This window comes from Neophocaena asiaeorientalis, unplaced genomic scaffold (genome assembly GCF_003031525.2).
Source record: "Neophocaena asiaeorientalis asiaeorientalis breed wild unplaced genomic scaffold, Neophocaena_asiaeorientalis_V1.1 scaffold225, whole genome shotgun sequence".
NCBI lineage: Eukaryota > Metazoa > Chordata > Mammalia > Artiodactyla > Phocoenidae > Neophocaena > Neophocaena asiaeorientalis.
Genome location: NW_020172364.1, coordinates 2725354 through 2781656, shown reverse-complemented (window position 1 = coordinate 2781656; position 56303 = coordinate 2725354). Strand labels below are relative to the sequence as shown.

General features: G+C 38.9%; 1 protein-coding gene across 5 annotated transcripts; it reads right to left on the bottom strand.

Annotated features, from left to right (window-relative positions):
- Positions 1–13187: 13187 nt before the first annotated feature.
- KLHL24 (kelch like family member 24) lies at positions 13188–52420 on the bottom strand. 5 transcript variants are annotated; one of them, XM_024767557.1, is made up of 9 exons: positions 52336–52420; positions 47252–47382; positions 45781–45822; positions 41087–42067; positions 29639–29823; positions 28370–28488; positions 24625–24813; positions 23323–23511; positions 13188–18271 (listed from the first exon to the last, which is right to left on the bottom strand). In XM_024767557.1, the coding sequence occupies exons 4-9, from the start codon at positions 42004–42006 to the stop codon at positions 18071–18073; spliced, it is 1803 nt and encodes a 600-aa protein (XP_024623325.1). In that variant the 5' UTR covers positions 42007–42067; positions 45781–45822; positions 47252–47382; positions 52336–52420; the 3' UTR covers positions 13188–18070. The 5 variants fall into 5 exon arrangements, with proteins under 5 accessions (XP_024623325.1, XP_024623315.1, XP_024623334.1 ...); XM_024767547.1 differs by having other exon boundaries at positions 52301–52410; XM_024767566.1 differs by having other exon boundaries at positions 47256–47382; positions 52301–52410.
- Between the last annotated feature and the right edge of the window lie 3883 nt (positions 52421–56303).

Below are 56303 nucleotides of genomic sequence, written 5' to 3'. Positions count from 1 at the left end.
TTTTTTTTTGCGGTACGCGGGCCTCTCACTGTTGTGGCCTCTCCCGTTGCGGAGCACAGGCTCCGGACGCGCAGGCTCAACAGCCATGGCTCACGGGCCCAGCTGCTCCGCGGCATGTGGGATCTTCCCAGACCGGGGCACGAACCCACGTCCCCTGCATCGGCAGGCGGACTCTCAACCACTGTGCCACCAGGGAAGCCCTAAACTCATACTTTATATGGCCATTATGTTTCTCCTTCTGTGCTTACAAAAATGCCTTATTCATATGTTCAGAGTAAACTCATCCAGGTTTGGTGTCCCCAGCTGAGCATCAGATAATGTCAGAACAGTCATAAATGTGCCTAGAGAAGAATTGTTCACATTATAAAAGGAACAAAAGGAGGGGAAACTGTCAGTTTTCTGAGCTGCTTTGTATTCTATTCACGATAGAAAACACTAACTGGAGAATTTCAGTAGTCAGAGTTTGTGTATAGAATGAGTTTGGATCTTCATAGCCCAAAATGCAGGCAGTCTGTTGTAAAGATAAAAAAAAAAAATCATAATATTGGGAATGATAGCTGGGAAAGCTGCTTTTTGTTTTGTTTTGCTTTGTTTTTTGACTCAATTTTATACTGCTTGTATAGTGTTGACATTTATATTTTGTGTAAAAGATTTATTTATGCAACAGCATAGGGCTGAGAAGCTGTGCCTCGCCTTGGCCCCCTTCGTCACCGTGTCTCTCTCCTTGGAACTCTCCTTTTAGATGTGGCATACATGACAGCTTGGCAGATGTCACATCCACTCCCAACCCTTTTTCCCTTGCCTTCTTCTATAGAAGCCAGAAAGTTAAACACTCAATTTCCTACCCTCCCTTGAAGCCAGGAGTGACCATGTGACTCAGTTGTAGCCAAGAAGATGAAACCGAAAGTTCAGTGAATAAAAAGAGAGACTCCCAAAGAAAGGGGAGAGTTGTAGCTAGTCCTGCCGCAGCTTCTCTGTCCTCTTCTTCCTGCCTTGAGTTTGGATGTGATGTCTGAAAGTACGGCAGCCATCTTTCAACCATGGAGTTTCAAGCCAACACCTTAAAAACGGGACAGAAAGAAAGCTGGAGCCTGGGTCTTTTATGATGGTACCAGGCCTGGACTGCCAACTTGCTATGTAAGAAAAACATCATTTGTTTAAACAACTTGTGGCCAGACTTTGTTATTTTCAGCCAACCACATTCCTTTATGACACACGAGATTTCTTCAATGTGCTTCTTTCCTATTCTCAACTTCTCAGATGGCTCTTTCTCAGTCTCTACCCCCAGCTCCTCTTTCTCTGCCTATGCCTGAATACTGAGATTTCTGTGTCTTCTCTCCTTGTTCTATTCTCATTTCTTGAATAATGTTCTCCATGGGCACAGCTTCAACTGCCCCTTACATACCAACAAGTTCCAAATCTAGATCATGAATTTGGGCCTCCAACCTGAACCTGGACCATTATTTTCAAGTGCATTTAAGACATTTCCCTTCGTATGGCCCTGAAGCAAATTCAGCCTATCCATAATTAAACTCATTTTTTCCCCAGCCAAGGCTTACTTTTCTCCCTTCTCTTACTATTTTGATTAGTTTCACCACCCGCTCAGTTATCTGAGATAGAAACTTTGGAATCGTCCACTCCTTGTTTACCTTCACAGGTCACATCCAGTTAGTCTCCAGGTGTTACTGAATCCATCTCTTAAATTCTTCTTAGGTCAGCTCTCTCTCCTTTATTCCCTCACCATTGCCCTGGTCCAGGTGCCCACCCTCTCCACCTGGACTTCTACCCTCTCCTCCTAATTGGTTGTGCTGCCTTCCTACTCTCCCTGTCTAGTGTGTTTCAACCACTGGGGTCAACTTTCTAGAACACATCTGATCACTTCACTCTACTATTTAAAACACCTCAGTGCCTTGGCCCCATTACCTAGGGCCAGTGGTTCTCAAATTTTACTGTGTACCCGCATAACCTGAAGGACTCGTTTAAGCATAGATTGCTGGGCCACTCCTCCAGAGTTTCTGATTCAGTAGGTCTGGGGTGGGTCCTAAAATGTATATTCCTAACAAGTTTGAGGATGGTACTGATCAGGGACCACATTTTGAGAACCACTTGTCTAGGCTAAAATTAAAACTCTTTAACATCAGGTTTAAATAATTTACCACCTACCTTCCTAGTTTCTGGCCGCTGCTTACCACGTTCCATAAGTTTTTTGGGGGTTTTTTTTTGGCCGCACAGCATGCAGGATCTTAGTTCCCCAACCGGGGATCGAACCCTATCCCCCTGCAGTGGAAACATGGAGTCTTAACAACTGGACCACCAGGGAAGTCCCCGTAAGTTATTTCTGAGGTCACCTGCCACTCTTATGTCAAGGTCTCAATCATTCTCTTCCCCATGTCTGGAATGCACATCCACCTTCTCATTCCTGGCAAACTCCCCACCAGTTCTTCAAGGAAAGTCCAGTTCCCGCTTCCCTTCTGAAGAATTAATTTACTGCTTCCTCCTCTACACTCTTCTGGAACTTCATACACAGGGTACTTTAGAGTCTTGCTACTTAACCGGTGGTCCTCAACCAACACTAGGGCCATCACCTGGGAGCTTGTTAGAAAAGCAGAGCTTCAGGCTCCACCCCAGACCGACTGAATCAGAATCAGCAACTTAACAGGATCCCCAGATGATTCCCATGCCAGCTGAAGTGTGAGAAGCACTGCTGTGCAGGGCCTTGCGATAGACATCGTGATAGATGCTCTGATGACAGTATTTCCTTTAGTTCCTCCAGCATTCCCATGGCTCGTTATTATTGTCCACGATTTAAAAAGAGGAAACAGAGGCTGGTAGTAGCCGAGCTGGGATTCAAACCCAGGGCCGTCAGGCTTCAAAAATCTGTGCTTGCTCTCCATACTATACCCATCATCTGCCTATTACTGGTCTTCACACACAGTATTGTAATTATCTATCCATAAGTCAGCTCCCTGTCCACGTAAGGAGATGCTGAGCGGGGCAAAGTCCTATTGTCTCTAGAAATCAAGGAAGAAAACTGCACTGGAAACAAGGAAGAACCTTTGTTCTTTCTCACTGTCAACTACAGTTCTAATAGCAACTTTGGGTAGGATGAGGTTCCTGAAAGATTTTATACAAATTTTAAAAATATAGCAGCTTTATTGAGATATAATTCATAAATCATATAATTAACTCAAAGTATACAATTCAATGGTTTGTAGTAAATATATTCACAGAATTGTGCAATCACTACCCCAAAACAAACCACATGCCAATTAGCAGTCGCTCTCCATTTCCCCCAGACCCTCCATCTCTAGGCAACCACCAACCAACCTCTGTCTCTATAGATTTGCCTATTCTGGGTGTTTCATATGAATGGAATTGTACACTAGGTGGCCTTTTGTGACTGGCTTCTTCCACTTAGCATAATGCTTTTAAAATTCAGTCATGCTGTAGCATGTATCAGTTCTCTTTTCCTTTTTATTAATGAATGAAATTCCACTTTTTATTTATCCATTCATCAGTTGATAGACCTCTGAGTCGCTTCCACCTTTTGGCTGTTACAAGTAAATAATGCTGTTATAAGCACTGTTGAAGTTTTGGTGTAGATATATGTTTTTATTTCTCTTGGGTACTCACCTAGGAGGTGGGTTATGTGGTAACTCTATGTTTGACTTTCTGAGGAGCAGCAAGACTGTTTTCCAAGATGGCTGTACCATTTTACATACTCAGCAGCAGTGTATGAGGATTCCATTTTTCCTACATCCTTGTTGTCAACATTTGTTATTATCTGTCTTTTTAAAAAATTCAATTTATTTAAACTAAAAAAAAAAAAACCACCCCAAAGCCTGTGTTTTTTATTATAGTCATTTTAGTGGGTATGAAGTGGTAGCTCATTGTGGTTTTGATTTGCATTTCCCTAATGACTAATGATATTGAGCATCTTTGCTTATTGGCCATTTGTATATCTTCTTTGAGGAAATGTCTACTCTGATCTTTTGCCCATTTTGAAATTGGGTTTTTTTATTTTATTTTATTGAGTGGTAAGAGTTCTCTATATGTTGTGGGTTGAATGTGTCTCCTCCAAAAGATATGTTGGAGTCCTTGCCCTCAATACCTCAGAATATGACTTTATTTGGAGATAGAGTCTTTACAGATGTAACCAAGTTAAAATGAGGTTTTATGGTGGGGTTAATCTAATATGGTGGGTGTCCTTATAAAAAGGGGAAAATTTGGACACAGAGAGACATGCATACAAGTAGAACATCATGTGAAGATGAAGGCAGAGAACAGGGTGATGTAGCAGAAGCTAAGGAACGCCAGAGATTGACAGAAAATACCAAGAAACTAGATGAGTGGCATGGAACATTTTCTTCCTCGCAGTCCCCAGAAGAAATCGAGATACCTTGATCTCAGACTTCTATCTTCCAAAACTGTGAAGCAATAAGTTTCTGTTGTTTAAGCCACCCAGCCTGTGATACTTTGCTATGGCAGTCTCAGGAAACTAGTACAGTATATATTCTAGATACAAGTCCCTTAACAGATTATATGATTTGCAAATATTTTCTCCCGTTCTGTGGATTGTCTTTTCAGTTTCTCAATAGTATCCTTTGAAGCACAGAAGTTTTAAACTTTTATGAAGTTCAATTTAATTTTGACTCCTCTGCAGGGTTAGTTTTTAAGGCCAGCCTTTGAGATTTATTCTGATCCCAGGAGGGGTCTTCTTAGCGTGTTTCTTTCCCTAGTTCTCACTGGTAAACTAGCTGACCTGTGTTTGTTGACCTCTTGGAGCTACCAGCCTTCTCTTAACTGTCTACCACCATTGTGGTGGACAGTTTGAACATCTCCACACTCTGTTAGAAATAAAGTCAGTCAGCTTTACAAGCAGGGTGCTATGCTGGGGTCGTAGGCTCTGGTCTTCTTGACCTGCCTTTTTTGGTGTGGAACGTCTGCCATCCAAGTAGGGGCTGGCTGGAGGAAATGTGCGTCTACCTCTCAGCAATACTCACCTGGAAATTAGCCTAGGCAACATGGAGTCGTGGGGGGATGCGAAATGCTGGTGGCCTGCCCTTCCCATGGAGACCTCTTTGCCTGGGAGCAGGGAAGTCCCATCTTCTTGACCACGTCCACTTGGAGTGTAGCTTCTGTCACATTGAGTTGGGAGGGAAAGTGAGGTAGAGCGTGCATAGTGGTTTAAGTGCTACAGACTCTGTTCTTACTAAGTTTCAGCAGATTTTTTTGAATAACTGTTTCTTTACTTATTATACGCCCTTAGGATAATTTCTAGAGACTTTAAATGTTGTTATTTTTAAAATAATTTTCCCCAATTACAGTTGTTTTGCTGAGGTGGGGGTCTGTGAAACTCTTCACACCACTATTCCAGAAGTAATTTATATACTTTTGATAAAAAATGGGATCATAGCAGTTGTGGAGGTAGGGGTAGGGGTGGGGTTAGGGATAGCAGTAGCAGAGTAAGTCAGGAATAAAAGATTGGGTAACAACCCATCAGGACTTCCAGTTAGCGAACAAGAGAGAAGCAGTAGGTGTGAACAAAACCAGGAATCACTAAAGAAATTTGGAGGCTTTATAACTTCCCCATTCCTCTATTTTTCAACATATCCCTTCTGCCTCCCATACTGATTATCAGTCAAATAAATATTTATTACCTACTCTGTGCCTGGCACTTTGCCTGGTCCTAGGGATAGAGTTAGGTTAACAAGACAGACTTGGTCCTTGCCCTCAAGGAGTGAAAAATAAATCCGTTTGGGGAATCAGGAAAGGCATCATAGATGAGGTAGCATTTGATCTGGACTCAGAAGCAAGGAGAGGGTTATTGCTGAACCTAGATTTAGACAGAAACCCAAAAGCTAATGATAAAATCAGGGAAAGTCACTGTTATGTAAGATGCCAGGAGATCATTAAAAATATGATTTAACACATTTTGATGAAATTTTTCAGGTCTAGGCAAATTCAAAACAGGCCATTTGTCATTGGCACCCTACGTTCTAGCCACTTTCTCTCTCCTTTCACTTTCAAGTGACCTTGGGCTTTCCAAAACTACCTACTAAGGCATCTTACCCCAGCTGGTTCTCTCCTCTGGGCTGGATTCTTGGCTAGATTCTTGGACCTCACCAAATAAGGGATGGTTTCTAATTTTGAAGAGTCCATAATCTGGGAGAGGGAGGTAAAGAGTCAAGTAAACAGTAAAGTACTCTCACAGAGGTATATCAAGGAGGTAATGGGGGCACACAAGAGCCCATCTAACTCAGACTGGGCTTATTACCAAACCAAACTTGGGTCCACTTGCCCGCACACAGTAAAGCCACTCTACTGACACCTGGTTGTGGTGAAGGATAGTACAGCGTTCATTGCAGGGCCAAGCAAGGAGTCCAGGGCAGCTAGTGCTTGAAAGACCAGAATTCCCCAAATGGTTTCAGGAAAAGGTTTTTAAAGATAGGGTGAGGTGTGTGATCAGCTCGTGGACGTTCTTCTGATTGGTTGGTGGTGATGATCAGAAGTCAACATCATCAACCCGGTTCCAACCGGCCTGGGGTCTACGTGTTGTGGGCAGCATACAGTTAACTTCTTCCACCTGGTGGGGGTTTCAGTATCTGCAAAACAGCTCAGAGGACGTGGCTCAGAATATCATCCATAGCCCTTGAGAAGGAACCAAAGGTCCTTGACTTTGTTTAACGGATAAACTATTATTTTTTCTCGCTTGACTGTTTTCCTTTCTGCATTTTCTCACTTCTCTGATTAAATTTATTCTTTGACTAAAGTTTATCTATAGACAAAAGGCAGGCCAAGGATATGAGGGAGGGGATCCTTTTCTGGGAAGGCCCCATAGGGCTCTGCTTGGTTACGGGATGGGAAGAGGGTGATCACGGAAGCTCCCCTGAGGAAATGAATCCTAGCTCTTTCAGAGAATGTAGGGGAGATAGCTGGAGGCCAGGCATTCCAGGAGAAGGAAACCAAGGCAAAGAGATGGGTAAGCCCAGGAAGCATTCCTCCTCTCTCCCCCACCCCACCCAAGATTTGGGGAATTCCAAATTGTATTGATTTTGACAAGAAACAAAGCTTCCCTCTCCCTAAGGAATTCAGATCTTTCTCTCTCCCTCTCTCTCCACTAGCCCTTACCAGCCAGTCAGGTACATGAACTGGTGTCAGCTGAGTGTTTCCACTGCAGATTTCCATCAAGGAGTCAGTGAGGTAAAGATAAATTTATTAGCATGGTGGCTGGGTAGGGATGTTCTATCCAGATTATTTTTGCTTAAAGATAATTGTGTGTGTCCTGCTTCATAGCTCTCTAGAGCTGCCCCAGTTTATGCCTATTTTCTAGGTAGGATACTTAGCTGCCTCATCAACTCTGCGAGCCTCTGCTACCTTCCAATAAATTTCCTATTCAGATAGTGTTGTTTCAGTCACATGCCAACAAGGAATTTTGATCTTAGGCAAACCACTTAGAAGGCTCTTCCATAGAGATAATGAAGGCCTGAACTAAGACATTGGTAGGGAGGAGGGAAAGTAAGATGGATGGATAGATAGACAGATAGATCGATTTAGATATAAAGAGGAAGAGTTCCTGGCACAAGGTGAGTACTCAAAATTTGAATGCATGATTGAATAATAGGAAAAATTACTCTTAGGTTTCAGTCAATTTTGTTGCTATTAACCAGAAAGGAAAATACAAGATGAATCTTTTTGGAGAAAGCTGCTTTTGAGTTTCAGGTTCTAGTCATCCCATATTAAGGACTCATACAGAAATTTCTAGAAGACATTTGGATATAAGTATCTTGTCTGAACATTTAGATTTAGGATCCATCAAATATAGTCATAACTGGGACCATAGTGGTGGATAAAATTACCCAGGATAATTATCTGCAGGGTAAGAAGAAAGCCTGATGATTGAGGATTTAGGGCAGAGGCAGAGGAAGAGCCCAGGAAAGAGAAGGAAAAGTATGGCTATAGACAAGATAGGAAAATGTCATCAGGGGCATCAAATTTGTTAAATAAGATAGGGACTTAGAATTTAACAACAAAGATGTAATTGGAGCTCTTGGCAAATGTGATTTCTGTAGTGGTGTGGGTATGTGAGCCAGATTGCGGTGTATGAAGAAGTGAGGCAAAGGAGAGACTTTTAAAAAACAGGGTAGAGCCAGAAAGGAACTTGGGGCTGCAGAAAGGATTTTAAAGATGGGAGAGGCTAGAGTATGTTTAAATGCTATGGGAGGCTTCCCTGGTGGCGCAGTGGTTGAGAGTCCGCCTGCCGATGCAGGGGACACGGGTTCGTGCCCTGGTCTGGGAAGACCCCACATGCCGCGGAGCGGCTGGGCCCGTGAGCCATGGCTGCTGAGCCTGCGCGTTCGGAGCCTATGCTCCGCAATGGGAGAGAGGGCACAACAGTGAGAGGCCCGCATACCGCAAAAAAAAAAAAAAAAAAAGCTATGGGAAAGTGCTCATAGAGAGGCTGAAAATCAGAGAAGGATGTAGGGGGAAGTCCCTAAGATGCTGGTTGAGTGGGATTCAGAGTTCAGGTGGAGGAGGGACACCTAAATCCTGAAGAAGAGGGACGATAGGAAAGAAGTATAGGAGGAGAGATTCTACTTCATGTCCTTTAAGTCTCTGAAGGAGAAAGCAAGATCAACTGCTGAGAAGAGAGTGGAGTACGCCAGGAGAGTGGCGAGTGAGTTGAAACCTTGCCAAGAGTATCTTGCCCAATTGAAGTTGGAGATCACACAATTTTAGAGCTATAAATTAGCTGATTTTCTCTACCTGTGTTCAATAGCTTGGGAGTAGGAGCAGAGAAGGGCCAACCACTGGGATGATACACATGGAGGCAGTAGGAGAGTAAGTGGAACGGGAAATCAAAAGGGTGAGCAAATTTTGAGTGCTGGTGAGTGTTGGAATGACATTGTGATGATGGAATGCAGGCTGGAAAGGGATAATGGGTAACCCAGGGGCCTGCATGAAGAGGTGTTAGAAGACTGGAGATCTAGATAAACTCACAAGGAAAATCACAGAATGAGAGAGATGGAAGGAAAGGAAAGCTGTGGCAAAAGACAGAAAGACTTTGGAGTTTAAGGTTTCATAGGAAAAATAATTCTGGGTGATGAAATGATCCGAGGAATGGCCTTCTGTGTTACTTGGGAGTGAGTGGGAGTGAAGGTCTGTTGACTAGAGGTCAAAACAATGTGAGGCTAGAGCAAAGGGATGGGTCCTATATGCTTAAATGACCCAGGATAATGGCAGAAATCAAAATTAAAGACTATGAGTCAGAGGTCAGTATTTGCTAACAAACAATTTTATGAATGGTAGGTATATGGAAACCACAAGTTGAGAAGTGGAAAATGCAACAAACTAGGACATTAGTGTAATGTTATTTCCATGTCTCAGTAAGCAGCCCTTCCCTGATTGCTATGTATTTCCTCACTCGACAGAAAGCTCTGGAGGGCATGGCCTGTCTTATTAATCCCATAGCACCTTACCCAGTTCTTGGCAGCAGTTGGAAAGAAGAGACCATACAATCTCTTTACTCTAGGAAGTGCTGATTCTTTATTCCCATTTACACAGCTCTCAGTCCCTGGAATCCTATAAGTTCCTCTATCATACTATATGTAGAATTTATCTATTCATATGTCTGCTTCTCCCATCATTCTATAAACTTTGAGAACAGGAACTGTCCCATTCATTACTATAATCCCAGAGGAAACATTCTGTCTGATCCACATTAAGGACGCCAGTGTTTGTCAAATAAATAAATGAGTACATAAACGAATGAACCTCTCAGCTGTTAAGAACTACCATTCCTGATTAAGCACCACTGCCAAGTAGTGGGCTTTGGTCTCTTCTTTCCCGTTGATGCCAAGCACTGGGTAAGATGCTGTGGAATTAATCTAATAAAACAGGCCCTGCCCTCCAGCAGCTTTCTGTCAAGTGAGGAAATACATAGCAATCAGGGAAGGGCTGCTTGCTGAGACATTACATGCTTTTATATTCTAATTTAATCCTCACAGCAAGAAGCCTAAGTAGGAAGAGGGGAAACTGCAGCCCAGAAAGTTTCAGCATCTTACCCGAAAGACACACAAGCAGTAAATGTTAAAGCTGACATTTGAATACAGCTCTGACTTCAAAACCTATTTTCACATTATGTTGCCACCAAGCCTAGTCTAAGTGTAACAACTAGGACTTATCAGAAAACCAGGTTTAGTGGATCACTCCACAGTGCTAACTTTATCATTAAGGCAATGATTTCCAAGGGATTCTTTTTCCACTTGCTACATATGCTAGTCCCATGAGCAGCAGATGCTAAGATGAGATCAAATGTGCAAGGATTTTAATAAAAACATTTAAGAAAATGCCCTGTGAGGGAAAACATGGAGGGAGGGAGGGAGAGAGAGAGAGAAGGCTGGGAGAGCCATTAGACCCCAGAAGCAAGTGAAGGAGAGGGAAAGAAGGTTGGATAGAAGCATCTTACATTGCCATGTAGTCTTATGAAGGTTGCACAAAGCAGAAGGGGAGTCCTGGAGCCCAAATCCACCATCAGAAGGAACATGTGTGCCTTAGTATCCCTGTTACAAGTCACTGGCTGAAAGCAGCTGGTAGGAGGTGTGTGGGCTCAGCACAAATGCAAGATGGATTTCAAAGCCAGCAGCTGGGGCATCATTTGGTCAATTATGCTCTCTGTGGTTGGAGGCTAGTCAGGCCCATTTCCATAGCTGTCACACCATGCTAGAAAGCTTCTTGGAGTGTTGCTTTCTGTTTTGTTTCACCTCCTCTGTTTACTCACCTGCAGACACTGAATTCCTATAAAGCCTTACTATCTATGGTATCATCCACCACATCTCAGTAGGAGTGTGTTAAGAACGTAAATATGATCTTTTAAAAATCCTCTTTCCTCCTTTATCACACAACCGTGTTTTTCTCTAAATAAAAAGATATGAGTATTCAAAGCCTTGACTCTTTGGACCGATTGGCACTTTGGTTGTACTACATATGCATTGATTATTGTTTATCAAACTATGACTCAAAAATCCTGTTTTGGGGCTTCCCTGGTGGCGCAGTGGTTGAGAGTCCGCCTGCCGATGCAGGGGACACGGGTTCGTGCCCCTGTCTGGTTAGATCCCACATGCCGCGGAGCGGCTTCAAAAAAAAAAAAAAAAAAAAAAAATCCTGTTTTAAGGTATATAGCCTCTCGTATAAAAAACAGAATTGGTGGTTTTATTCACTAAAACATTCAGCACCTCTGTGCTGAACATGCTATTCAAACATAAACATGAACATGTGACTTATGAGTCTTAATTTATAGAGGTGACTGGGTGGTAAGACGGAGCAGTCAGTGCCATTGAAAGAAAAGTTTAGTGTTATAGCTCTCCTAGAAACAAGAGGCACAGTGTGTCACACAGGGCCACAGGGGAAGCACCAGTGTCAGTCAGGAGGCAGAAAGAAATGAGGGGGAAGCATAGGACAGAGCCTTTACTGGGGTTTCCATGGGTATCAAGGCATAGCAGGGTAAACAGTTTAGGGTTGGCTAGTTTGAATAATCCCAGCTGGTTTGGTGACACAAGGGGTGGTTCTTAGCAGTCTGGTACCTGGCCCTAGGGTGATTTAGGGCACGGGAAATGTTGGTTTGGTGTGTGAGAGTTAAGGAGGCGGCTGGAGTTTTGGACAGGAGATTGGTTGGTTTATATATGAAAGCTGGGCTCACTGACAAGCTGTTTACTGCCTCTAGGAATTAGCCAGTCCTGGGAGGAACAGTCTCTCCCCAGCCAGCAAGGTCCCCCAAAGATGTCAAAACATCATATAAAAAATATAAAAGATCCCAACATAATTAGGAGGAAATCATGCCTTTTGATTTTCTCAGTTTCCATTAACAGTTAATGAATAGCAGAGAGGCAGAAGGCAGGTTTAGCCCATTTTTCCCCCTCATTCTGTTAAGAGCACAGGTTATTTTTTGAAGAGAAAATTTAAATTATGAGAGGCTTCTATTCTCTACCCATTGCTCATGGTTTTCCAAATATAAGCTAACAAATGCTTTTAATTCTTTCAACTCCTTCCCTGACTTTGCATACTGCATTTTTGTCCTTAAGACAAAATGCATAGAAAATGAATCAACATTTATATTCTCCTGTTCTGTGCCAGAACTCTGTTCACTCTTCAACATACATCCCATTATCCAACAAGCCTGTAAAGTAAGTATTATGACTGCATTTCCTAGAATAAGCAAAGTATGGCTCAGAGAGGTTAAATGGCTTTATGGCAGAGCACCGGTTGGAATCAGAGCCGATGAAGCCTATCCACTTTCCAGGTGTGGCTACAGAGGAATTAAGTGAAATGAAAACAGCTTTAACATTTATTTAAGACACACTCTAACTTGCCATTTTATTTTGATGGCACAATATAAAAACTAAGCATAACAAGCTAAAGCATTGCTTGCACTTCTTTTTTTTTTTTTGTGGTACGCGGGCCTCTCACTGTTGTGGCCTCTCCTGTTGCGGAGCACAGGCTCTGGACGCACAGGCTCAGCAGCCATGGCTTATGGGCCCAGCCGCTCTGCGGCATGTGGGATCTTCCCGCACCGGGGCACGAACCCGCGTCCCCTGCATCGGCAGGCGGACTCTCAACCACCGTGCCACCAGGGAAGCCCCTGCTTACACTTCTGTAACATATCTTTTCAAGATTTTACTTTTGCTAATGTAAAATTAGACATTGCCTCTGCAGTAAACAATGTGCCCTCTTCGACACCTGCAATAAAATTTCTTAAGTTCTTTACTCTTGATATTACTATAAGGGTATTTTTGAGAGCCAAATCAAAAGAACACTACAGTGCAAATGTTATGGATCACTTTCATAATTAAAAATTAAAATCATAATAAAAAAATTCTGAATAGTAACACATGTGGTTCACACTAAAAAACTGATTATGTGCATATTTATATATAATTACACACAATTCTATAGGAGTATGCAGTGAAGTTGCCTTTTTACTTGTCCCTAAGCCACCAATTCCTCATACACACCAATGTTTTTAGCTTTTTGTTTAGCCTTTTAGTTACTTTGTGAACACACTAGTAAATACATATATTAACTTGTAATTTCCCCCACTCCTTTTTCAAACAACCACTTAAACATATTTAAGGTAAGACAAAACAACGAGTTTTTGGTAAATAAAATTTAATACAACCATAGTCAAGTAATAATGGTTAAAAGACATTTTTTATTAGATACAACTTTTTAAAAATTAAAGACAACTATGCACAAAGTATATTTAAACAAGACATATAAGTATTAGTGTGCTGCAACTAAATTGAAAACAAAGAAATACAAAGCTTTTTTTTTTCCCCCACTGTGAAGACTCTGGAGCATCTGAAAGCAAAAGACACTTGGCTGCCACAAGTCTGTACAAGCTGTAAAGCATATTATGCTTTTGTTCAACTCTATAATCGTGTTGTCTTAGATAGCTCCAGAAACTCTCAACAAGATTTAAATTAAGAAACCATGGGGAGGGGTGTTGGAGAAAGAAAGACTAAGAACTTTTTCAGGAAAGATAAATGAAAGAGCCTGTAGAAGAAAAAACAAAAGAAACAAAACAGTACATAAGAATGAAACAAAAATAAGTAGACTTACTTTTTTGACTTTAGATGCAGATATTGCAAATGATGTTTACAAAGGTTTAATCAACGTAAGATAGATGTTTTTCTTAATATCTTAAAAAGCACCTTGGCATCAAACAAAAAAAGTCCCCCAATATAATAAAACTCCAAACACCCAACAACCTTTCTTAACATTTTCTTTCAAGCAACCACAAAGCTGGTGCTCATTAAAAAATTCAAGAAGGGAAATTTACTCTATAGGAAACAAGTATGAAACTTATCTAAGGTAAGCTTTATTTAGATTGAAAGAAAAGTTGAAATAGCACTAGAGAACTTAAGGCATATAAACAAATTCAGATGCAGTTATTTTGAAAACATTAAAACAAATTCTTTTCTTTGGGACAATACATAAAATAAGTTATAACTACTGGTATTCAAAACATTTTTTAATGATGATCTTTAGCACTACAAAAATTTAATATCTAAGGCAATCACACAAATGTAAAACATTCATAAAAAACATTTTTAAAAAGTCTGAAGTATGTTGAAACTGTCTCTGGAATTATCAGTTCACACTCCTGGCTCAAGTGGTTTCTGATGACTAGCATTAGATGTGACAGTAAGTATAGCTAGCTAGTCAAACCTACTGCCTTAAAGGCCAACCAAATTGCCCCATTCTGGTTTCTTGGTATGGTGAATTTATTTAACTAAAAGGAATAATGGGGTGAGGTGATATAAACCTGGTTTTCAATATAATGCACAAGAAATTCTAAGAAAGGCCAAAATTATGCTGAGGTTAACTGGTGTCTTGAGTTTAGGAAAATAAAGGCAGTCCACAGGAAGCCTTTAAGAGACGTTATCTTATCACTTGGCACCACATAAAGAGCAATCTCTTCTCTTTGAAAATACAGTCTGGAGTAGAAGGTATCTTTTCCACATATAAATCTCAAGAAACAAAGGCACACACTGATGATTCAACCCTCTCTTTTCATGTATGGGTTCTCACAGCATTTCTTTTTAAAAAATCTATTGCCATATCCACACAACAGGAAAAAAAAAATACACCTGGTTTGTACACTGACAAAAGTAGTATAATTGAACCTTTGTATTTTCCTGAGTTTCATTTCAAAAGGGTATGACAGTAGAGATACATAAACAATTCATATTCACTAAGAGAAAATGTATCAGTCCACAAAACATTTTAATCTTTCTAAATATAAAAAAATGAATGTTTAACCACCACCATGTGTGAAGCCCCTTTACCAAACTGAATTTACTCTAGAATCATGAACTGCAAGTTACTCAGATATGGCACTTTAAACACTCCAATTAGGCAAAAATGACAAGTTAATACCCTCCCTGAGTATTTACATCACTTTTTTGTTAACACCTGGTTTAAATGGAGTAAATACCTATATTTCAGTCATCTAGGGGAAAAAAAAAGGTTACTGAAGATACAATAGGCTACCATTTCATACCTGTGCAGTGAAGTCAGTGGGAAGATTAGAGTAGAAAAGGAAGAAGGCCTTTTTGTTGTAAAAATTAGACCACTTTATAGCTCACTCACATATAGGAACACATGAAAAATGATTAAAGTTCATGGAGAAAAAACTGTACATTTCTGTTGACCCACAAAAAATACTTTTGAATTCCTTCCCCACTGAGGTATATCAATGGCTAGGTTTAGCAAACTTGTATCTCCCGTCAATTTGTTTTCTGATCTTGTAAAACTGTATATGCATTATATAGATTCTGACTGTATGAGTCATCATCCTAATATTCATCATGTACTTTCATATGTAACAAAGTATTCTAGAAATGCCCAAATTAAAAAAATATACTTCTGGAATTGAATTTAATAAGGTCAACTAATTTTTACTTTATGTGCCTTTTTCTGATCAGAAACTGATAAAATTCTTGATGTCTGTCTGTATGTGTGTAGATGAGCATACCATCTATCTACATATATACACACATGTACTGACTATATACATACACACTAACCCAAAGGCTTATACGAGCATCACCCACCAAAAGAAAATCTGTCAACTATGTGATGACAGCATGAATATAATCTGATACCATTTTGGTTGATAAATCCCTTTTGATATACTAATTATACCCTAAAATTCTTTATTACTTTATCAATGCTAACATCATTATCAAAAATCAGTAAAGGATAATAAATAATTTAAGAAAATTAAAGTATCAGTTGGGTAACTTTAAAAATTGTTACTTTAATTTCATAGGACTCAAACTAAGTTCTTGGTGGCCTACTTAATTTATGTAGTTTTAAATTATGTAGAGAAAAAAATTAAACAATATTGGCATGAGGTCCATGTTTAAACAAATTCTGATTTATAGGATTTCAAATTTACTACAACAGACACCTGAACATTAAAAATAAATGTATAACAAAATACAAGTAAATAGTTAATACTTTTATAATAGACGAAAATACTAAAATACAGGTTATGTTGAGAAAGTCTTCTTTGTGTGAAGTGTCTATTTATGGATGGGCATGATCTTACAAATACACATGAAAATAACAAGTATCATTTGTATAATTCTCAGCATTTACAAAACACTTTTCTCATATACCACAAAGAATTTCTGAACTACATAGGTTCCATTATCTACAAAAGGTATGATGCAGAAGTAGAAGTTTACTCTAAAATTAAAACAAGTATCCCAATTGTATCTACTATTGTCTTTCAACTAAAATGGTAGAAAACTGGTTTCTGAATTGCTCTGATAATTATCACAAAAAGGTATACATCATTTCAAATTATGATCTGAAAGATAAAAATTCCTTAAAGATTTGTTAAGTGTTTTAGAGTTTTCCTCAGAATTCAGATTCCAGCTAGGCATTAAAAGTTGACTCTGTACAGGTTTATTTGAAATCTTTGCATCATTCTAAAATGAGAAAGAAAGAGTAGTTTATCAATGTTAGGTTTTTGATTACTACCTTGGTTTTAACAGAAATCTGGTGACACTATAATCACATATTTGCATCATTTCTCCTATGGCAAATATATAATTATGATGTGAGACAACAATAGTGCCTGGGGAAGTCGAAATACAGCAGGCTACCTGAACATCCCTAAAATGTTTTAAATTGTATCTGTCCACCCAGGAATATCAATAATCACGTACGCTATAGTTCCTGCCATACCATTTGCCTTAGAAAAAGTTTTACACTCTTCTCTGAAAACCAGTAAGCTTTATAAACTGGAGTTGAAACAGCTAGACAAAGGCAATTTGATATGGAGAAGCTTGAGAATATTGATCACTATTTTACACAATGGGTACCAAATGAAAGATTTATCTTAGAAGACTGCAACTACTGCTGTTAGTTTCTTCAAATAGCTAATTTTAAAAGAAATATGGACCCACTGAGACAGGTGGTCCCTGCTTTATCCTTTAAGGGCAGCTTAACAGTAGAGACTCCCAGGATTTTTAGCTGTTCACAAGAAAGTAGGATAACCAGGAAGAGGTCCTCACCCAAAGCACCATAGTAATGAGGTCAAACCCTACTGGGCTACGGAGAAAATCTGTCCCTGTTTTTCACAAGATAATATTGCAAAGTGGATTTCAACTCTTCTGCCATGTTCAAGAAAAGGCGCATCCCTTAGAGGATTTAGAGATGATATAGAAATACTTTTGAGAGCCACAGTGGGTCATTTTCCCTTCAATGGTCTTAGATGATTTTTTCTTAGGAACTAACATGTAATTTTAATCTCCATTTTAAGGGCACTTGCTTTTGTATCTCCTCCACCCAAAATACCTTTAATATAAGAAAATAATTCTAAGAATGAAGTCATAATAATTCAGTATTTTATGATACTCAGATTGTCATCATTACATTTTTATCAATTACAGAAAAAAACCCACAATAAAATTAATCAACTTGGATGTATTTTTTAGTGACAAAGATTTTTAAAACTGGTTTTTCTACCTTAGAATGATTCTAAGTATTCTAAGCATTATATGAGTCAACCTAAATGAAAACTTGCCATGCAATTATATATATATATATGTATGTGTATATATATATATATATATATATATACACACACACACACACACACACACACACACACATATATGTGACAAAGTAAGGAATATACAGTCTTGCATATAAACATACATAAATGAAGAAACCATCACAAATTCCTAAAAGGTATGCAGGCAGACATTATTTCCTACTCCACATAGGTTTCTTACAAATACTCACAAAGGTACACTCTCAAAGCCCAAGCAAAGACCACTATTACCTTCAACAACAACAAATTTTTTTTTCCCAATTACAGAAAAGGCTTTATTACAGTTTGAAAGATTGACATTTTGGGGAGAAAGGCACAACAATTATTATTTTTACTTTTCTGTGCATATTGCAAAAAGGAGATATGTCAAGTTCCCACTCTGGAGTTTTTAAAACCTCTCATCTTGGATTGCTGTGGCTTCTTGGGTGAGGTATCCTGGTTTTAGAGCTTAAAGCATTTCTCATTGTATCTATGAATAGTCACACATCCATGATAGGACACTGGCCTGGGCATTGCAGCTACCCCTGTGATGATACTTGTTGCAGGATCATAACAGAGAATAGTGTCTGTGGCTTCTCCATTTTCCCGTCTTCCACCCAGGATATATATTTTACCATTACATACAGACATACCACAGTTTTCCTGTTCAACCAAATTAAAAAAAAAAATTAACTGTTGACAGTAAGGGATTTGGTAGCAAACTGCAAAGTAAAATAAGACATGCTTTAACAAGTCAAAAAAGGAGACATGAAATAATAAGCTCCCTTTTGCCCAACTCCCGCTCTATGTGTGAATACTAGGTAAATTTGCATGGGTGAAGGGAGTGTTAAGATAGAATATATGTCACTAATTGGGGTCAAGATATGGGAGGTGAAGTGGGGGTGGTGGTCTGAGAGAAGGGTTTTAGTTAACTTAATGGTAGTTGAATGAAAACATCCTTGAAGACTTGCTTCTCCTATTACAGGAAGGTCCTTTATTATAGAAAGTGGCTATTACATGATCAAAGGGTAGGAACATTATTCATTATAGGGGATTACCCACAAGTTGAAAGAATGAATAAGAGTTATAACCAAATTAAAGAAGCACTGTTATTAGGGGCCTTGGATGGGGCACAGAAACTCCCCAGATAACATTTTATAGTTAACTTTCCATGCAATGAGACTCTTAGCTAAATTTTACTCTTCTCTGTCAGTAATACAATTACTATATAAAACAAATACTCTTGCAAGGATAAGAGTGATTCTTCAAAGAAAGAAATTATACTAAAATTGTCTCACTATTGCATGAATCTGGTTATGCTGCAGGTCAATTATTCTTCCATTTAAATTTCACTTTAATTCAGAAAGTTATTGTATATTATCCTGTTTCCACATAACCAACAATGAGATGGGTTCTACCAGTGAGTACAATAAACATTTTTACTCGATCAGATTTGCTATACATAAATTTCACTCTTGTAGAAAAAATTAAATCTTGGTGGATTTCTATAATAGAGGATAGTATCTTTGGGTCTAGAAGAATTAGTGAGTATTTTAAAATGTCTACATTAGAGTTTATATACACCCATATTGACTTGGGGCCCATTATCATCAGTGAATGACAAACTTTTATGTAGAATACCACCCATGAATTGTACCAATTATGTACCAGACTATAACATTTTCCATCTAAAGCACAATGAGCTCTTTCTATAAATTCTGAAAGTTCTGAACACAATAAAAGACAACATCCTTAGTTTGCAAGTACAAGCTGGCTTGCACTATTGAACTTTACAGTCACTTTGATGATGATTCTTAAACTATATAATTATAGGATCTATCTTGTTATTAACATCATTTCATAAATAGTGCTCAGAATTAAATGAAGCAAGCAACCTTCAGAACAGATATTCATTCATATCAGGAAATTACTTGCATAGTAGTTTATTTCACTCTATGAGAGTCTCAAGAGTAATGGCAGCTAGTAAGAAAAATAATTCATCAATACATGAAGTTTTAATGTTATTTTTCATGACTTAAATGAAACACAACCTTAATATTGTAAAATATACCCCTCTCCTTAATTATTATTTTTATAATGCTTAATGCTTAAATGTTAAAATGCCGACAATAAAGAAAAAGAATCAGATTTCTTTTCAATTATTATTCTAAACTTTAACGACATTTTAAATACCTAGTCCGCTGAAGAAGGGTAAAAAAAAAATCTTCATCAGTCAGTAAAAAAAAAAAAAGTTCCTGATGAAAGTTAAAAAGCAAAATATATTTAAAATAGCAAGTAGTGGAATTTAGGAATTATGCAAAGTCAAAAGGCATGGAAATGGCGAGGTAAAAACAGAGAAAAAGGCTGGGTCCATTAGGACTGGGGGGAAAAAAGCTCACTTTTTTCAGTTCTTATTCTGTCATTCAACATTCTAAGCATTTAAAAACACCACAACCTTTGACTCAAATAGCTGTCTACCATGAAATTACGGTTGATTTATCGTTTTTCATTTGATTAGTATTAAAAGGGTAGGCAGGACTTCCCTGGTGGCGCAGTGGTTAAGAATCCGCCTGTCACTGCAGGGGATATGGGTTCAAGCCCTGGTCCGGGAGAATCCCACATGCTGGGGAGCAACTAAGCCCGTGCGCCACAACTACTGAGCTCACATGCCACAACTACTGAAGCCCGTGTGCCTAGAGCCAGTGCTCTGCAACAGGAGAAGCCACCACGATGAGAAACCCGCACACCGCAACGAAGACTGGCCCCTGCTCTCCACAACTAGAGAAAGCCCGAGCACAGCAGTGAAGACCCAATGCAGCCAAAAAAAAAAAAAAAAAAAAAATTTACCGAGCACCAATCAATCAATGCAAGATACATGAGATGAGTTAGAAAACACAGTATCCTTAAGAAGACTGAATTCCAGTATAGAAATGAACATTTATAACTATAAGGAAATGTATCACTTGCATTATAGAGGTGTTAAGTGTAGTGACAGATCAGAAAAACAAGAGATTAATTCTGAACAGGGCAACCTCAGTTTGCTGTAACTGTGAAGTGGTACTTGAAAGATGAGTAGAATTACAAATAGAGAAGGTAGAAAAGGCATTAAAGGCTAAGAGGACAACATGAATCAAGGCAAGAACACATACCATCTGGAGAGTACATGCAAGCAACAGATACTTAATGTAATTTGGGTAAAGGTGAAGAAAGTGAAGCTGAAAAGGCAAGAAGAGGTCAGACAACAGGAGACCTAGAATGAAGTGGGAAAACTTTTATATTTTATTCAGTACATTTCCAGAGAAGAGACATAATTAGATTTGCTGAAAAATAACTGGTGGTAAAATGGGTTAGAAAAGCAAGACATTAGAGAAAGGAACACTACTTAGAAAATACTGTTTTAGTTTAGGTAAGAACTGATGAGAACCTGAACAAAAGCAAGAACCACAGGAATGTAAAAGAATAGGAGAAACTCTTGAGGACACAGAACTGATATGATGGATTGATTCAATTTAAGAGAAATCAAGAAAAATTTTTAAAATGAAGTTTCTAGGTGTGAAATAATAGAAAATACATATCAGCCTCTGCCCCCAGTTCCTGACACAGAGCTCCTAATTTCCTGGTTGATAGGAGTGTCTTTTGTTCTAAGGAGGGACTGCTGCTGGGCTCCTAGATGGGGGTTGGTCACCAGAGAAACCAAGCCATAATTAGAAGCTTGTAAGTTTCACCCCACCCTCCCTTTTCTGGAGAGGGGAGCAGGGCTGGAAACTGAATTATAACTGATCATGTCTACATGATAAAGTCTCCATAAAAATCCCAAAAGTATAGGATTTGGAGAGCTTCTAGGTTGGTAAATGCATCTATGTCCCAGGAGGGTGGTGCACCTCAAATCCATGAGGACAGAAGGTTCTCTGCTTAGGACCCTTCCAGACCTGACCTTAGGTACTTCTTTATCTGGCTGTTCATCTATGTCCTTTGTAATATACTTTATCATATAACAAACCTGTAAACATAAGTAAGTGTTTTCCTGAGCATAATTACTGAACCCAAGGGGGGGGGGGGGGGGGGGGGGGGGGGGGCTGTGGAAACCTTGATTTATAGCTGATTTGTCAGAAGTACTGGTGAAAACCTGAGACTTGTGACTGGCATGTGAAGTGGTGGCAGTCTTGTGGGACTGAGTCCTTAACCTGTGGAACCTGAAGCAAATTTCAGGTCATGTCAGAACTGAATTGAATTGTAAGACACCAGCTGAAGACAGAGATCGGTTGGCGTGGGAATAAACCCACATATCTGGTGTCAGAAGTGCTGTCAGGGAGAAACAGAGTTTTTCCATTCACTAGGTTGTTTGGAAACAGAAGAAGTAAACTTGGGGAAGAAGGTGAATTCTGTTTTAAAGTCTTGGAATGCCACAGAAAACATCAAATAGGCAGTTGGAAATTTGAGTCTGGAGCACAGGAGAGAGGCTTTAATGGAGAATAAGATTTGAAGTCATCAGTACTGGGCAGTAAATGTGATCACTCAGCAACGGAGTATAAACTGGAAAAAGGGCAGGGAAAAGAGGCTCAAGGAATACCCATATTTAAGGGTTGGGTAGAAAAAAACAAGAGAACATGAATGAGACTCAGGAGATTATTAATGACCTTTGGGAGTACAATCTCTCTAGAGTGGTACAGGTAGAGCCAGATTTCCAGCATCAGAGCCATCAAGCATTTTGATGGTGGAAGGAAAGAGGGTACAGCCATGAAACAGAAGGCCAAGGGAAGGCCTTTATGGGGCAGGGGTAAAGGCCATATAAGGGTACAAGTGCAGTGTGGATGAAAGAGACCCAAGTACAGCCATTTTCTTCATAGCAAAAACAACAAATTACCTAGTTTCTAACTGCAGAAGGAAAGAAACCAGTTTGAGAGAATTTCTTCTCTTTTGAAAATGTGCTAGAGAGAGGAATAAGAACTGGAGTAGGAGTCTCAAAAAGGTTAAGGGGAAAAAAGCCCAAGAGCAATACCTACTTTACCATGGGATGGTAAAAAGTAAGTTATTTCAGGGAAGGAAGTCCAAAAGGGAAGGGATACCTGTATGTGTATGGCTGATTCATTCTGTTGTGCAGTGGAGGCTAACACAGCATTGTAAACCAACCATACTCCAATAAAAATTAATTAAAAAATTAAAAACAAAAGTAAGTTATTTCAATAAATTCCTTGGAAGGACTTCAAAACAAGAATACCATATGCTTTATGTGGAGTTTAAACAATTTTTGAGGGACTTCCCTGGTGGCTCAGTGGTTAAGAAACCGTCTGCCAATGCAGGGGACATGAGTTTGAGCCCTGGTCCATGAAGATCGCACGTGACGCAGAGCAACTAAGCCCGTGTGCCACAACTACTGAGCCTGCACTCTGGAGCCCACGTGCCACGACTACTAAAGCCTGCGCGCCTAGAGCCCGCGCTCCACAACAGGAGAAGCCACCGCAATGAGAAGCCCGCGCACTGCAGCGAAGATTAGCCCCCGCTCTCCCCGCTAGAGAAAGCCCGTGGGCAGCAACGAAGACCCGATGCAGACAAAAATAAATAAATTTATTTATTTAAAAAAAAATTTTTTGGGGGGGGAAATAATCCAAGCATACATGAAACACATAAATAGTAAAGTTACTGTATATTCATACTGGTCCTGTACTTGGTCTCTCCTACATTGATTATTCTTTTGGACTGTTTTATGTTATTACCTGTCGGCTGAATGTATTCTGTACATGCATCCAGTAATCTTCAACGGGATCATAACAGTATATTGCCTTGGTCAGTCCACCAGCAACATATATCAGGTTGTTTAAGGATACGGCTGTTATACACCTCTTGGCAATTGGGATAGCTGCACGAAGTAGCCAAGAATTGGTTTCTGGATCATAAGATTGAACCTAATAATATATAGAAGTACTTAATTAAAATTTCTCAACAAAAATGCAAATTTACATAATAAATAGTCTGCCAATATACAGAAACATGATTAAAAATAAAATCCCATTAATTCACAGAATTAAGGGAGGTTGGCTTGAGAGTAAAATACCTGAATTATGAAATTCTCAAAAGAAATACAAATTTATTACTATCAAGCAGAATAGAGTAAGAAACACAGACCGTTTCCAAGATGAATGGCTAGCAGGTTTGCTTTTTTTTTTCCATTAAAAATAACAGTCTTCAAAAAAAATAAAATAAAATAACAGTCTTATAAATTCTGTTATATAGGATAAGTATGCCTCAATTTGAATATAATTTCTTCACATGTTTAGGGAGTCCTTTCTTCAGAAGAACATCAGCGAACCTCAATTAAGTATACTTTGAATTATCACAAATTCTGAATTAATGAATTCTAAATATGTAACATTTGACATTATATTAAAATTTAATTTAGAAAAAGAATTTATTGATTGACAAAGTTCAGTAAACTATTGCTAAATGAATTAGGCATTAGACTCTTGTTTGCAGAATAAACGGGGTATTTTCTGAGATGTCAGGATGGCATATGTTCTTTCGTCTCACGAATTCAATGAACTGCAGCAGCTTTGAGCCATCCTATATTTACATTAGAGAGGTTTTCTTTTCTTTGTTCTAAGAATATTTTCAAAGTATGCAGAAAATGACCCAGTTGGAAGCAGTACAGTATCTTACCCTTTGCTAATTCACTTCCCAATTGTTTTATGTGAATAATTTTTTGATTTTGTAAACTATACCAGTAAAAAGTTTTAAAATGGTTTATAGTATAACGCTGAGATCCGTTTCATCTCAGAAAAACTGGATCACACTTTTAACAGAAAATTGTTGGATATGTTATGATCTCACTTTATGATCTCACTTTAGTAACTTGAAACTCAATGTTTTCCTCCCTAAGTATAAAGTACCAGACAATTTTTAAAAGCCCCCTCACTCTAAGGGACCAAACTACCTACTTGATAGGCCTTCCATATTTCTCTTCTTGTGTATATCATTGGTAATTTCTATTTTAAAAAAAAAAGAGAGAGAGCATGGCTTACCTTATCAGAACAAGTATTATCATCAGGTCCTCCACCAATCACAAACAATTTGCCTATACAGCTAGTCACGGCAGGAGAACTCACTGCTTCCTTAAGGGGGGCAACTTCAGTCCATCGATTTGAAAAGGAATCATAACATTCTACACTGCTAAGTCTGTTTTGCCCATCATAGCCTCCAACAACATATACCTATATGTAAAATACATGGAGAAATCTTAATTATCAAAAGTTTGAATTTTTAATTAGTTGGCTAAAGAATTAAGGGATGGGGGCTTCCCTGGTGGCACAGTAGTTGAGAGTCCGCCTGCTGATGCAGGGGATACGGGTTCGTGCCCTGCTCCAGGAGGATCCCACATGCCGCGGAGCGGCTGGGCCCGTGAGTCATGGCCGCTGGGCCTGCGCATCCGGAGCCTGTGCTTAAAAAAAAAAAAAAAAAAAAAAAAAAAAAAGAAAGAATTAAGGGATCTCTCCCCTTTAAAAAGCCCTTGCTAACTGTAATTGCAATATATTTAGCTCAGTTTCTGGACCTTTAAAAAAAATTATCATTCTCTCACCACCACCAAGGAGCCTTTTTAGACATTTTTTTCATAGTAGCCCCCTCCAGTGAAATTTTTAATACCACAGATATACTGTATATCTGTTTATATATTGTATCTGTGCTTTATACACGAAACAGTATGATTTTTTTTCACCTGCCCAAGAACCAATCTTCATCCCCTTAGGAGCAATATTGCTTGCACTGAGAATTACAGGATTTAGCATAAATGCTCATACTCATGGATGGTGAAAATACTTGAATATTATAAAGTAATAAAAGCTATGAAACTAAAGTATTAAGTAAGGATTACTAGACTGTGAGATCTTTGAAGGCAGGGCCTATCTTGTTCTTTAATTTAGTCCCTGCAGTACCTAGAAAAGTACCTGATACATTATGAACTCTAGAATGTGTATTTCAAAGGGCCTCCATGTACATTTTCTTTTCACAAATATGAGGAAGGTAGGGCAGATGAACTAATCAACAAGCCATTAATTAAGTCAGTTACATGCAGAATAATCCATTAAGCATCACAAGATATACAAGAAACTTTTAACCTATAGAAGCTCTCCTAAAAAAGAAAAAAAAAAGCTCTCCTGTTTAACACCTATAATTCTTTTAATGAACAGTCATCATCAACTCTTTTCTGCATCCATATCTAATTAACTATTAAGTTCTACCAAGCGTTCTTTCACAGCATCTCTCACGTCTGTCCCTTCCTTTTGTTTCCCACTGCCACCATCCTTGGGGTCCATATCATTTCACACCTCTCAAACTCCTGGCCTCCACTCTTGTACTCTCTGAACCACAGAATAATCTTCCTAAAACACCTCATCAACTCCTTTTACTAGTTTAACAATGAATGCTTAAGGGTCAAGGCCAAACTTTATACATTGTCATTTAAGTGTGTCCACAAATCTATCTTTCTGTACTCTTCCAAATTTCCTCAGCAGCCAATGCTATTTCAATCTTGCATTTCTCACATTATGTGAAAATTATCTGTTGGTGGGTTTGTTCTCCCAACACCAGGCAGCCCAGAGAGGTTAAGTAACTTATTCAAGGTCATGCAGCTAGAAGGGGTATGGAAGCTGTGGCACAATGTAGTACTTAAAGGTATGGGCTTTGAAATCAGGAGAGGTAGGTCCATATTTAGCTCTGCCACTGCAAGTAAGACCTTGCTTGGGCAGTTTACCTATCTTCTCTGAGACTCCATCTTAATTTCCTCAATTTAAAAATGTAGACAATAACAGTACCTATCACATAATATAATTTTGAAGATTAAACTTTATTACTATTCCCCTACCTGCATAAACTAAAAATATATGCTGTGCGCCTTAAGATAAAAGGCCTCTAGATTAGGAAAATCTGAGCTTTTACCCCTGCTTTATCACTTTCTGTGCAACCTTGGGCAAATGACTCGATCTCTCTGGATTCAGTTTCTTTGTAAACTAAAGAAGTTACATTAAATATTCTATAAGATGCCTTCTTGCTCTAAGATTCTATATTCCAAATCATCCTAGGTTTCCTTAACAGAGTGCATTTACAACTTTAAATAACTTTCTGTGTTTGAATTCAGCCTATATTGTAGTTTTTGGGATAACTGTTTTCCATGAATTGAGTACTTGCTGTGTAAGGTAGGAAGGATTCCTTTTATTTCTTGATTTAGTGCTTCCAAGTTTTGGGCACCTTCAAGTCAAATATACTAATATTTGTCAAATAAATTTGTGTTCATCAATCCATATATGATATTTGAGACATCAATCTTTTTCACATGCCTCTGTATGTTCAGACTAAATAATTATAATGTTTTTAGTAAGACCTCATCTCTTTTCAACACCTTAATTATTTTAGCTGCCACTTTCCAGTAATATTTTGTCATCCTTGAGGTATAGCTACCAAAACTGTATATAATATAGTAGGTACTAACAAACCAGTGGATTTAGAAAATACTCTATTAGTATTTTATTTCCATTACATCTACCTCAAAGTCCTCATTATTTCATTGCTCTTATAGACAGCAGCAACACAGTAGATCAATATCCTTAGGAATTAACAATCCCTTTCAAACTGCGCTTTGAGAAGCTCTAGTATTCTATAGTATAGAGATTTCAAGACCTTTCTGTGGGGAGATAGGAGGAGGGAATCAGAACTGATGGGTGGCTGAGTAGGAAGGGTTCCTGACATTATCTCTGTTCCAACTAGAGCAGTTCTGCTTTCTCACTGGTGGCTCTAAAATGTCTTCAAGAGAGGGCTTAAGAGGCAGCAATCTTTTTAGAAGAGAGTACTAGGGGACCAGACAAAAATAATACGTGCAGTATATTCTATATCTTATGATAACCTATAATGGAATATAAGCTGCAAACAAACAACACCCCTAAAACACGAATCACTATGCTGTACACTTGAACACAATATTGTAAATCATCTATACTTCAAAAAAAAATGTGCGAGCAAGTATGCTGCTTTTATTTAGATTGCTCATTAATTTGCAGTGGCTTTGGAGGAGATGATAGAGACAGAGGCAGGGAAGGGCTACAGAGTCCCAGTTAGCCCTTGATACACAGCTGTATTTTTATCTGCTTTATGTAATAGCTTTTTATATTAGATTTAACTTCAAAAAAGTTACTAGTCTACTAGCGATTCAAAAATCACTAGTCTACAAGTGATTCTCAAGTTCCTAAGGACAGTAAATGGTCCAGAATCAAATTATATGTTTTTCATATTTATTAGCTGCAGCCAATAATAAGTTTGCTTTAAAATATGTTGGTGAGTTTATCTTAACACTTACTTGTTTTGTCCCTACTTGTACAAATAAAAAAGATAAAATAATATCACTCTACATAAATATATCTTGGCCTGAATGCCAAAGTCAGTCAAAGGAAAAAGACTGCTTGGATTAGACATTGGCCTGTTTTTGTACTTGATGTAACTCCTTTATTTTCCAGTGCTTCTCAGTCATTTAGACCGTATTGGTGCCTGAGAAGAGAAATGTGCTGCACTGCTACAAATTCCTAGTTGGGAGAACAAAATATCCATTCAAAAGTACAGTGTCAAATTGTTTATATCTTCAGTTTATGTATTGAGGTTAGAAATGGAAGGAAATACAATCTGAGTTCAAAATACCCAGAGGGTGAGTAAAATCAAGGATTCATCTGTGGTATTCATTCTGGAAATGTAACAGCAATAATAATAAAAAGTGGTTTCTCTTACTTTACCAAGGAGGACAGCCATTTTGTGACGCCATCTGCCTTTATTTAGAGAAGCAACTCTGATCCAAATATTCAACTGTGAGTTATAAATCCAGACATCACGGCCATTGATTCTTCCACCTTTAAATGCAAAACAATGCGCACACACTAACATGTGTATCACCAAGGGAACTTTGCCAAAGGCATAGATAATGAAAACATTGAGTTATTCACCCAGTCCAAGAATTTGAGGATTCAGTTCAATAAATGAAACAAGGACCCTCTTAAAACTTAAAATGCAAATGGTTCTACAGAGCAGATTTAACTTTGTCAGTTGTTATCCTGAGAAATAATAACTATATGCCCCAAATAATAAAATGCAGAATATGAATTTACCAAATGTGTAAGACTGTTCATTTAAGAGTCAGACAACAGAAGCACCCGGACAAAAGAGTTATTCTAGAAAGATTTTTTAAAATCACCCGTTTTTTAAAAAGCATACCATTGTACAAAATAAAGTATGCGTTGTTATACTGTTCAACGTGTAGTAATATAGTAACCTGCAAAGGTGGTAAATTTAAATTTAACAAATTAATCAACAAACTTAATTAAACTTCAGATTATAGATCCTATAGTTATACTTTATATATAAGTCTGTCACTTTATTGTCTGTTTGATTCTAGAGGTAACATATTATAATAAAAGTTCAAGTTAAGAATTTTAAGGAAAATCCTATTTCATAAACATTGGGGAGAATTTCAGAAAACATGGGTGGATTAGAGATGATTAACTGAGTACTTTTCATTTTGCATGCGTTACTGTGTTCCTTAAAACAAAGTAAACAGGTAAAAGTTTTAAAAATTGTACCATATTCTATATGCATTTGAGAGCATTGAAAATATGATATGGCCTATTGTTTAGTGCAGGGAACATAGCCAATATCCTGTGATAAACCAAAATGGAAAAGAATATGAAAAAGAATTTATATATGATAACTGAATCACTTTGTTATACAGGAGATATTAACACAACATTGTAAATCAATAACATAAACTTTAAAAATATGATATAGTTGAAGGCATTTTCTGGGGAATCTTTTGTAAATCATTCTGCATCATCTTGTGCCTGTTTTTAAGAGCAAAAAGTCATTTTCAGTTTTATTTGTTGTATAATATGATCTGCCTAAGGTGGGCATATCTACTTTCACTGTTTTCTTTTGACACTGTTATGGTTTAAAATGGCCAAGCTGTGATTAAATTAAAAGTAGCTACTGTAATAATTCTTTATTTACCTGAAACAAGAATGTCATTCCTTAGAGCACAGACCGCATACTCTGATTTGGTAAATTCTGGAAGCTTAGCCAAAGACTTCCACTCTCCTGTCACAGGATCATAGCACTCAGTGTATGGAAGATTAAATCCTCCAACTCGTTCACAGCCTCCAACGACAACTATCACCTCAGAATAGCCAGTTGACCTAAAATAATTATTGTAAGAATGCAAAATTAAGATACCCTCAAGATCGTTTAAAACCCTAAAAGCATACCATTGTCATAAAGAAAGTAGAACACTATTATAAAGTAAACTGTTTATTCTCTCAGTATATGCCAACTAATACAGCTTGCTAATTACTGACTTTGAGAACATTTACAAGGGATTTAGTGATATCATCTTTCCACAGAAAATTTCTATGGGTATTTTTTTCTATGAGTTTTAACTTAAAAGTTATAAAATGGTCCAAAGATCCTACCTAATTCAATTGGAACCCTGGTAGTATCAAGGATGACTTTCAAATGCAGTCTGGCAGCAATTCAGATATGCATAACCACACAAGGTAAGATAATGCACTTTTTCTAAGTGTAGGAAAATGGAGCTTTTTCATCAGATTGCTAGTTCTAAAAAAACATTCACAGTACAATCTAAGTACCCTTCAGAGAAGTATATGTACTTGTTCAGACACTAGTTTTAAAAATAAACTTGGGCTTCCCTGGTGGCGCAGTGGTTGAGAGTCCGCCTGCCGATGCAGGGGACACGGGTTCGTGCCCCGGTCCGGGAAGATCCCACATGCCGCTGAGCGGCTGGGCCCGTGAGCCATGGCCGCTGAGCCTGCACGTCCAGAGCCTGTGCTCCGCAACGGGAGAGGCCACAACAGTGAGAGGCCCGCGTACCGTAAAACAAAAATAAATAAATAAACTTTTTTTTGGCTGTGCCTCGTGGCTTGCGGGATCTTAGCTCCCCGACGAGGGATTGAACCTGAGCCCTAGGCAGTGAAAGCGCAGAGTCCTAACCACTGGACCGCCAGGGAATTCCCTAAAAGTAATTTTTCTAAAGTTAAGTAAATTAAGGTAATCCAATTCAAAGTGTTGGGTGGTCACTAAAGATGTTAACAGAGTTTATAACAAAGAATGCTAAAGGAAAAAAGCAAGATGAAAAATTGTACAGAAGGTCTGATCAATACTATGTAAATAACGTGTCTGGAGAGAGAGTACCAAAGTGTTAATGATGGTTTTCTCTCAATTGTGAGGCTTCCTCCTTTGTATCAACACAAATTTTCAAAACGATAATGAGCATGGGCTACTTTTAGAGTGGAAAAGACAACTTAAGAGCACTAAGGGAATCCAAAGTTTACGTTAATTACTGGCTTCTTTTACTTTGTAGTTTAAAAAGATACTGACAGGAAAAACTAAAAGCTTATCCAAGCCTTTTCTTTTTGTTCATAAGGCTCATGGAAATGAAAAAGTCTTGTAATTGAATTTTATGACTGCTACGATATTAAGTCTCACTAAGAAAAATGCTAACAATGCCTCTTCTCTTACTTAAATGTGGAGGGAAAAAAGACAACATCAGAACACTTATTTGTAGTTTTAGAGTGATGTTTTACAATTACACTAGAAAAAAACAAAGTAAAGCGACATTGGTATGTCCCTTTAACAGAGCTGCTATATTCTAGCTACACTTACAGCTATTTCAACTAATAATCATTCACCTAGTCCATGCCAGGCATACTTTTTCCATTATAAAATCAAAAATATATACTGTAGAAAAGAATTTTGTTCACAGATGCAATAAAAATTACTTTCAGGAACCCAGCAAATTATATTACCCTAACCTAGAATATAGTAAAATATTATCAGAAGGACTCAAATACTATCAATAATTTTACTATTTTCCAAATAATTCCCAAATGAAAATATTAAAAGTAAATAGTGGACAACACCAAACACTTAGTAGTATAACTAATGACTAATTTATCCTTCTTTCCATAGAAGTATTATTTCCTAAAATCTTACTTAAAATACTTCTAAGACAAACCCAGGTGATATTCCTCAAAGTCTTATTTACTGATTGAGCAAAACAAAAATTGTTAAATACTGTCACTGGGGTTCAGTCACTCCTAATAGTTTTAATACAAAATGAAGTTAATTATTACATAGAATTTTGACAGAATTTTGTTTTATACTTTCCTTATAGCAGTTTACTTGTTTTATACTTTCCCTTTGCTTGCACTTGCTTGCTTTTTCAAGACTTCTTAGCCCAGTAAACATATATTGTTTGTTTTGCACCTTGGAACAAGAAGAGAAAACAGCACAAAAATCTAATGGCTAAAACATTTAGTCTCACTAAATAAGGGATTATTTTAGTGTCTATATGTGTAAGTATCTGAAAGGATCAGCAAACTAGTAATTTTGCCTGACTGAAGGTCTTATTTGCAACCAAATGGCTTTTAACTTAATTAGAGACAAATCTGGTGTTCTCATTAGAGACTGTTAACTCAATAAAATAGTTATTTTTATTTCTTGAGCTCAGAAAAATACTTATCTCAGGCAGGAAGATGATTGCCTTAAAGGAAATGAGTTGCTGCAGCTGATAACGGTGACTAGAATAAAAGAGCGGGCAAGATGATAGTACAGGATGAATAAAATTCTGGATACCCATGCAATCTATTTTTTAGGGTGAATGTTACTTTATTAACCCTTTTAAATGAAAATTCTGATTTTCTGCTGTGACAAACTAACAAATATTTGCTGCTTTAGTATTACGTCTCACCATTTGTTCCTATGAAAGTGGGACAAGCAAATTATCTTTTATCTACATTGGTAAATATTTTTTAAAAAGCCATCACACTCTTTTATCATAAACTTGAGAAAAGATCAAATTAAAAAGTCACATTCTTTGATTTATGTGAAAGATAAAATAATTATAAATCCACAGAATATTCTAAACCTAATCAGTAAAATGGATAGTAATTACCAGGTTCAGTTAAAAATCTCAAAAGGTGAAATAAAGGACTTGTTAGCTGAAATAACAGACCTACTTATTATCAATGCAAACATGCCAGAGACAGATGAACTGCCAAACTAACTTTCATCAATGAAAAGGGTTCAGGGCTTCCCTGGTGGTGCAGTGGTTGAGAATCTGCCTGCCAATGCAGGGGACACGGGTTCGAGCCCTGGTCTGGGAAAATCCCACATGCCGCGGAGCAACCAAGCCTGTGCACCACAGCTACGGAGCCTGCGCGTCTGGAGCCTGTGCTCCGCAACAAGAGAAGGCCGCGACAGTGAGAGGCCCACACACCGCAATGAAGAGTGGCCCCCGCTCACCGCAACTAGAGAAAGCCCTCGCACAGAAACTAAGACCCAACACAGCCCAAAATAAATAATAAATTCATTTAAAAAAACAAACAGGGCTTCCCTGGTGGCACAGTGGTTGAGAGTCCCTCTGCCGATGCAGGGGACACGGGTTCGTGCCCTGCTCCGGGAAGATCCCACATGCCGCGGAGCGGCTAGTCCCGTGAGCCATGGCCGCTGAGCCTGCGCGTCCGGAGCCTGTGCTCCGCAACGGGAGAGGCCACAGCAGTGAGAGGCCCGCGTACCGCAAAAACAAACAAACAAACAATATCTTTAAAAAAAATAAAAAGGGGGTCAAAAGGTGATCCTGGCTAATTAGAAAAATAACACATTTATTTAAAATGTGTATTTAAAAAACACAAAAGGAAATGTTTCCATATAGTGGGAAGTTGGAAGGGAGAAGGGGGAGGTGTTAGTGACATAGTCTATTTACCATTCCAAGACTCAAAAATACCTGAAAACCAAGCCATCACACCAAAAACTGAACTTAAATAGAGATACGATACTTTAAGCCATAGAGAGCAAATGGCTCTCTAGTCTGCAGGATATGACAGTTAATAAACTTAATATATTAACTATATATCAAAAGAGGGGATTGGTCAGCCCTAGAAACAGTAAGTAAATGAGTGAACAAATGAATGAAAGAGTAAATAATAATCACAGAGGCAAACATTTTCTGTGCCCATTCAAATTATTGTCTAAAGGAAAAGAGAAACCTTAGCTAAGCTAACTAGAACATTACTGGGTTTTTGGTAAGAATATTTTATGGTGGGTGAGACTTTCTCAAGCCATACTAGCTGAGAAGACTCTGGTTCTAAAGACCTACTAGATCCTTTTGTTTGGATTCTAAACAACCTTTTTGAAAACTTTGGCCTCTCAACTGGTAACCTGCACATAGTAAGAGAATATGCTGGAAAGGTTGACTTAAAATATCTAGTCTGTTTGACAGTTCCACTTATTGCCAATACATGTATATAAACTAAAAGATAAATGAGTTAATCAGTCTCTCATAATTAACAAATCTGCCCCTAACAGTCTGATCTTACTGTATCAAAAAAAAAAAAAAAGTTTCTAAGCCTAGAGGAATCATTGGATTAGTTCATCAATATAAACGAATATAAATGACCCCTTAAGAGGCTTATGCCAGCCATAAACCTTATGGCTTTCTAAACTTAGTAAGGACAGTTTCAGCTTGTGTGGTAAGGCTTTCCACCTGAAACTGGAACAGACAGAATGGGTTCTATAAAGAAATGGTTGTACTGAAAGATTCAAAATGTTTACTCTTAAAAATAAGCAATTATATAAGAATTTATTATCAGGAGCTGATCACAGATGTGCTTATATAGCCACAAAGATGTTCATCCCACTTACTGGTAAAGAATCAGGAAGAGTTCAAATGTGGGTGGGATGGCTATGGTTCACTGTAGATTTCATGTCATGAAAACATGTTTACCATCTATTAAATAACAGCAGACTATGAAATAGATTACAACTTTGTAAAAGAAATAATAAATTCCTAGAGAATAAAAGGAAAGAATAAAGCCAAATGCCACAGTGCTACCTCTCAGAGATGGGAATATGGATATTATTTTCTATCTCCAATTAACATAAATTACTCCACCCCCTATTTTTGCCTCAAGTTAAGAAAGAAAAAAGGAGAAAACCCACACCTTACTATTAATAGCCACTACTGGGTTGTCTGCTCTTACATATGGGACAAGCATTTCTGCTATCACTTTTCTGCTACAAGATCCTGCTCCCAAGGCCACAGGTAAACTGTTCAGAGAAGGCTGTCTAGCTGAATCAGAGATTCTCTCCACATGAGATGGGAGACATTCAGTCTCTCTGAGTGACTGAACTTGTAATATAGAAACCAAACCCCATGAGTGGTCATATTCAACCAGACTAGTGAGAGAGAATGATGCAGACATGCAGAGAAAAGCAGAGGCAAGCGTTAAGAAGACACAGCTTGGTTTCTGATGGCTTTTCCATAGCCTGTTCTAGTCTTCTTGGAAGTCCTGTTGAATTTCTGCCCTTAGGTTCTACAAGATAACAACTTCCTGGACCCTTTTAATACATATATCTGCCTTCTATGCTTATGCTGGTGAGCTGGTTTCAATTACTTGCAATCAGAATTCTGATACACTAGAGTTCAATGAACTGCAGAAAAAAACAACCTACAAATGGTTTTCAAACTCAGGAAAAGAGGCGCAATCTTCCACATTAAAGAAAGGCAAATCAAAATTATGGGATATAAATTTTCACTTTCCAGAGTAGCAAAGATTTACAAAAACTAATAATACACTGTGCTGGGAAAGGAGTGAAGAAATAGGGACTTTCGTATTTTTAGATGAAGTATAAATTGGAAGTCAATTTTTACAATATCTACCAAAATTTAAAATGCACATATCCTCTGACTGAGCAATTCCACTTCTATGCTAATTTATGCTATAAATTATCAGACATATGTATAAGAATATTCACTGAGCACTGTTTGCGATGAAAAAAATCTAGAAACAACCCAAATGTCCATCACCAAGAGATGGATTAAATAAATTATGGTATCCATAAATGTGATACTATACATCTCTTTAAAAAGAATGAATTTGAAATTTTCCATAATGAAGAGTTAAAAAAAAAAAAAAAGAATGAAGACCTATAAGTGCTGATATAGAACAACCTCCCAAGATTTTTTTTTTTTTTCCGGTACGCGGGCCTCTCACTGTTGTGGCCTCTCCCGTTGCAGAGCACAGGCTCTGGACGCGCAGGCTCAGCGGCTGGCTCACGGGCCCAGCTGCTCCGCGGCATGTGGGATCTTCCTGGACCAGGGCACGAACCCGTGTCCGCTGCATTGGCAGGCGGACTCCCAACCACTGCGCCACCAGGGAAGCCCAACTCCAAGATATTTTTAAGTGATTAAAAACAAGGTGCAGGAACTGTGAGAGAAGTACACTACTGTCTGTATAAAAAACAGTAGAGACGTATGTGTACACACACACACTTCTATATGCAAAGAATATTTCTAAAATGTTAAAAAATACTGGTAACAGGGAGATATCCTTTGGGATGAGAACTGATATATCAAGGGTCAAGTAGAGTGAGACTTAAGCATGTATACAGTACTTTTATGTAAAAATTCAAAATAACAATGAACTAACATGTATAAAAATGGTAAATCATACATCCAATGATATAGTAGATTATCAGTCTTAAGAGGGACTGGAACAAAAATTAAGAACACTCAGTTCTAAAATTTTATTTCTTAAAAAAAAATCTTAACCTTAGTCTTCTCACTGATTTACTCAATAAGAACTTGAACCTTGTCCTCATTATGACAATCAGGTTCCTATTTTCATTATATAGTAACTGCTTATCAGACAAGAGGTAGTAGAAAGTATTAGAAGAGACAAGTACTTAATTAACCAATTCCAAACTCAAAGTGATGAACTTATTAAATCTTAGCTATCTCTATTGTTTAATGGAGTATGGCAGATATTTTTCCATAGTATGAACAATTTATACTTAAACCATTTGATAGCAAGCATTTCTGTCTCTCAAACCACATTTCCTATTCTATAAAAGTATAGCTCAAATTTAAAATGTATTTTGATTATTCACAAAACCAGCAATAATTTTTATTAAGCATTTTTGTGTCAAATACTAGGTTATGCATTTTTCATATGACAGTTCTAGTCCTCACAATAATCTTACAAGGTAGATGGTATTATGCTTATTTTACAGATGAGGAAACTGACACATAGAGAAGTTAAAGTGCTTTGCCCAGCATCACAGAATTAACTAGTTATTAGAGCTGGGTTCTAGTCCAGAGGTCTATCTGATTCTGAAGCCAGTACTTTTGACACATCGTGGGGCTTGCACCATGTGTTTATTAAAAACAGTATTATACATTAGTACAGAAATTTAAAGTTGTATAACATATATTAGTAAAAACAACTATTCCTAAGCTTTACTCCTTCTGTGATTGGTCTCCACTATTTCTTCTTTATATACCCAAGGTTTACAACTGGCAGTACCGATTATCAAAGTTTTCATGATCTTATGTTCTATATCCTCTTCCTAGAAACCTGCCATCACACTCCATTTCTAATATAATGTATCTTGGGGTTTTTTCTGCCATTTAAGAGACACATGGGTGTATATAGGTAGACTATCCACTATGGCGTGAGCTCTGGAAAATACTTGGCACACAATAAACACTAAAGAAATATTGGATGATGTGAAGAGTATAACCTAACTGCACAGTGGTGGGATGGGACTGTCACTGCCCTAATCCAGAGCTGATCTTTACCATCACTAATGGTGGAACAACCAGATACGCTGTGTCTCCCAATGTGATGCAATGTGATATATACATTACCTAGGATGAATTCTAATCAAAAATATTTAACTTGTCTCCATTGAGCTGAAGCTAACTTCCAGTTTCCAGGAAACAGCTAAATGCAGCTAAGCGACACCATAAGGAAGCAATCAGACTAATACAGAAGGTGGAATATTTTTCTGGACAACTTGACCATGAACAAGTCAGAATCATAAAAAAGAAACTGTTTTGAAATAAAAGGCTTCATGGAAATAACCAGATGCAATAAGTAGTCCTGGACTGGATCCAGGTTCATTAAAGGACAGTTTGGAAAAGACTGGGGACATATGAATATGGATTGGATATTAAATAATATGAAAGGATTATTCTTAACTTTGAGGTTAATTTTGCCTATGTTATTATTTTAAAGATGCATCTTCAAGTAAATATATATATTTTATATATGTATATGTATATAATTAAAAAAAAAACATTGGCTGAATGATTGAATGAATGAAAATGTCTGGGCTGGAGATATAGTTTTGATAGTCAATAGCAAGCATGGTAATCAAAACCATGAGAATAGATGAGATCATCTAGGAAAGTATCAAGGCAAGACGAAGAGAGGTTAACCAAGGGAATATCAACATTTCAGACACTAGAAAAAGCGCTATCAAATTGAAAATGAGTAGCTGGAGAAGAGGACCACGAGGGAAATTGTACTCCTGAAGCTAATGGAAGAGAGTTTCAAGACAGATTAAAGCAATTAAAAATGTCAGATCCTAAACAGAGATCAAGGTGAATAAAGACTGAAAAGAGGCTAACAAATAATAAATAGAAGGTCACTGATGACCTGATTGAGAGGAGTTTCAGTAGACTGACTGGAGCAGAAGTCAGAGGAGTGAGCTGCAGTTGAAGAAGTGGAGGCATCACTCCTCTTACAAAGTTTGTAGCTTCTCAGAAAGATGAGAACCTGTATAAATAATACATATTGTTCAGATAAGGAAATTCGTAGTGATTAGTACTAACATGCAGTAACAGGTAAGTGGAAGACAGAATATAAAGGATAGAAGGTGATGGCAGAGTTGTAAAATAAAGGATTCCTCCAGATTCCTCACGTAATACATAAAATATAAGATTTACATAAAATAAATATCTGCTATTATATTTACAATAGTTTGCAAATTCAATAAAACTATAGTTTGATTTTTTTCCTACTGGCCTCCTAAAGAAAAGTGATATCATAATCTTATATAGATGTGTTTCACTGTATGAAATGGATTGGTCCCCTTAAAAACTGGATCCCTTAAAATTGTAATTTTGTAAATCAAATAACTAAGAAAATCAGAAAATTCTCTAGTTATAACGTAAGCCTAATTACCTTTAGGCTGCACTCTGATTTCATTCCGGTCATATCTTTATAAACAAGTAATTTTAATATAAATGACTTTTGATTCTACAACATATATTCCTTGGTCCCTATTCTAATCCTATGCAGATGGGAGATATGGGGGATAAATATTATTAACTCTATTTGACCCAAAACCATTCTGCCTACCACAGGGGATTCTGTTTGTAAAACTATACGATTCTACCCTTGGAAAGACCCTGTTTGCCCAGAAAAGTTCTGGAACAGCCCCAAAGCTGTTTAGCTTTCTTAAGTAATACATTTAAGAACCTTGGTCTGTCACATTCTCAGGCTCAGCCAAAGTCTCTTAACAGTCCTAAATGGAAGAACTTAAAAAAAAATCATCAGTATATTTTATAGAATAAAACTGCAGTTTTTGTTCTTTGTTAAAAGTCTAGGAGTAAAGTATTTTATATTTCTTTTTTTTTAATTTGTTTTATTTTTTTTGGCTGCGTTGGGTCTTCGTCGCTGCGTGCGGGCTTTCTCTAGTTGCAGCAAATGGGGGCTACTCTTCGTTGCGGAGCATGGGCTCTAGGCGCGTGGGCTTCAGTAGTTGTGGTGCATGGGCTCAGTATTTGTGGCTCACAGGCTCTAGAGTGCAGGCTCAGTAGTTGTGGCTCACGGGCTTAGTCGCTCCGCAGCATGTGGGTTCTTCCCAGACCAGGGGTCAAATCCGTGTCCCCTGCATTGGCAGGCGGATTCTTAACCACTGCATCACTAGGGAAGTCCTTATATTTCCTTCTTATAAAACAATTACTTTTAACTAAAGTAGCCTGACTTTGAAGAGAAAATGCACTCTAACCCTAATACGAAGAAATATTACGTTAATTTTTTTTTTTTTTAAATAAATTTATTTTTGGCTGTGTTGGGTCTTCGTTCCTGTGCGAGGGCTTTCTCCAGTTGCGGCGAGTGGGGGCCACTCTTCATTGCGGTGCGTGGGCCTCTCACTGTCGCGGCCTCTCCCGTTATGGAGCACAGGCTCCAGACGCGCAGGCTCAGTAGTTGTGGCTCATGGGCTTAGTTGCTCCACGGCATGTGGGATCTTCCCAGACCAGGGCTCGAACCCGTGTCCCCTGCATTGGCAGGCAGATTCCCAACCACTGCGCCACCAGGGAAGCCCCTACGTTAATTTTTGTAATAATAGTTACTCAATATTGTATCCAATTTATAAAGAAGTTCAGACTGTCAAGTACTGGGAGTTTTCTTAAAGTGGGTCAGACCAACACTACACTATATAAATAATAATGGCCAATTTTAAAAGCACTTCCTATGTACCACTTTCTATGCTGAGAAGCTTAAGGATTACCGCATTAAATAGTTTCAATGGCAAAACCTGTGAAGTAAAGCACCATTTATCATAATTTTCATTTTACATATGAAGAAACAGATTAAATATTGCTATATCCAAACTAGTGTAGATTTTAAAGACATGTTATCTCACAATATGCTGAATTTTAATCACATGCCAAAAGAATGATAATCAAAATCAATGCCAAAATTGTGGTTTGAGAGCTATGCTATAGTAAATTTATAGAAAAAGTGGAGATGGTATGGGAAAATAAACATCAGCTTCACACAATGTGAATATATTTAACACTATTAAACAGTATACTTAAAAATGGTTAGGATGGTAAATTTTATGTTATGTGTTTTTTACCACACCAAAAAAGTTAGCTTTGTTAGAAAAATATTTAAAAGATTCTTTACTATAATATTTCTCACAACAGCCAATTTTGGCTTATTCACAGTAAAACACGTTTAATACTATTCCTTCCCTTATTAAGGCATAGAGATTATTTTTCTACAGTTTATGAATTAAAATCTATAGGTGTTTTAAATCTAGTAACTGTGGCAATGAGAAAAGATCTGAAGCCTTGGTTTTACATCTGAGAACCCCCTCAATCTATATTAGCTTACTTACTTCACCTCTATATTTCATGCTGTCTGTTAGGAAAATGGTTAGTCTGTGAATATACAAATTGTTTTTTATAAGTAGAGGCAGTCCAACAGAGCCTAACAAAGTCTAGCTACCTTACATCCAAAGATCTTTAGGGAAAAAAAAAGTGGAATAAATTTGTTACCCTACAAAGGTTAAGAGAAATTAAAGAAATATGTTGAAACATACATAGCTGCAAAGACCCTCTGCAGTGCCATCTTGTAGCTCAGAATAACAGTAACGAAAAATGCTATTGTTGAATCTAGTCTTCACTGGGAGAGAAATTCTAATGATTTGTAATCCAAAACAAATCTCAAATTATATAAAGCAACATGCGGATGATACATATAAATGACTACACTGAGATTACACTCAGGGAGTTTTAAAATATTTTAAAAACAAAAATTTTTGTTAATTGTGTTATAGTTAATATGTAAACAGTCTTCTTACCTGCGTGGCCTTGTCCTTGGGGACATCATTTCATTCCCAAGTATGTGGTACCGTCTTGCTTCATGCAACAGCTGGTAACACTCAGGAGAATTCTGGATCAGTTGGTCCACCTCAACTGTTTGAACAAAGTAGTTGGGATGCAACAGAGGGAGTCTCACATGTGTCAGGAGCTCATGTAACAGTGGTCTTCTCAGATCAACAGCACGATAGACCCAACGCATGACGGCTTCAAAAACCATCTCCTCTTTGCCAATGACAAGTTCATCACTACAAATATAATCAATAAGTTCATCTTTGTCAAGCTCAAGGAATTCTTCATGCTGGGACACATCCTCAAAAGTCTGTAATGCAAAATGCTTGCATTTTGTGAAGAGTGTTTTGAGGGAATGGGTATCAGCAAAGCGCTGGATTCCTAAGCAATTGCAAGGATCAAGTTGCTCCTCCAAGAACTTGGCACATGCATCACGGAGAACACTAATCTGAAAAAGGCTTGATGTTTCAAAGAGATACTGTACATTTTCTGTAGTGATCTTCACTTTTCCAGTATAAACATACTGCAAAAAACATTCCATAGCTTCAGCTAAAATACCATTGATCTCAACCAACATTTCTCGGCTTTCCCTGTGGTCATTACAAAACATAGCTCTGAAGTAGCTACTACAGGCTGAGAGAACAGCTCTATGGCAAGGAAATTCTTTTCCTTCCACACAGATGATAACATCTGTGAACAAACGACTATCTCGGAATTCATTAAATATCTGGAGTATGTTTTCAGCATGGGATGATCCTGAAGAGAAGTCAAAAAACTCACGGCCTGTCAGAGATTTAGGGTCCATTTCAAAAACTTTACGCTTTGTTGCTGGTGAATCACGCACTCCGAGATCCTCTCTGTTTAGTCTTCGTCCCAATATTAGTACCATTGTTACATCAGTTGACTATATAATTGTTGAGAAATAACTGTTAAGGATCTTCCTTATGTGGCTAAAAGTAAAAAAAATTAACCCATTTCAATATGTAGAAAGTTCAGTACTCAATTGACATTTCATTTTGATGTAAACACTACAATAAAATTACACAATCAATATATTTCATACAGGCTTTAGAGCACTATATCTCATTTTAATAAAAACTGATAAAAAAAATTTATACAATTAGAACATTAGGGGTAATTTGCAATAGTAGTCCTTAAACCCCCCCAGTTGAAAAGATGCTATGTAAGTTGTGAATTACTAATAACCTTCTGTTTCCCTTTTACACAACTGGGTTTCAGTTACTTAATGTAGAGTTAAGTCAGAATGCTCTAAGACACAGAACTTGAGTACATTCAAACCCTAATATAAATGTTTATTATTTTAACATAGTGCTGCTAAGAATTATTCAGCTATATCTATCAATGGCCTTTAAAAATATGTATGTTGTTTGAACAGTAAGTAGATAGATTGCTTTCTAGCAATCTATCCTAAGGAAATAATCAGGATTATATGGAAAGATTTATCTATAGTTGTTCAATGCTGTATTAATAGAAAATACTTAAAACAACCTAAGTACCCTACAATAGCGGATTAAACCACAGTACATATTAAGGATGGAACACAGTCCCTGCAGCCATTAAAAACTATATAGACTATTTAATGACACAGGGAAGCATTAACCAGATAGTAAGTAAAAAGCAGATATCAAAACATACGCAAATGGGTATAAATACACTACCAAATGTAAAACAGATAGCTAGTGGGAAGCAGCCGCATAGCACAGGGAGATCAGCTCGGTGCTGTGTGTCCACCTAGAGGGGTGGGATAGGGAGGGTGGGAGGGAGACACAAGAGGGAGGAGATATGGGGATATATGTATATGTATAGCTGATTCATTGTGTCATACAGCAGAAACTAACACACCATTGTAAAGCAATTATACTCCAATAAAGATGTTAAAAAAAAACTGAAGCAAGAGTTAGAGCTGGACTAGGGGTATCTGATAAGAATTTTTCTCAGATTCTCCCCATTCTAGGTAGGTCTCTAAGAATTTTTATCTAAAGCAGCTGGGAGACTTATGAAGCTCTCTGTATGCTACGTAGGCACAAATTATAGTATAGATGTATGTATGTATAAATGTTTTTACTGCTGGAAAAGGAAAAAAAATACAAAAAAAAATACAAACAAAAAACATATGCAAAGAGGGGTGCAGTGGATAAGACTCTGCACTCCCAATACAGGGGTCCCGGGTTCGATCACTGGTCAGGGAACTAGATCCCATATGCATGCTGCAACTAAGGAGCCGACATCCAAGAAGCTGGTGAGCCGCAACTAAGGAGCCCATGTGCCACAACTAAGGAGCCCCCCTGCCACAACCAAATAAATAAATATTTTAAAAAATACGCAAAGAAGATAAAAAAATTCAAGTATCATTGCATCTAGGCATAGAAAAAAGGAGGCATGTATGTCAAATGATAAGTATTTATTTATCTTCTGTCTTCCTCTATTTTACCCAAAATCTACACTATAATTATATAGTACTGGGTTTTTATTTTTTTTAAATATATGTTATTTATGCCCTGCTCCCTTTCACTGATAAGAAACATCCTCAAATCTCCCTCAAAAACGGCTCTGAATAGGTAACTGATGGATTGAGGCACTGGACTATAGCTATCAATTCTCTTAAATTTTGATTTTTAAGGTGGTTCTTCTACTCCTACTCTCTTTTCACAAATCTCTATAACTTGATATGTGATCCAAAGTGTTATTTGTAATTGGCTTCTACCTCCATACATTTAAAAAATATATAAATTTATTTATTTTTAATTTTGGCTGCATTGGGTCTTCATTGCTGTGCGCAGGCTTTCTCTAGTCGCGGCGAGCGGGGGCAACTCTTTGTTGCAGTGTGCAGGCTTCTCATTGTGGTGGCTTCTCTTGTTGAGGAGCACGGGCTCTAGGCACATGGGCTTCAGTAGTTGTGGTGTGTGGGCTCAGCAGTTGTGGCACATGGGCTTAGTTGCTCCGTGGCACGTGGGATCTTCCCAGACCAGGGGTCAAACCCGTGTCCCCTGCATTGGCAGGCGGATTCTTAACCACTGTGCCACCAGGAAAGCCCCCATACATTTTTGCTTTCTCAAAGTTTAAATGAAAATGTGTTCAGAATGCAAAACAAAATAACATACTGCAAGTACTAAGAATTTCCCTTTGGCTAAAAGGGACAAGTAGGAAAACGTAAATGAAAACACACTCTGCTTTCTGTATCCAATAATTTTACTGTATCTGGTATTCGTTATCTGGTATCTTATTGTATCTGTATCTGATAAATTTGGGGATAGCATATTGAGTGAGTTGGATTAATATAAGGCTGATTAAAATTTGTATGAGTTAAAGGTCTTTTTATGCTATTTTCTGCCCCTGAATTCTCATGGCTATTTTCTTTGATTGTTGACTGCCAAGAGGTCTTCCACTGCTTTACCAGAAAATCCTGAATTAGAATAGCTATAAAATCACCTGGTATTAAATGCATTCAACAGCAACAAGATACTTGTCTACTGCTTTGTATGTAAAAGAGACTATCTCATAGATCTGGGCTATTTCCTTCCAAGAAGCTTCTGTGTGGCTTTTTGGACAGCCTCACTTTCTCTGGACTTTCTGAGAACTCTTCCATGAACTAGTCCACAACAGCATGAAATATAAACTCTTTGTATTGATGACACACTAAATGATTTATGCAATTGTGTCTTAGGAATATGAGATGCATTTCAGAGTGTATCCTTTGGGCTTCCAGATGTAATTCACTAGACTTTAAAATTAGACTGAATTCTTCTAAAAATTTAGCAAATATCAAAGCATCATTATTCCCATCAGGAAAAAGTAGTAAATAAGTAGGCAAAACATGACGACAATGTTTGTTCCCAAGAAATATAATGACTGAAAATAATACCTACATAAGTTAGTGGATGCAAGGGTGACTGGACTCTCAATGACTGATTGCCAAAGACACATAATTTGTCTAGAAAAGGTAGTATCCCTTTCTTTCTCTCATTTCCTTCAGGAGCTTTATTCTTGGAACTAAACTCTCACTTGAAAGGAAGATTTTTAAGAGAAAGATTCTTCTGGTTAAGAGTACTCTAGAGTTTATTTCCAACTACAGAACTCATAAATGTTGTAGACCTAGTTTCGATTGCTAGGTAGATTTAAAAATTACCTGGTTTTGGCCTATGTCCCAGAAAAATGAAGGGAGATAACTTATTTTAGTGTCTTTTGGACTGGAGAAACGGTAGAATAGGGAGTGAGGATATTCGGAAGGAGTAGAAATGAGTGTGTAAACAGTTTATTTGGGGGCTTCCCTGGTGGCACAGTGGTTAAGAAGCTGCCTGCCAATGCAGGGGACATGGGTTTGAGCCCTGTTCCGGGAAGATCCCTCATGCCACGGAGCAACTAAGCCCATGAGCCACAACCACTGAGCCTGCGCTCTCAACTAGAGAAAGCCCGCATGCAGCAACGAAGACCCAATGCATCCAAAAATAAATAAATTTATTAAAAGAAAAAAAAGAAGTTTATTTGGTAACAGAAAAGTCTGTGATGCTGCCTTCCTATCTGATCTTGAGGATAGAATTGTTCCCTGTTACTCTGATGGTCTGTGACCCCTGGTTGAAGGAAAATGATTTACATTTTCTAATAACAATGCTTAGAGAGTTTATAAACTTTATAAATATAATACCTTTTTAACATTTGCTTGATCAAAGCCCCAGTTTTTCCACACCTAAAATAAATGGAAAACAGCAACACATAAATCAGATAGTAATCATTTTGTGTATAATTGGTGTTATTTACTAATATGTTGAAAGTTTTAGTAGATTTCAGTTTGTGACTGGAAGTTTACTTCTGCATAGGAAAACCAATCCTGAATAATCCTTAAAGCAAATTAATAACTTTATGCTATATCTAAAATAGTTTCCTTATTTATCAACTTCCTTACTTGACAATTTTATCCTGCAGTAAGGTTTCTTGAGTGAAAGATGAGTAAACAAATATTCATGTCAACATCAAGCTAACGGTGGAATTGAGATGAAGAAACATATCCTATGATAACTCTGCACTGGATATTTGAAGAATGTCTGGTAACTAATGTTTCATCTGAGTTTGGGGTCATTAAATTATTCTGAGTTGGTCTATCAATACTACCCAAAGCAAACAGTTTAGTCATTATATATTTTATATAACTATGAAAGCAATGACAAAATCTCAAGTATTCTGGGTAATTCAGGAAAAAACATTTCAGTTTTTAATTCTTAGTTATCTAGATTATCCATATAGAATCACCATGCTTATCAAGTAATTATGTTAAATCTTTTAGTATATAAATGCATATTTCTTCTGCTTTTTTGATCCGTATAGACTTTAGTACCTGTAGAAACCAACCAATTCAGCACAATTTTTCATTGTTGTTGTTGGAAGGGGAAGAGAGGAATGCTTAAGAGAGAATACTGGAACCTTGAACTGTACACAGAATACCAATCACTTGTGCTTAAATAAAGCACAAGTGATTCTGGTTTCTGGCCTAGATATCTATAAATAGAACTCATAAATTCTTAACAAGTTTAGGCAAATTCAAAAGTGGATCCAGAAAACCAAGATATGGACTACTGATTTTTTTTCTACATGTATACACAAACACACATCTCTATACCCTGATTATTGTTTGATTGAGAAGTGAATGTTATCTTGCTTGTTTCCTTATTTGCAGAGTCAATCTAACTTGTGTATATCTTGGTAAAGAATATTTCAACTTGGTCAAATTAGGGGATTGTTAGTCCTAGCTAAGTAAGTTTTTCCCCCAATAAGACAGTAAGATCCTGAGCCAATGTAGGGATTCGAGTCAATTCAAGAAACAATTCTAGAGAGCCTACCCCCTGTCTGCCACTGGGGTGGTGAATATTGGATTCAGATCCAATTTTAGATGCTGTGGGGTTGGCTAAGATTAGAATCAAACAAGAACTCAAAGATTGATACTACAATGGATTCAAATTCTCAGTCTTTCTCTAGCAGAAAACACAAATTGTTTTTCTGCTGGAGTGCAAATGGGAATACATTCTCTCATGACTGATCTAGTCTAGAATTATACCTTAAGGAGTAGAAGGGCAAGGCAACTCACCCGGGCATTTTCTGCAGCGTTTTTAGGTAATACTTACCAACCTAATCAGTAAGGGCTAGGGACCGAGGAGGTCAGTGTACGAAGTCCAAAGGTGTTATATAGTATCAGAATTGATTTTACAGTGTAGAACAGCAATCAAGCTTATTTTTCCTTTAGCATGCAGGACCCCTATACAAAGAAACAAGTTACTATTAGCCTTAAGATAGCATGGATTAGTGAGGGGTTTACAAAGACTAATAAACACCAGATGGTAAAGGAAACTAACAACATTTTGACTAACATGGTCTCTGCAACTTGCAGTAATGAATTGCTACATGCTATGCTCCACACTACTCCATTTTCTCAAATTGAACTTTGAATGAAGAACAACATAGCAGAAACAGCAAAATTACTAAAGAATAAGAGTTTTATCTTTAAAGATATACAGTAACTCAACAGAAGGAAAGTCAGAAAACACTGTAACATAGTAAATCTATTATTTAAAAATAACTAGGAAATATTTAACATGGAAGTATCTGAAACCAAGCAGTTTTTTTCACCACATTTTCTCAAACGCTAATTTATTTGAACCATTCTATTTAATGACCACTTTTTAAAAGTTGTAAATTTATACTCTTCAATTTAAACCTTTACTCTTGTAGTGGTTCCTGAACCAAATTTTACAAATGCAACACCTAAAGTCCAGTCTTCAAGCTGTTATTTTCAACATTTCTCTTTTTCTTAATGAAACCACCAATAACATACTTACTCACCATAAGATATCAGAAACCAAAAAAAAACCCTTAAATTTCTTTGTCTAGAATTATAGCAAGTGATTATTCCTTGTTTACATGAACCTGAAATAGTCAATACATTATTACTTTAATGAGAGAAAGAGAAATAAGAGGTATCTGATGATGAAAAATTGAGGAGTTCTTAAGCAATGTGTCAGACTAAACAATTATGGTTATGTAACTGAAAAAAAGAATACTGTCTTCTCCCAAATCACAGAACAAAAAAATTGAACTTCTCCATTCACTGTTTCTCTCCCTTGCTTTAAAACTTTTGGCTACTAATATTCCCCAACCCCCAAAGGAAGAAAAAAAAATTGTTAATCATCATACTTGATATAAAGCTGTCCTACTGAACCTACTTGACATGTAAACTTAATGTCCTTGGTTTTATCTTGCTAGAAGATATCTAATGCATTGTTTTATTTTAAAATCTTAAGACCTGTAGATATATAGTTATGCTTTCTTTTAGCAAAATTGTTTTTGGGGGCTTCCCCTGTGATTCAGTGGTTAAGAATCCACCTGCCAATGCAGGGGACACGGGTTCGAGCCCTGGTCCGGAAAGGTCCCACGTGTCGCAGAGCAACTAAGCCCATGTGCCACAACTACTGAACCTGTGCTCTAGAGCCCGCGAGCCACAACTACTGAAGCCTGCACACCTAGAGCCTGTGCTCCGCAATGAGAAGCCACCGCAATGAGAAGCCTGAGCATGGCAACGAAGAGTAGCCCCCGCTTGCCGCGACTAGAGAAAGCCCGCGTGTAGCAACAAAGACCCAACGCAGCCAAAATAAAAATAAACAAAATAAATTTTTTTTAAAAAATTGTTTTTGGTTCTCTTACTAGAATTAATTAAATCTGCAAGGACATGACCCAGTACTCTGCCACTTGAACAAGTTTGAGATCCAATATTTTTCGTGACCTCTCTATGGATAAAAGCACTTTGGGGCTTCCCTGGTGGCGCAGTGGTTGAGAGTTCGCTTGCTGATGCAGGGGACACGGGTCCGTGCCCCGGTCCGGGAAGATCCCACATGCCGCGGAGCGGCTAGGCCAGGGAGCCATGGCCACTGAGCCTGCGCATCCGGAGCCTGTGCTCCGCAACAGGAGAGGCCACAACAGTGAGAGGCCCGCGTACCGCAAAAAAAAAAAAGCACTTTGAAGTCAGTGATTTTTATTTACCTTAGTGGTGATACAAATTATTTACAGAAGTAAGTAAAGAGCAAAGCCTAATGACTTTTAGACATCAATTTAGTAGACTTTAAGATGTGCCAAATGCTGAAAAATTGTAGCCCCTGGGTGATGAATTTAGGCAGAGTGACAAACTTTAATTTAAAAAAGCTAGTTTAGCTATTGTTTGTTTGTTTGTTTGTTTTTGCGGTACACGGGCCTCTCACTGTTGTGGCCTCTCCCATTGCGGAGCACAGGCTCCAGACGTGCAGGGTCAGCAGCTATGGCTCACGGGCCCAGCCGCTCCGCGGCATGTGGGATCTTCCCGGACCAGGGCACGAACCCGTGTCCCCTGCATCGGCAGGCGGACTCCCAACCACTGCGCCACCAGGGAAGCCCCTAGCTATTGTTTTTAATAGGAGAAAGAATAGGGTTTTAAAATATCAACAGTTGTCAAGTGGCCACATACTCTTTGTTTCAGTCACAACAGAAATAGAATCATACAAAATATATATGCTTATATATTTCATATACTTATGAGGATATACTAGGATATTTTATTTACATTTTTTTATACAGTCCATACCTAAATATTTATTGAAAAAGGATTTCCCAAATTCCTAGGTAAGAAAAAAGTACATACAGGGACTTCTCTGGTGGTCCAGTGGTTAAGACTCTGCGCTCCCAATGCAGGGGGCCAGATTTCGATCCCTGGTCAGGAAACTAGATCCCGCATGCTGCAACTAAGAGACCCCCCCCCCGTGCTGCAACTAAGACCTGGTGCAGCCAAATAAATAAATATTTTTTAAAAAAACGAGTATATACAAAAAAATAACTGCAGTCCCTCATTTAATGAATAGTATTTGTTTTTCACAGGCTTGACCTTTGGGTTTTAATAAAATGGCAGAAAAACAAAGAAACTAATACAAAGTTTTCTGAAAAAGCATTAAGGTTTTAGCAACTTGGACAAAAGCCAAGAAAGTTTAAATTAAAGCTGATAGTAAACTCCAACTCAGAATATTATTTCTTCTTCCTGTTTAGAGACTAAACAGGTTTGTCTGGATAAGTAGGCTTTGTCTGGATAAGCAGGCTTATGAGTGGTGGTTTTATTTTTTACAAAGGTTAGAGGTTTGCAACTTGTACTTATTTAGAAATGTTAAATGCCTTCAATGCACAAGAGATGAGGCAGTTCAGGATCACAGAAGCTGTTCCTTCGGGCATAGTCATCCCAACTTGAATTTTAAAAATAAATTAAGAATGCATACAATGAGAACTGTTCATAGTCAATTCCTGCTTCACTCAGGGTGCTCAATCTACCTCCTACAGAAATGCACTGTCTCGGGTGAATTCCTACAGATTTATAGGAAAATAAAACCTGATAAAACCCAAGTTACCTATTAAATCACAGATTAGGAAAACCGCATCTTCAACACACTGTGGCTAAAATGATTGTTCTTGTAGATTTTATTACTGTCATCATAGAAGAGTGAGCTATAATCCCCCAAACAAGGAAACAACTCATCTAAACCGGGGTATAGAAGAATCTTAACTTTTTTGGGGGGGCAGGATATCCTCAAGTTATTTTTTTAAAAAATAGAATTCTAATTTTACATCTTAGTCGACAGCAAGCAGATTTTTCATCTATTTTACGTATTTGACAAAAACCAACCTCGCCGGTGGACATAAACAGTCTGTAGCTGCAAATACTAAGAGATGATTTTTAAAAAGCTGTTCAAGAGAGCAAGTGATTAATCATTAAAATCCACTAACATTAACTGCGAAAGGTCGCCGCCTCAGGGGTGACTGTGAGGCACTCTAAAATGTGGCTTTACGGTCCTTATTTAGCTATTTAAACCCTGTTTACAGAATAGGCAGGAACTAATTCGCCTGATGGCTTTCTTCCCACCATCTGGGTAGACAGGGCGACAGGAGTTAAAGAGGGATAATTTTCCGGTCCTCCGCGGGCCCCAGAACAGGCTCAGCCAGAAGCCGCGGCAGCCACCAAAGGATAGCGGGTCAGCTGGGCTTAGCTCCCGAGTCCCCAGGCTCGGCAGCGCGCGCCGCCAGATGCTCCGCTCGGGTCGCAGCTGCACAAGAGGCGAGCGCGCGCTCCCGCGTGTCCTCCAGATCACCTTCAAGGGGGCGGGGAAGAACTGCCTGGGCAAGTCCACCTCGCGACAAGACACCCACCAATAAACACTCGGAACTCGCTCAGTCGTTCCGCCCGAAAGCACCCGCAGGGCCCCAATCCCCGCCGCGTTAACAGTCTTCGCCCCGAGTGTCTAGAACCTGGGGGCGGGACCATTAGGAACTAAATTAAGAAACCGAGGCCTGGACTGGTGGGAAGGGGAGATTAGGCGGGGACTCCACCGACGGAACGCCCGCTCCCCCGCCCGCGCCCGCTTCCGGGGGACCTTCTTTCCAGGGCCGGGCTCCCGGAGCGGGCCCCCAGGCGAGCGGTGGTAAACAAAGGCTCGCTGGCGGTGGGGGCGGGGGTAACGGTCAGGTGACGGCGCCGAGCACATTTCGCAACTGCTTTAATGGGGATTCTCTAGCCTGCAGCCCTGGGACCTAACTTGACCCGTCAGTCCTCCCTCTTAGGATCAAACTGTCGCCCCCACCAAGCGGGAAGGTTTGATTTCAGACCTTCGCATTCTCAGCGAAGACCTTTAATCGAAGGTCTTCGATTAAAAAAGCGACATTCCGTTCGAAGCCCATCGGCAAAATGCGGGACCCCTCTCCCCAGCCCTGTCCGCCAGCTGCTCCCCGTCCCTCAGGGTGACCCGCACCTGCTACCCCCCGCCCCGGCGGCCATGCTCCTCCCAACCCGCCCCCGGCGGGTGCGCCAGCAGCGCCGCGGTTCCGGGGCGGTAGTGCCAGGAGTTGGGGGTGCCCTTCCTTTCAGAGTGTGGTTGCGGAACCGGGGCTGACAACCCCCAGGGGAGCCCCGGAGACCTCTCGCCCCAAACAGGGGCCCTGCAGCCCCACCCGCAATCTCTCCTCGGACCCCTCCTCTGGCTCCGAGAGGCCGACCGCCTTAGGCTTCCCTCCTGCAGACATCCCCGTGGTCAAGACCTCGGCCGCCCCTCCGCCCCCGGCTCTGGCCGGTTCCTCGCCTTTCGGCCGGTCCCGGAGCTGTCATCCCCAGGTACCTCTCATTGAAGGCTGGAGGCGGCCCGCGCCGTACCTAAGCTTCCGGCGGCGAAGCGCTGTCTCCTGCGCCGGCGTCTCCTCGAGCCACCAGCCCCTCCGCACCTCACAACAAAGGAAACATGTGACCGCCCGGGCCAAAACACTGAGCGTCACGCAACCCTGGCCAATCCGAGTGGGCGCCCCCCGCCCCGGGAGACCCTGGGAGTTGTAGTTCCTATTCCGGGGGGGTGGCAGCCCCGGCAGCTTGGATTTCCCGCTATAGGGCGGGTGTCGGACGTGGGGCTTGAGATCCAATCCAAGGGCTATTGACTTGGAAACAGTTTTAAGTAGAGATAGGTTAAGAAACTGCATCCGTGTTAGGAGCCTAGTGGGAAACCTCAGTCGGATGTTTATTGCCACGTCCCTAGGCAAAAGCACATAATCAAGAATTCTCAGAACCCTAGAGTTTGGGACCAGGCTTTAGAGACCTTTTAATTTGACCCCTTGGTATAGAATCGGGAAATCTGAGGATCTGAGAGATGAAAGGGACTACAACCCTAGAAGCTAGACAGCGCAGGGAAACTAAATTTCACTGTAAATCTATTACTGTCACCTGTATCATCCTGGGTTAACTTTCTATTTTAAAAGTACATGCAAATCAGACAAAGTTTTCACAAATCCCTGTTTTCTGATTCCCCAAAAGACAGTATTATTTTTTTAATTTAATTTTATTTATTTTTTTATAGAGCAGGTTCTTATTAGTTATCCATTTTATACATATTAGTGTATATGAAATAGAGACACAGATGTGGAGAACAAATGTATGGACACCAAGCGGGGGAAGCGGCGGGGGTGAGGGCATGATGAATTGGGAGATTGGGACTGACATATATACACCAAAAGACATTATTTTATCTTTTTGTTTCAGCAAATATTTTTTTCAAGGTTGAGTACACCTCCAGATTTTGAAACATTTAACTAGTTTTTGGTTTCTGATATCAAAATTATAACTTCTCTCTCTTCCATAATTTATGAATATAGTCATGCTTTTATTAAATAAGAGGATGTGTTCCAGTGATCAGAGGTGTATATAATATAGAAGGCTTGTGTCCAGGCCTTTTAAACAGGCTTTTTAGTTCTCTTTTCCATCTGTTATTAAAAATGAAAATACCTACCATTTATTGAGTTTCTACTAAGCTCCAGACAGAGTGTTAGGCACTTTACGTATATCCTTTAATCTTCATAATAACCCAGCAAGATAGTGTTATAATGCCATTTTACAGGTGAAGAAACTAAGCCACATAAGGGATAAACATTTGGCCCTCGTCACTCAGTTATTAAGTGTTGAGGCTGGGGTTGACACATTTAAAAAATATATATATATGTATTAATATAGGTACATAATTATCTAAAAAGTGTATTTACAAAGTTAAATATTACAAGTCTAGTAGTACAACAGGAGTACCATCTCCCACCCTTCCTCATTCTTCATTCTCCAGAAGCAGCCACTTTCAACAATTTGAGCTATTCTGATATTTACATTTATCTTTCCATATAATGTATGGCTATTTCCCATTAAGGGAGCTGTCATCCCTGTCCCCCATCCTTCCAATATCTTACATTTCTGCTTAACTAATTATTTAATGTTTATGTTATTAAGACTATGTATTTATTGTTCAACGATGAGTTAAACAGTATACAACTTCCTTTCTTGGATGGCTTTTCATTTTTCCTTGGGTAGAAAGGCAGCTAAGCACCTGGGGGTCCTCAATACCATCATAAAGTTCCAACTCCCTGAGAGAGCATTTAAGGGTCTTCCTGATGCACCCTGGGGCCCAACTCTGCAGCCTGAACACCAGCCTCAGTGAACTTCCCACAGGACTCTTGTCCAAAGGACTCTCGCTCTCTGTCTCCAGGCCATTCCCATCCATATCCTGCTCCCTATGCCTCTTATGCCCCCTCTTCCCCTTCACCCCATTCACTAGGTTAGCTCCTGCTCTTCCTTCCAGGAGTCAACCTGTGAGTCCTCTTTCCAGGAAACCCTCCATTCATCCTCATTGCCCTCTGGGCTAGGTATCTCCCCTCCTTCTTCCCGCAGCAGCCCATCCTTACCTCCTTCCCAGCAATTATCATACTAATTGTGTGACATGACACTAATGCAGGGGTTAGGGGCTCTCATCCTCTGCGCACCTGAAAATCTGTGTATAGTTTATAGTCAGTCCTCCACATACCTAGTTCCTCTGTATTGCTTCCACATCCACAGAGTCAACCAACCCTGGATGGTGTAGTACTGTAGTATTTACTACTGAAAAAAAATCTGCATATAAGTGGACCTTTGCAATTCAACCCTTGTTATTTAAGGGTCAGCTATATATTTACATGCCTTTCCCAACTGAGTATCCTCTGAAATGCCTGAGGTCAGGGATGATGTCTTATTCATTTTGTGTTGCAGTATACCAAGTAGATGTTCAATATGTATCTGTTAACCAGTGAGTGATCTCTACTTCTTGAGGTAAAGGGGCCTTGAGAGAAATAAAAGTGCCTCCAGACCACTTGGGACGCCCTTGGACTGGCCTGCATGATGAGGTCCTCAGATTCTCTTGGGGCAGATGGATGCAGGGTGATCAATCACAATTCTGAGAGTGGAAAGGAGTGAGGGGACTCACAGGACAGCAGCCCCGGAGACAGGCAAGGGCCTATTGATGGGTGTGGGAGCTCCTCAGGCAGTCCCCGGAATAGAGGTGGTTTTGGCATTGGTAGAGGTCCCTGGGAGTTATGCGTACCCCACAAATCAGTGAGCGTGCCCGCCTGGCAGCCTTTTCCTCAGCTGGGACTGGAACAGAAGCAGAGGTGTCAAGTCCAGGGGCAATCTGCTGAAATTGAGTGATTGTAATATGATTTAAAAAAATTTTTATTGGAGTATAGTTGATTTATAGTGTTGCGTTAGTTTCAGGTGTACAGCAAAGTGAATCAGTTATACATATACATATATCCACTCTTTTTATTTTTTTTAGATTCTTTTCCCATATAGGCCATTACAGCGTATTGAATGGAGTTCCCTGTGCTATACAGCAGGTTCTTATTAGTTTTTTATTTTATATAGAGTGGTGTGTATATGTCAGTCCCAATCTCCCAATTCATCCCTCCCCCCTCCCCCTGTAACATGATGTATTTTATGCAGTGTTTACAATCCAGGTCAGTTTGATCATTTGAAGTAGGTAGCTACTGAGGGGAATCCGAGGGTCTTCAGACCAATTTCCTCTCCTTTCAGGGATACAGTATATTGCTGCATATTCTGTCTTCTTGCACATACCACATGGAAGTTCTTGTTTTGCTCTCCAGAGCATTCATGACAGCCTTTAAGGTCTGAAGGTGGCCAAGCCTCCATAGCTCCTCCAGCCATTCTTTTATTTCTCTCCAGCCTGCTCCTCTTCCCCATGCAGACAACAGTTGGGACATAGTAAATCATTACTCCCTAAACATACCACACACTTTCAGACTTCCCTGCCTCTGCTCTAGGTCTCTTGCACTTGAAGTCCCCCTGTCCCAAATTCCAGTAGAAATATTGGTCATCCTTTAAGGCCCATCTCTGGTGCCACCTGTTCTGATCCTCTCCTCTCCTCTCTCCCTCACCCATTGTGAAGCTGTGCACACCTCCCACATCCTTTATAATGTGACACTAGCACTGTGTTTATACCCAGCCCTTGAATGCAGCTGGATCCTTTGACCAGCTACGGGCTCGGCACATTTGCCCCTTCCCTGCAACAAGCCCCAGCTGCAAAGCACTTGATGAATGGAGATTTTACTGAAGGTTTCACAAAGAGAATTATACAGCATCTCACACCGCAAAACTCCTTAACAATTCCCTTTAAACATCTCTGCCCCCTCACCTCAGCTCCTCCTTGGTACCAACTACTCCTCTTTTCCCACCATACACCCTTTCTCTGGGCCTCTCTCCAGCCACAAGATCGGGGTTCCTCCCCTTCCGTGATCTCTGCCACCTTCCCCCTAGACAATCCCCTC

What these genes read in the sequence shown, in the direction of transcription:
- KLHL24 (XM_024767557.1), bottom strand. Translation starts at nt 42,006, where the DNA reads ATGGTACTAATATTGGGACGAAGACTAAACAGAGAGGATCTCGGAGTG. An exon ending in GAATGACATTCTTGTTTCAG is followed by an intron (nt 28,489 to 29,638) that starts GTAAATAAAGAA and finishes TTGCATTTAAAG; the next exon opens with GTGGAAGAATCAATGGCCGT. An exon ending in AGAATACATTCAGCCGACAG is followed by an intron (nt 18,272 to 23,322) that starts GTAATAACATAA and finishes TTGGTTGAACAG; the next exon opens with GAAAACTGTGGTATGTCTGT.